The sequence below is a fragment of the Lampris incognitus genome, chromosome 20 (genome assembly GCF_029633865.1).
Source record: "Lampris incognitus isolate fLamInc1 chromosome 20, fLamInc1.hap2, whole genome shotgun sequence".
Lineage (NCBI taxonomy): Eukaryota > Metazoa > Chordata > Actinopteri > Lampriformes > Lampridae > Lampris > Lampris incognitus.
Window position 1 is genome coordinate 25,581,301 of NC_079230.1, and position 72,089 is coordinate 25,653,389.

The window sequence follows — 72,089 nt, forward strand, 5'->3', positions numbered from 1 at the left end:
TTGGCCATAACGTCACTGAAAGGTTAACACCAAGGAGGCAAGGAGAATATACACAATAGAGTCATGAAGATGAAATCTGCCAATGATTAAAGGGATATTGATTAAAATTTGGGCGGGCACGATGGCGCAGTGGTTAGCATGGTCGCCTCACAGCAAGAAGGGCCTGGGTTCGAGCCGCGGGTTTGTCCAACCTTGGGGGTCGTCCCGGGTCATCCTCTGTGTCGAGTTTGCATGTTCTCCTCGTGTCTGCGTGGATTTCCTCCGGGTGCTCCGGTTTCCTCCCACAGTCCAAAGACATGTAGGTCAGATGAATCGGCCATACTAAATTGTCCCTAGGTGGGAATGTGTGTGTGTGTGTGTGTGTGTGTGGGGGGGGGCCCTGTGATGGACTGGCGACCTGTCCAGGGTGTCTCCCCACTTGCTGCCCAATGATAGGCTCCAGCATCCTGTAACCCTGAGTTGGATAAGCGGCTTTGATAATGAATGATTGCTGATCTTACTCTGTATATTTTTGTCTCAGGTTGACGAATTATAACGTGAAAATACCGCCAGGACGGGGGACTGTCCACTCATTTATAAAGGCGCTTGACTGAACTGACTCAGAGCCTTCTTACATATTTTCATCCGACGCTAGTTATTCATTCCCAGAATGCACCAGAGCTCTGCTGGTTTCGGAGCCTTCCCGTACCACGGTCCGTTCCTTTGGGATAATCTTCCCATTTGCACGAGGACTGCCAACTCTCTGGAAATTGTTAAGGCAAGACATAAAAGCCACTCCCCTCTATTTTACAGTCTACAACTGACCTCATTCCTCCCACTCACGCAATCCATTGTGAACAGCTTACTCTTCAATGTACAATTATTGTTTTTTTTTTATTATCGCTATTATTTCTGTTTTTACTGCCATTTCTCATCATCATCTATTGTTTTGAACATTTCATTAATACACTTACTGTAGATATATATATATATACATATACACACACACACACACACACACACACATACATACATTTTGGATTGTTTCCCCCTTTTTCTCCCCAATAGTACCCGGCCAATTACCCCACTCTGTCGAGCCGTCCCGGTCGCTGCTCCACCCCCTCTGCCAATCCGGGGAGGGCTGCAGACTACCACATGACTCCTCCGATACATGTGGAGTTGCCAGCTGCTTTCTTTCACCTGACAGTGAGGAGTTTCGCCAGGGGGGCGTAGTGCGTGGGAGGATCACGCTATTGTCCCAGTTCCCACTTCCCCCCAAACAGGCGCTCTGACTGACCAAAGGAGGCGCTAGTGCAGTGACCAGGCAACATCCACATTTGGCTTCCCACCGCAGACACGGCCAATTGTGTGTGTAGGGACACCTAACAAGGCAGGTGGCGCAGTGGTTAACACAGTCGCCTCACAGCAAGAAGGTCCTGGGTTCGAGCCCCAGAGTTGTCCAACCTTGGGGGTCGTCCCGGCTCGTCCTCTGTGTGGAGTTTGCATGTTCTCCCAAGTCTGCGTGGGTGTCCTCCGGGGGCTCCGGTTTCCTCCCACAGTCCAAAGACATGTAGGTCAGTATGAATGTGTGTGTGTGTGTGTGTGTGTGTGTGTGTGTGTGTGTGTGTGTGTGGGCCCTGTGTGTGTGTGTGTGTGGGGGCCCTGTGTGATAGCCTGGCGGCCTGTCCAGGGTGTCTCCCCGCCTGCCGCCCGGTGACTGCTGGGATAGGCTCCAGCATCCTGCAACCCTGAGAGCAGGATAAGCGGTTGGGATAATGGACGGATGGATGGACATCCAACCAAGCCGGAGGTAACACGGGGATTCAAACTGGCGATCCCCCATGTTGGTAGGCAACGGAATAGACCGCTACGCTGCCCGGGCGCCCCCTATATGTCGTTTCTGTTATCAATACTGGTTTAATTGTGAGGCGTGTTGGGACGCCTTGGTGTGATAATGCACTTAACTTGAAGTCTCACTCGACTTGTGTTGCTGATTCAGCGTGTCACGTTAAGCACAGACAGACGCAGTCGTCGCACAATCGACCGCACAACTACCTCCACGCCTTGCAACCCTGCCAGTCCTGCTCCTGCTTTCTCCCATCCTCCCATCCTCCCTCTGGCTCAATCCCTCTCCCCTCACCCAAGTTCCACCTCCGAGACAGACTTGAACCCCCCTCCCCTCCACTCCCCCCCCACACACACACACACACACACTGCAGCATGAACACTGCCCAGTGGCTGATTGAAACGCTTTAATTGGAGCGCTGCTGAGCTGAGCCAAGTACATGTGCTCCTGCTCTGTGCCTCGCCTGCTCCCCCATCGCCGCTCGTCCTCGCTGCCGCCTCCTCCAACCGCTCGCCTGCCAGGGCCACAATGGAGCAGCGGCAGAGACTGTTTGCTCTCTTTCTGGCGAGGGCGCCAACAGTGGCGGTTACAGAGGGATAGCTCGCAGCCTCCTCCTCCTCCGACTCTCCTAAACTAGATATTATGGCGCACATCTGGTGCCGTCGCGTTTCTTCTCGTTGTCTCGAAGTGTCGTTTGTGTTTGTTAACGGGCCGGGTTCAAGCCACACCACTTTAAATGTTTCATATGACATTTGCATTTCATCAGTTTCATTTCTTTCTAATTTCCTTTTTTTTTTTAAATTTTTCACATGGAGCCAAATGCACACGCCATTAATATTGAAGGAAAACATCCCTGTTGCTTTATCCCAGCACCCAGATGGTGACCAGTGGAACAGTTCCTCCACAACGACTTAGAGATGAGAGCAAATGTACAGATGGATGGTAGAAATTAATTTCCTGCAAATTACATTTCATATGTAGATTGCAGTCACATTAATGGTCCAGTTAATGCTAGGGAAGAAGAGAGCAAGAGAGGGAGAGGGAGAGGGAGGGTGGGGGGTGGGGGGTGGGGGGGTTAGAGCGGGACTGCGAGAGGCAGAAAGGGAAATTGAAAAAGGGTGTTTGCGAGGAAAATGGAGGGAGAGAATGAGAGCGGGGGGGAGTTAATCGGTTTGCGCCTCTGACTGGCCGGGACACCCTGCGATCACACGCCGGCGTGAACCCGACACAGGCACCCGGGGCCATATCCAGGGCAGAGCCGCTCGCTCCTTCAGCAAAGCATGAGAGCTCAGAGCCCAGTGACCGTGCCTCCGCCTCTGCTAGGCCGGCCTTGGACTTTGCCCAGGTGAAATTACACGGAAAGGCGCCATCCCCTGCTCCCCAAACCCGGCAATTTTCAGCCTCTTAAGTCACAGATGGAAGCAATACGTTTGGCGTGTGAGGACCGAAATCTGCAGTCGAGCTGTGGTGCCAGGTAGAAGGAAGAGAGAAGGGGGTGTAGGTGGTGGGAAGATGAGGGGATTTTGTGATGTGTGTGTGTGTGTGTGTGTGTGTGTGTATTTGAATTTTAGGGAAGGATGCTGACAGAGCCAGCTACAGTATCATGGGGAGCACTTCAACGCAGTCTCTCTTTCTCTTTCTCTCTGTATCTCTCTCTCACTCTCTCTCTCTCTCTGTATCTCTCTCTCACTCTCTCTCTCTCTCTGTCTCTCTCTCTCTCGCTCTCTCTCGCTCTCTGTATCTCTCTCTCACTCTCTCTCGCTCGCTCTCTAACTCACACAAATACAAATCCCACTTCACCTTGACAACTCTCAAGGTTTGTAGTGACTGTCACGTGGCTGCCGTTTAGTATTCTCCTGCCCTGTCCTACAGCTGCACAAGGCCAATAATTGCAATTTTTCATTGCCAAAGTTACCAAATCAAGTAAATGTAAACTTTACATGGAAGTCTAAATGTGTCTGGCTACCTTGTGGCTACCTTGTGGCTACCTTGTGATGATGCATGCCAGGTGGTGTGTGTGGAGAGCACCAGATTTTTTAAAATTTTTATTTTGATATGTTTTACTGATCCCCGTGGGGAAGTTACACTCTGCATTTACCCCATCCTAGCTGTGTAGCTAGGAGCAGCGGGCAGCCGCCGTGCAGCACCCGGGGACCAACTCCAGTTCATCTCGCCATGCCTGGGTCAGGGGCACAGACAGGAGTATTAACCCTAGCACGCATGTCTTTTTGATGGTGGGAGGAAACCGGAGCACCCGCAGAAAACCCCACCGCAGGCACGGGGAGAACATGCAAACTCCACACAGAGGACAACCCGGAATGACCTCCAAGGTTGGACAACCCCGGGGTTCGAACCCAGGACCTTCTTGCTGTGAGGAGACAGCGCTAACCACTGGGCCACCGTGCCGCATTTCCCGGTTTGTCCCCGACATGGAGTAGACCAGAAGATAGGGAGGTTTTACCTTGAGGGTCACATTTAGGACGCACAACCACTACGCATTGGCATTTTTACAATCCACTTTACAGGAATTATATTGAGCTGATTTTGAATAGCTTGATGTCAGTGGTAGCAGTGTGGAAGGAGAGCAGTATGCTGTTTCATGCTGTTAAAGCGAGGCATTTATCATAGACATACTGTTAGGAGAGGCAGATGTGGTAGCGTTCAACAGTCCAAAAAAAAGACCAAAAAACTGCAGCTGTGCTAACTCAGTGCCAAGCTGATTTTGACCCGTTTGGTACGTCTCTGCTGAAAATCGTAGAGTTTTCAGTCTCACGCCTCCACCTTCATTGGACGCCAGCCATTTTGTCTTTGTAGAAATCTTGATGCCATTTCTGGCAAGCCCAGGACACAATGTGGGCGTAGTGCTGCTGTTCACGTTTTTGCTCATGATGATGTGGGACCTGCCTTTCAGTGTTGCAGTCATTGAGATGCAGTCCTAGTTCTTTATCTGGTTGCACTAAATTAGCCCCATTATTATGCAGGCTCATAGTAATTAGCTAATTAATTCACCCTACAAATTGCTTTTTCCAAGCTTTCTTTGTTAGCAAATCCTTGTTTGAGTACAATAGCATGGGAAGTCATAGAGTGCTGAGTGTAACTTGAAACCTGGTTAGTAATAATTCATAACATCTGAAAAAGATCTTGGTAATACTGAGATAGCATAACCACGAGTACAAGTTTGTGGCTAATCAACGTGTCATGCAGTACTGTTGACATGCGTGGTACCTGTAGCATGGAGGGATAGCAGCGTGTTCTTTGGCGATGGCTATTTTTTGCTTTAAATCTGCAGTGTGAAGGGTTTGTCGCCCCCTTCTGGCAGTGAGTAATTACTTCTCTTATTTCAGCGCTTCCAACGAGGAAAGGCTACACCAATGGTTATCCATATTTGTCCTGGTCGTCGATCGTCTTTTTTTAAAAATATATATATATACTTTAATCCTTCCTCTGAACACAGAGTTTCTTTTTTCTCTGGAGCACCAGAAACTTTTCTTGGGCACTTTTTAGAATTTTCTGCGATCGCTTTCAAACCAGGAAGCTGTCTGACAGCCAAACGGAGGCATGCAAATGCCTACGTCACATGGAAGTTCAGCTCTGGCAAAGCGATCATTACTGGTTGACGTAAAACGCATAACTTCCGGTGCGCCAGCGCGGGAATGTCGCCCCAGACACCAAATTTAAATTTATGCTGCAAATCACAGAGAGATTTACCTGCCGGTGATAGGGTTAATCATCATTGTGCGAACTCATTTGGCAAGGGCTTGACTGTCTTGGACATTCGTTTATACCTAAAAGCTTTAAGTGTAGCCTGTCCAATTTTATCTCAACCTCTGCGATTTTGTCTTCCTGCGTGGGATCTGTACCGAGCAACTTATAAGTTGCACAGTTAAAAAAAACTATGCACCTTTTATTAGGTCTTGTTTTTCTCAATTGCCATTTCCTTCCCCTCTCTAGTTCCACCTTCTAGCCCTGTCTGTGGTTATAATCAGTGCTTCCCAGGTCCACATGCTGTAAAAGAGCTAGGCTGCTGTGCAATTACCTTCATCTCTAATAGCCTCCCCTCCTTCAGGAGCAAATGGCCTAGGGGAAGCTTTTTTCTGTTAGTGGCAACAACCACAGTGAAGGTTACATACAGTGGACAAGCCGGTCTTTTGCAAAGCCAGCATGTGCATTGACTGCACGGTTATTATAGGCTGTATAGTTGATGTCCAGGGAGGCTGAGCAATGTGATACCCCGATGATTTGAGCATACCCTCCGGTCCCCCTTTTTAAATATGGGAACCACCACCCCAGTCTGCCACTCCACATGTACTGTCCCCGACCTCCACGCGACACTGAAGAGGCGTGTCAACCAAGACACCCTAATGAAGTCCAGAGCTTTCAGCATCTCAAGGCGAATCTCATCCACACCCGGCGCCTTGCCAACGAGGAGCTTTTTAACTACCTCGGAGACCTCTGCCAGGGATATGGGTGGGGCTTCCCCTGAGTCATCAGACTCTACCTCCTCCACTGAGGACGTGTTAGCCGGGCTCAGGAGCTCCTGAAAGTGTTCTTCCCACCGCTCGCCAACATCCCCAGTCCAGATCAACAGTTCCCCCACCGGCCGAACACGAGTCAAGGCCCTGCTTCCCCTTCCTGAGTCGCCGGATGGTTTGCCAGAACTTCCTTGAAGCCACCCGAAAGTCCTCCTCCACAGCCTCGCCGAACTCCTCCGACACCCGAGTTTGTGCTTCCGCGACCACCGAAGCGGCAGCCCTTCTAGCCTCCCGGTGCCTGTGTGCTGCTTCAGGTCTCCTGATAAAATCAGTAAATGAAAATGGCAAAATATATACCCTCCATAAATAATGATCAGATATCGATAAAAAACGGTTGTAGTTTAACTGTAGTCATTTGCTACTATTAAGGAAAGGTGAAGTATCTGCATATTGTGCTACATTTGGTAATCTTCTGTGTGCGCCCCGTGCATTAACATGGCTGTTGACTCGGGCAGATATGCAGATATTCACATTAGTCGTGAACCTATAAACTGGGTAAGCTGTGAACCTTTGAGTTTCAGTGGTTGGTTGATGAACGTCAACTTCCAGTGCTTAAATGTCACTCTTTATTATGCCTGCTTCTGTCCTGCAGTTCTTTCAGACAACAACAAAAAGTTATCCAGACAAAGGAGCAAATTAAAAACTTAATCAATTGTAGTCTGCATCATCTAAGCCATTATGGAGTGTGTTTCCCAGTCCAACACACATCAATGCCACCTGGTGACGTCAAGCTGCAGTCCTAGCCTTGGCCTGGTAGGACTAAGTATAGCTTTAATTGTTTAGAGACCTCTGAGATAGATAGATGGTTAGATGGATGGATGGATGGATAGATAGATAGATAGATAGATAACTAGATAGATAGATAGAACTCGACGTATGACGTCACTGTCAGTGAGTTCACTGAGGGAGTTGCAAGCTGCACTAAATGCGTTCTAATTAGTGCGTTCAAAGCACCCTTGAAGCGCTTCGGTGGCATCCGTGGACCAGGACCAGGCAGATTTGGGTGTTTTCTTGATGGATTTCAGCTTTTGTCTGTATTTTGGGTTGAGGAGTAACACAGCGTGGTCGGACTTCCCCAGTGGAGCCTCGGGAATGCACGGTAAGGATTCGAAATTGAGACGCAGCAGTGATCCAGTGTTATGTTTCCTCTGCTATGGCAAGTGACTTGTTGCTTGTAGTTCGGGAGTTCGAGGGACAGGTTCGTATGGTTGAAATCACCTTACACGATGGCATATTCTGATTGCCAACTCCAGGTAACAGGAAATCTGGCTAGTGTGGAGTTAGAAAACAACGAGACAGGAGACGTGAGAGTAGACGTAGTCGAGGTAGTTTACTAGCTCCAACTTAGCATGTCATACATTCGACAACGACGCTCTACTCAGAACCGGAAGCGGAAGTGCATTATCTGACCCCTCGCCTCTTCCCTTAAAGGTACACCGTCCTCTTAGGTGAATGTCTCTCGTTATATAAATGTGGGTCACCACACTAGCATAATATTAGCTTAGCGGCTGCCAAATGCTATGAGACGAGGGAAAAGATAATATTGCCAGTTTGTTTCAACCCACATAATGTTGCAAATTATGTTCAGAGTACAGAGTATCTTACATAAAACTCAATCATATCCATATGGGGAACAGAATGAAAATCAATAGATTTTGTTCATTAGGGTTTAGACCCTAGTAGTGATGGGAGGAGGGGGGAACTCAATTCAAAAGTTGATAAGGTTATTAAAATGCATAGAAATGAGTTCAACCTATAAAATATCTTCACAAAGAAGCGTGTTGGCTCCATTGCGGCTGATCAGCCCCTTTGCATGGCCTGAGAGGAATTTGCAATAATTAATTTAAAAGTGGCTTTCGTTAAACTCTTCATCGTATATCCTCAGAAGTATCTCAGGGGCTTTTTTTTTTTTTTTTTAGCTCTAACCCAATCCTAGTTGACAGCGCTCTATAAGATATAGTGCACTTTTTTTCATTATAAAGATTTTATTCTCATTGACTTCAAAGAAGGAAAGGGAGTCCCAACAGTTGCTTTGCAGGTATCACTGTGCTCTGTCTTGTCCCTGTATCTGTATTCAAATGCCCGTTGCAAAAACTCAGATTTTGACAATGCATATGATTAAGATATTAACAAGATTGCGCGAATCAATGCTTCCTCTCCTGATCTGGTTAAAATGCTGGCTGTGGTTATCTCAAGTATCCTAACAGATTGTCTCGGTCCCCGAGTCCCCTATGTGCCATCTCACTAACTATGTGCATCTGATCACACTTGAAGAAATGCAGCTGAGGTGTGCAGACGTGCTGACTGGTTTCACCCAATGCTAGCAACCATATTGCTCTGTGATCAAACGCAGTTCAATAACACTACGTTATGTTTGAATGGGTCCTCCTTTCTGATACTAGATCCACTGTCATCATGTCATAATTACATGTATAGTGTGCGAGTGATGTGGTCGCTGTCGGCCCTGATGAAGACCAAGCACTGATTTGCAGTGAGGCAGAAGCAGAGTTTCTTTTGTGTTGGGTGTAAGGGAACGTAATGAATTTAGACAAGGTGTAAAAACCTGCTTTTAATAAGCTGTGTGTGTGTGTGTGTGTGTGTGTGTGTGTGTGTGTGTGTGTGTGTGTGTGCACGACATGCAAATTTGTGAAGCGTTGCTCATTTTTCTTCTGGATCACCACCTTTTCGTGGTGGAGAAGCTTGCGTGTACTAATGATCCCAAGAGCGATGCCGTCCGGAGCTTGGCTCCTGGTAGGGTCATCCAAGACGGATAGGTCGAGGAGGGGTTCCAGATGAAGCGTGATCCAACAAAGACCTCAACGACGGAACTGGCGGAAGACAATGCCAGTGAAAGCGGATGAAGGTTGCAACAGTGTGTGGTCCCCAATCGTCTTGGTTCTCCATACCATTGGACTCTGGCCACCCCCTGCCAAGGACCGTGTGGCGGCTGCAGGTGCATCAGCCACTCCACGTAAAAAGCTGTCATGCGCAGGCATCCTCCTGCAAGGATACCCACAAGGGCCTATAAGGAGGACAGTCAAACTTGACTCCAAGTGACCACCATGTGTGTGTGCACGTGCACCATTGCCGTGACAGAATTCTTTCCCCGTACCTTCACATGCCCATGAGATCAGCCATTGCAGAGCTATTGTACTGGAGTTGTACTAGCTCTCCCTTACCCTGTCCTCAGCCTCACCGTGCTCCACACTGTGTCCCGACCTCCGGAGCATCGCCCATCATGCCAGCACAAGCTGAGCTCTCTCTCTCTCTCTCCCTCCTCCCCCCTTTTGACGAGCATCCGCCCCTTTCCTCCTCGACCTCTTTGACCTCTCATGCTCCATCTCCTCATGTGCCCGCAGCAGTCACCTCAAAACACTTAACTCTCGCTCCGCCGTCTATCACTTCGGTCCACCGGGTCGTTCTCTAGGAAGGGGATTCCAATGGGCTTCCGCTGTCTGGGCTGCACAAAGACCGGCCCTCTTTCCAGTCCTGTAGGGCCTTCTTAGACTGATGGGGTCACGACCCCTCCCAGTTGGCAATATGGCTCATGCAGTTTTTGTTTCCATTTTGAGTTTGGGGCTTATTCCCTGAGACTGTAGGGAAGTTTTTGGCTCTCACTATCATCTCTTTTCCTGTGACCCCCTACATCTCAGCATGGCACTATGTAATCTGTATGTGTGTGTGTGTGTGTGTCCAACTATGTGAGGGCCATTGATGTTGCTTCGTTTTATCCTCAACCAGAGAAGCACACTCCTCCTCCAGCATCCAAGCTGTCTGTAGCCACGTCGAAGGCAGAAGACGGGGCCAGCAGTTGAATTTAAACGCTGCAGAAGCCTGGATTCTGCTCTGACTCTGGGTGCTCCTGTTGTGTGTGTGCAGACAAGCTCAACATATATCACAAACTCAGACATGTGTGACAGGCTCACACACACACATGTAACCCCCCCCTGACCTTTGTCTCTCTCTCTCTCACTCACTCTCTCACACACACACAGTGTATTCTAAAGTGCACAGGGTCATGTGCGGAGTGACGCAAATCTGTGAGGTGATTGAGACAAGAGGGGAGGCGGCCCCAGCAGACATGCCAGCGACAGTCTGAAGGTGATCTCTGAGAGAGGGACTGTCGAAAGGAGGATGTGGGTGGTGAGGTCTTGTCAACTAAAGTGAAAGAAAAGTGTTTTCCAGAGAACTCCTCACGTGTAACCCCCCCCCCCGCGCATGACTGCCGCAGACAGCCTAATAACATGTTTGGGAAAACAAAGAAGAGGTCGTTGTGGGTGTGCTCCCCTGTTTCCACGCACCAGAACACGGATGTCGTCTGTGATCCGCTAATTAGATCATATGGAAAAAAAAGGGGTTTTGGGAGATGACAAGACGTCAAGATAGAATCTATTTTTGAAAAAGAGGAGATGTGTTGTGAGTTTAATATCCTGATTGTTGCATGTGCGTTATTTGGTCAAAAAGAAAATGGTGGTTTGCACAAATAGGAATGTGTGTGCCTAAATCTGTGCACATGTGCACGCATGTGTTAAAGCTGCAGCAGGTGGGCGTCCAGGTGGCGTAGCGGTCTATTCCGTTGCCTACCAACACGGGGATCACCGGTTCAAATCCCCGTGTTACCTCCGGCTTGGTCGGGCATCCCTACAGACACAATTGGCCGTGTCTGCAGGTGAGAAGCCGGATGTGAGTATGTGTCCTGGTCGCTGCACTAGCACCTCCTCTGGTTGGTCGGGGCGGCTGTTCTGGGGGGGGGAGGAGGAACTGGGGGGAATAGCGTAATCTTCCCACGTGCTACGTCCCCCCTGGTGAAACTCCTCACCGTCAGGTGATAAGAAGCAGCTGGCGACTCCACGTGTATTGGAGGAGGCATGTGGTAGTCTGCAGCCCTCCACGGATCAGCAGAGGGGGTGGAGCAGTGACCGGGATGGCTCGGAAGAGTGGGGTAATAGGCCAGATACAACTGGGGAGAAAAGGGAGGAAAAAATAGCTGCAGTAGTTAACGTCCATCCATCCATTATCCAAGCCACGTATCCTACTCAGGGTCGCCAGGATGCTGGAGTCTATCCCAGCAGTCATTGGGCGGCAGGCGGGGGGACACCCTGGACAGGCTGCAAGTCCATCACAGGGCCGACACACAAATTCACACCGAGGGACAGTTTAGTATAGCTGATTCACCTGACCTACATGTTTTCTGGACTGTAAACTGCAAAAAAGAGCCATAAGGGTAGTTAATAATGTAGGATATCATGCACACACCAACAAACTATTTTTAAAGTCAAATGCCTTGAAGTTCAGGGATTTAATAGAATTTAACACAGTACAAATAATGTTCAAAACAAGAAACAATCTACTACCGAGTAACATACAAAAATATTCTCAGATAGAGAAGGGGAATATAGTTTGTGAGGGAAATTAAACTTCAACAAATTAACATTCCAATGTAAATGCTTCCGCCTCTCTGTCTCTGCTGCCTCCCATCACTCTGTGAAGTCCCTCCCACCACGTGACCTCTGCCATGCTTTTCTCTCTCTGCTGCCTCCCATCGCTCTGCTAAGCCCCTCCCACCACGTGACCTCTGAAACGCTCTTCTCTGCTGCCTCCCATCACTCTGCGAAGCCCCTCCCACCACATGACCTGCAATGCTCTTCTCTCTCTGCTGCCTCCTGTCACTCTGCTAAGCCCCTCCCACCACGTGACCTCTGCAATGCTCTTCAGCCCCTTACGCTCATGTACAACCAGAATATGTCAAGGCTCATGAAACTTGTATTGTAAAAAAAAAAACGTTTTTAAGCGAATCTCTTAGTGACACTAATATTGTTCATGTGAAACAGCCATTTCGAGTTGGTCTTGTTGATTTGTAGTGTGAGGGTTACAACCACAAGCAACCGGCGGGGCAGGACGGACGGCAGTTGATTGCATACACACATCTGCGTTTGTAGAACAGCCAATAGGAGCGGCCTGTCTCTGAAATGACCCATGATTGGCTAAAATCTTCCGTCCCAGGCTTGAATACAGAGCTGAGAGGAGGAGCAGAAGTCTAGTTCTCTGGGGCGTCCGGGTAGCGTAGCGGTCTATTCCGTTACCTACCAACACAGGGATCTTCGGTTCGAATCCCCGTGTTACCTCCGGCTTGGTCGGGCGTCTCTACAGACACAATTGGCCGTGCCTGAGGGAGGGAAGCCGGATGTGGGTATGCTTCGATGGTGTTTTAAGCCCCCAACGTACTCTTCCAGGCAGCACTGCATGGAAGGCACTCCCCGCCCCCAACAGTTTCATCCAATCACAGCACTGGTTAGGGTTAGGGTTAGCGCCAGTGCTGTTATTGGCTGAAACTGTAGGGGGCGGGGAGTGCCTGCCATGCAGCGCTGCCTTGAAGAGTACGTTGGGGGCTTAAAACACCATCGAGCGTGGGCATGTGTCCTGGTCACTGCACTAGTGCCTCCTCTCTTTGGTCGGGGTGCCTGTTTGGGGGGGGGGGGACTGGGGGGAATAGCGTGATCCTCCCACGTGCTACGTCCCCCTGGTGAAACTCCTCACTGTCAGGTGAAAAGAAGCGGCTGGCGACTCCACATGTATCGGAGGAGGCACGTGGTAGTCTGCAGCCCTCCCCGGATCGACAGATGGGGTGCAGTGGCAACTGGGATGGTTCGAAAGAGTGGGGTAATAGGCCAGGTACAATTGTGGAGAAAAGGGGGGGGGGAGTCTAGTTTTCTCTCAGACTCCTTGAATTACAATATGCTAAAAGGTTATTATGGAATTTTTGCCCAACAACACCATAAAAAAACAAAAAAACTGCCTACCTAGGTCTCCCCCACAGCCTAAGGGCATGTCTGTCTCTTCCAGTATCCATGCAGCCAGACCACTATGACTGGTTCTCCCAAAACCTGACATGTCTGTCAGTAGGGTATAACTCACACATCCGCACTCTTATACTCCTCCTCACTCACTCTCTCTCTCACACACACACATACACACACACACACACACACACACACACACACACACACACACACACACACACACACACACACACACACAGACTAGTATACCGGCAAAGGTAAACTGGGAGAGCTCTGGAGTGAGTAACAGCTTCAATAACTATACCACAATAATAAACATCCAACTTTTTTCAGACATGTGCTGCATGGTTACCTTCGGAAAGAAAACCTGTGCCAGCAAAGAAAACAATTGTCACAGCGTGTTTCTGTAAAATTAAGGCTCCTCAATTGGCCTTGTCGACTTCCAAAGAAACCAGTTCCAGGTCAGGCAACCAGATCCAATCAAAATAGCATTTTGAGTTACGATGACCCTTTCCAGTCTTACTCCTCCATATTAATTAATGCCGCGCTCAAGCGCCGGCAGATGAGGACCTTGTAATGAGGGTAGGGAAGTAATGATATCCCATTATGACATGCAGATCCCTTGCCGAAAGCACACTCTGTGCCGCGAGACATGCTACTCACCCAGAATACTTTCTGGCTCTCACAGTAGAGTCCCTCATCCTCTCACATCTCAATTTACAAAAAAGGTCAATATTACCGAAGGCAACTATAAACACAATTGGTAATTAAAGCAGCAATCATATCACAATTAGTGCCAGCCAACATAAATGTTATGCTAGTTTCTGTTTTGTTTTTTCCTTTTTTTTGTGCAAAGAATGATGCTAAGAAACTTGGCATGGGGCGGAGTGATGAATGATCGGCAGCCATACCAACATGTACCCTGGCTCTGCCAAATGACAGAAGCTAGGCAGGTATGGGCTTGGCTAGTACTTGGGTTGAAGACCTCCTGGGAAAACTGAGTGGCTGCTGGAAGTGGTGTTGGTGGGCCAGTAGGGGGCAGTCTTCTCTCTGGTCCAAATAAAAACAATAAATATCAAATCCCAATACCCCGGTGCAGTGAAGGGGACACTGTGCTGTAGGAGATGCCGTCCTTCGGATGGACATTAAACTGAAGTCCTGACTCACTGTGGTCATGAAAGATCCCATGGCACTTATCGCAAAGAGTAGGGGGTCCCTGGTGTCTTGGCAAAATTACCAACCTGGCTGTCTCCACCTGGCCACCTAATCATCCCCCCCATGTAATTGGTTCAATGATTCCTCCCTCGCCACCTCAAGCTGATGTGTGGTGAGCGTTTTGGCGCAAAATGGCTGCTGTGCATCGCCCAGGTGGGTGCTACACATTGGTGGTGGTGGTTGAGGTGAGTTTCCCCCCTTCATTGTGAAGCGCTTTGGGCATCTAGAAAAGTGCTATTGCACAAAGTCTCACCAGGCCACTGGCACATTGGCCTGTTTGTTTCTTTTGTCCTTTGCTAAACGTCTAATGAGAGGCCATAGAGGAGAATAGAAAGAGAGTGGTGAAAGAGCAGCCATGGTCGGGACCAGCTGCTTTTTTTTTTTTTTTAAGCAGCTTCTCTCGGGAGTAGAGGGAAAGTGGCATTGAACACCTGGGCAAGACAGGTGTGTCCTGATACTGGGAGCACCAAGACCATGTGGTCTATGTCCGACCAAGGTTGCCCGGAGGAAGACCCGTGCACGGGTCCAAAGAAAACTGACAAGAAACCAAGGTGTCCTGTAAATGGAGCCGCTAATGTGCCATGCCCCTCTAAATCTGAGGGGGCAAGGACGAAGATGATTTGCCTTTTCACCCAAACTCTGTGGTTCATGAATAAAACGGTGTACTCGCAATCCGAACTCACATACACTTACATTGATCACATCCGTCCAGGCTGATATGATCACCGTAAGCGGTTGTTATGGAAAAACACAACATTGCCTTGACGTGATGTGACCCGGTCAACAGGAAGGACTCTGTACTTTATCAGATAGCAACCACGCGGCAGTAGGGGGGGTGGGGGTGAGCAGACGACCGCTGCAAGCGGCTGCCGAGCAGACAGGCACTGGAAGTGGGAGTTCAAGCTCGGTGCAAAAGTACAGAGGAGGAGCACAACTTCTTCGAAACGGCTGCAGAATTGGATAAAACGGGAACTGGGTCAGCCATTGGCGCGAGACGAGAGACGTGTGCGAGGGTCGAGAGATAACAGGAAGCTGTGCAGCTGCACCCACACTGACACACTTGCACACTAGCGTATTTGTACTTGGTGTGAATTTCCATTTCCCTGCACTCGTTCTGTGATTTATCGTTGCTGTTGTCCTTTTGTGTTATGTCATTATATTCACCCCGGCTGCATAACACGTTTCCCTTAGCGGGGCATTAAAGACCACCTTGAACCTGAATGTATAGATGGAGACTGTGATAAGGAAGAGAAGAACAAACAAAAAGGCCTACAGACACCCCTGACGGGGAGAGTACCTGCTTACTGTAAAGGAGGGGTGCTCTCAGGGAAGGGTGCACTTCTTCTTCTTTTTTTTTTTAACCATGCTTATGTGTGCCATGCTTGCAAGCATTAATAAACAGTGATAGTACTGCGAAGAGCTTTATCTGTGTTTCGACAAATGAGTAGTCTGGTATTGTATTACCACCACAGTGGTCGACCACTTAATTCTTCAATCAGTCAATTTGAGTTTTTGGATGACCATCTAATTGCACATGCATACTTATTAGATAAGTGTAATGAGATGAAACACAACTTTTCTATTATGCTGGATTTAACTGACTGAGAGACCGCAGCCTAATGTCAGCTATTGTGCGATAACACAATAGCTGACATACAGGATGATAGAAGTACACTCTAAGTTATCTGGTTGCTATCTGGTGAGTTCAGAGGTTGATTTACACGTTCCTGTCGCCGAGCTGGTGCTACTCAGCGTCACGGGAGGAAGCAGACAAGTAACATTCTAGGTTTAGGTTTCCTGAATGACTTTGGTTTTACAATGTTTTTTTTTTTTGTGGATTTTTTTCCCCCCTTCTCACCTTAATTGTATCCGGCAGATTACCCCACTCTTCCGAGCCGTCCCGGTCGCTGCTCCACCCCCTCTGCTGATCTGGGGAGGGCTGCAGACTACCACATGCCTCCTCCGATACATGTGGAGTCACCAGCCGCTTCGTGTCACCTGACAGTGAGGAGTTTCGCCTGGGGGATGTAGCGTGTGGGAGGATCATGCTATTCCTCCCTCCCCCCTGAACAGGCACCCTGACCAACCAGAGGAGGCGCTAGTGCAGTGACCAGGACACATACCCACATCCGGCTTCCCACCCACAGACACGGCCAATTGTGTCTGTAGGGACACCCGACCAAGCCGGAGGTAACACGGGGATACGGACCAACGAGCCCCGTGTTGGTAGGCAACGGAATAGGCCGCAACCTACGGTTGTATTTTTAAATTTCCCATGTATTAATGACCCCGAAATGATCACTGTAAGCAGGCTGTTGTTCACAATATCTGGATTGTGTTAATTTTGACTTATGCAATTTTGACTTTTGATCAGTGTAAGCGGTTGTTCACTATAACCATGATCACTGCCAGCGGTTTTCACTGTAATTTTAGAAAGCACTGCTGGCATATTAGGCTCCTTGATATGCTGACTCGAAGTTGTTTTCTGTGTCACAGCAGGTGTGGCTGACACCAGATGACTCCAACGTAGCTTCTTTAGGCTATTCTATGTGATGTGATGACAAGGGGTGGGGTGGGGGTGGGGGTCAGGTTTAAAGATGTCTCATTGACCTGCTGTTAGAAACAATAATTTGATTTATCTTCACTATGTAGCGCAAGCATACAATGGCTTTGCCAGCTTGTGCGGAGCAGGGTCCTGGATGGCCTGTGTTATCCTTTGACTGCATTTATTACCAAGGTCAAGACGTTGAACTATGCAATTAGATTAGCCCTCTCCCGCACTCTTTTAATGAGGGATCATAATTGCCCTTGTTTGCTGCAGTGCTTCTGCACTTGTGTGTCAGTTCTAAATATATACAGGAATACAAATGCCGGGGAGGAAAATGAGCAGTCACTTTATCTCGGGTTTACACGGAGTACTGGCGAAAATGGGCCACCAGAGGGATTGCATTTGATTTTCGATGCCTGGACATCTATTGTGGTTTTCAGCCCGGAATGAACCGTGCTAGCTAGGTATTCACATTCTTCAGCATTTGCATACAATCCCAAGTGCCCGAGCGAGGAAAGGAGTCATTATAATAAAACAAGTAGGAAAAGTACAAATGCCTGCTCACTTCTGGTTCTCTCCGTTGCACGGAGCAACATTTCCAGAATATTGTATGTGTGAGCAAATCACAATATATTTTCATTCCTCTGAGTTTTGACCGTGCCCAGACTCCCCCTTCTGCTTATCCTTTCATGCCACGGGTTTCTGCTTTTCGCCATGCATGCCACTGCTGATATTGTTCAGTTGGGTTTTATGTTTCTGTGGCTTATCAGGTTTTGGGGGATTCCACTGAGAAATGAAATTATTGTTGCCGCTGACCTCCCGAAAAGTCACACAAAAAAGGAGCTAAATTGAGTTGGGGCAAAGGCTCCAAGGAGACCCTATTTGTAATTCAAAGGCAAATTAGCAAATCAAACACTTTGTCATTGCCAAAGGAAATTTGGTGTTAAAAAAAACTGAGTGACATGTGTTTAATATTGAAATCTTGCCTTAATCAGCACATCCTTAACTAAAAGGAAACGGCAGCTGAGTGGCGGAAACAACCTGACCTTGGAGGCTATTCAAACTCGCCTTCATCTGCATAAAGTGAGAGATCTTGAGGTCATCAATGTCATTTTCAATCTGCAGAATGACTAGTCAGGATAAATCAAATTACAGGGACAGCAATGGCAACTGCCCTTGTGCTAAGTCACCACTTTCATCCATATTTAGTAAAGTTTTAAGCTGCAATCAATTGACTTGGTCTTGAAGAGTTGAAAGTGGTGGGAGAGATAAATGGGGCGGTGGTGGGGGTGGGGGTTTAAGATTCCAGACACGGGGCGATGCTCAGCTGTTTAGACAGGAGACTGTCAGGCCCATCAGAGATTATATCATCATGCATCAGTCACACCATTTCTCATCACAGACATGCGTACGCGTGCACACGGGCGCACGAGCACAGCTTCCCCCCCAAAGGATGGAGGGAAACTTAAAAAAAGGAAAACCTTTGAGGCCCGTTGTCTATTTCAGAGTGTCAGTCAGCGTCTTAACCGTGTCTGTCCGTCGCCATTGTTCAACATTTATGTCCGTGTGATAGCTTACATGTTATATCCTCGCGCAAACCGGCTGCCATCATCCGCACAGGGACCTTCCGTGACTGATGATCATCGAAATCCATGACAGTACTTCAAGTTCACCCCTGGATGATAATCAGCAAAGTCACAGACATTACAGGGAATGAGCTATTGGAGTGTGAGCGAGTGAGAGAAAGAGCGGCGAGAGCTCCTCTTGTTAAATGAGCTCGCGTCCACGCGGGCGACCTGTAATTATAGATAAAAGCCCTTTGCATCAGACCATCATCTGCATCATTGACTCCTCTGCTCTCACTTGGACTCTTAAATCACTTATCAAACGGAGCCGGCACAATTCCCCCGGTCTTTGTCGGAGTTGGCCGCTTCATCCCAGACCTGCTTTGCATACAATAAAAAAAATAAAAAAATAAAAAATTGCGATGAAAATACTTCAAGGCTACTTCAAGTCTACCTCAGATGAATGCTCCTACACCTTGACTTACCTTGGAAGAGTGTTTTACTTTCTCTCCAGGAAAGCCACTCGTTTCGCTGTTGAGAATAAGAGCGATGCTATTTGCGCCCACAGCATTGGTCAACACAGCTGAATTACCCTGTTTAAGGGCGGAAACTGAGCTAAAGGTGGAGGTCGAGAAGGGTGCCCGAGTGTCTGTGTGTGAAATTCTGTGGTTGTGTACGCATCTTCTAAAATCCCCCCTGCCGGGTAAGAACACTGAGGTGAGTATCGAGCACAGTAAGGACGGAGAACGTCCCATTCCATAACAAACCCTCCTCAACCCATAAGGCAGCATTGGAGACCTGGAGTTAAAGGGGGGGGGGAACCTAAAAGAAGACATGTTGCTTTGCTAGCACCTCACGTGACCGAGGGCTGCTGTGATGAAGTACACTGCCGGTGGTTGTTGTTCACAGCGGACAACCTGGATGGCTTTTGGAGATGCCCGCGTATCTAAATGCAGTATTAGATCCGTTAACTGTTGTTTAGTCCTGCGGTGTTTCATGAGACGCTCATTCCCCGCAGAGTCTGGCCAGCCCTGCAGCATGGATCTCTGATCTCCACCACTTCAGCTTTGCATAAAGGGTGTTGTACACTAGAGCAGAGGTTCTCAACCTTTTTGGGGTCCTGGACCCCCCGCGTATTTTTGATCTACCCTGAGGACCCCTCCACCTGATCTTGGGGGAGGGGGGTTGCAATTTGATAGAAACAGTAGAAACTGCATTTTAAATTGCATTATAGCATTTATTCACTCTTTGGGGCAAAAATAAGACCTTTCAGTTGTAACTTAGATATAGTTAACAAAACAGAATTCTTATGCAGTAACTTTCAGATATATGTAGCAAAACAGAATATGTATTCAGTAACTTTCAGATATATGTAACAAAACAGAAAATGTATTCAGTAACCTTCAGATATATGTAACAAAACATAATATGTATTCAGTAACTTTCAGATATATGTAACAAAACAGAATATGTATTCAGTAACTTTCAGATATATGTAACAAAACAGAATATGTATGCAGTAACTTTCAGATATATTTAACAAAACAGAATATGTATGCAGTAACTTTCAGATATATGTAACAAAACAGAATATGTATGCAGTAACTTTCAGATATATGTAACAAAACAGAATATGTATTCAGTAACTTTCAGATATATGTAACAAAACAGAATATGTATTCAGTAACTTTCAGATATATGTAACAACAGAATTGTTATGCAGTAACTTTTAACAATGCAAACGGGAGCGAGATCTCTTATTAAAATACAATAAATTACACTTGTGAAACAGATGTAATTAGAGAAAAAAGTCCTGTTACCCTTTATAGTTTAGGTAGATAAAGGTCTCAGTCACATTTGAGTAAAATAATCCTATTTCTATAAATGTCATAGGATCTTTTTTTTTAAAGATATTTTATTTTCACGGACCCCTTGCAATTACACCACGGACCACTAGGGGTCCGCGGACCCCCGGTTGAGAAACACTGCACTAGAGGAGAAAATGCTTATAGGGAACAGGGTTCGAAAATGCAAGGGTGATGAAAAATAGATGTCAATGGATACCTTGATAAGGAATTTAATGTGTTAATTGATTATTATTTTTTGTGTAGCCTGCAAGCACATGGCAAAAGAGTGTGCAGCTTTGTTTTATTATTATTATTATTTTATTATTATTATTTTTGCCCCCCCCCCCTTTTTCTTCCAATTGTACTTGGCCAGTTACCCCATTCTTCCGAGCTGTCCCGGTCGCTGCTCCACCCCCTCTGCCGATCCAGGGAGGGCTGCAGACAACCACATGCCTCCTCCGATACATGTGGCGTCGCCAGCCGCTTCTCTTCACCTGATGGTGAGGAGTTTCACCAGGGGTATGTAGCGTGTGGGAGGATCGCCCCGAGCAGGTGCCCCCGACCAACCAAAGGAGGCACTAGTGCAGCGAACAGGACACATACCCACATCTGGCTTCCCACACACAGACACGGCCAATTACTGTAGGGATGCCCGGCCAAGCCAGAGGTAACATCGGGATTCGAACCGGCGACTCCCGTGTTGGTAGGCAACGGAATAGACCGCCGCGCCACCCGGACGCCTGCTTTGTCTTATTGTGAACGTTTTGACCATGTCCTTGTTTCACTATTTCAGTTTATCTCATAATGAACCTGGCTGTAAGGGAACCTGGATAGATATTTAGTTAAACAATGCACCAATGGCTCTCCACTCTTTTGTGGCGTCCTTGAGTATCGGGGAGCGTGCTCCATTTTCCCGTCTGAGGTAGAAAACAATCCTCCCTTACATCTGCGGCGTGGCCTTCCCATACGACGCAGAAGCCCCCGCTGGGATAAATGCCGACGAGCGTCTTCAAACGGTTTGTAAAAGCCGAAGGGGAAAGGTCCGTGTGTTGGGTCTGGTATTCTCCAAGTGTCTGCAGGAGAAAGCAGGAGGTGTTAGAGAGCACGCACCGTTGACGTTATCGATGGAGACGGATCAGATAACCCCCATCTGTGAAGCCGGATGCAAATGGTCCGGCTCTCCCTAAGCGCCTCCTCGCCTGGGATCCCAGCATCCCCCTGTAAGCGGCGAAACTAAACAGTGTTGCCAGGGGGCTTTACACAAGCTGCCGTGTGAAGCAAAACCACTCGATAAGGAGAAGGAGGTGCTCACAGGATGAATCGATGGCCTGCGTCTCCGCGGGGCCAGGGAAATTGTGTAGAATTTGAAGTTGGATCAAACTTTTTCTCTTTAGCGGAACACCCCCGGTTTGTTTAGACATTATCATTGCCAATAGCTGCCTTGTTTTTTGTCTTGTTTTATTCGTACCATACATTGAATCCTCTCTACTTTTTGTGACCTTGGTACTTTTTTGCATTGTCTGCTTGCATTTTCAGGACACCTGCTATTGGCCGATCCCGTCCCCCCCCCAGCTGTCATCTAACCACTTTGATTTTACTGTACCAGAAACGAACATATGGTATACCGCTTTCAACTCTGCACTTCCTCTCTATGCCACACACTCTCTCTCTCTGGCTCTCTCTCTCTGGCTCTCTCTCTCTGGCTCTCTCTCTCTCTCTCTCTCTCTCTCTCTCTCTCTCTCTCTCTCTCTCTGGCTCTCTCTCTCTCTCTCTCTCTGGCTCTCTGGCTCTCTATAGGAATCTTGCCTTCATGATAAAAGTTGATTACATTTTTACACTTGCAACAGCAAAGTTGGCACATATTTGCAATGCATATGTCTGCAGCAAACCAATCCTTCCTATTTTGTACAGATGCGAGAAGTGGTGAAATATGTACAGAAGCTTATCCAGGGTGTCAAGGTAGTGTAGCAGTCTATTCTGTAGCCTAACAACATGGGGATCGCCAGTTCGAATCTCCGTGTTACCTCCGGCTTAGTCGGGCCTCCCTACAGACTCAATTGGCCCTGTCTGCAGGTGGGAAGCCGGATGTGGGTATGTGTCCTGGTCGCTGCACTAGCGCCTCCTCTGATCAGTCGGGGGGGGGGGGTGAACTGGGGGGAATAGCCTGATCCTCCCACGTGCTACGTCCCTCTGGTGAAACTCCTCACTGTCAGGTGAAAAGAAGTGGCTGGCGACTCCTCATGTATCAGAGGATGCGTGTGGTAGTCTGCAGCCCTCCCCGGATCGGCAGAGGGGGTGGGGCAGCGACCGGGACGGCTCGGAAGAGTGGGGTAATTGGGCGGATACAATTGTGGAGAAAAAAGGAGGTTATCCTGAACACTGACATTTACGGTGATGGTGAAATCCACATTGTCTCATGTTTGGTAGTATATCTTATGAAAATGACTTCTTGTTGCAGCGTTATTATCGCTAATTCAAATCCCCGCCACTTGTACCTTCAGAATTTAACGTTTCTCCCTTTTCAGTCCACTCACTTGGACGGTTGTTGAAATCACCGGACTATCGGTTTATTTGCAGACAAATGCTTTGCAAGTAGTCCCATCAAGGTGGTGGAGGTGGTATTCTCCACCACAATACACACCCTCAGCACTGCCTCACCACCACTCTGCAGTTTGCGCTCACTTTTGGTCCAGCTGTTACTAGGCAACACCCAGGCTCGTTGAAGAGAGCAGCAGCAGATATCTCTATGAAGTATATGATGGGATGGTAATACATCGCTCCCTGGGCTGTGGCGTGAATGTTCGACGGCAACAAAGTACAGCGCTCCGTGCAGGTTTCAGCAACACTTTTGGAAGTTCACTAATCACATTGTAATTGCCAACAGCGCGCACAGTTTGGGGGGGGGTGCACATGACGGAACGCACCGCCTCTGCGTTGCGAGGCAACAGCTGAGGCCATGTAGCAGGTGTGTGCTTTTGTTTTCTTCTTTTTTTTCTTCTTCTTCTTCTTCTTCTTCTCTCAGGTAACCACATGCCGGCATCCGTAATGGGGCCGATCCTTCAGGGCTGCGTGTAGATCTCCGAGCAGCTTGGCTCTGAGTGCCAAGGTGCGTTCGCTAACATGGGGGTTTCATTAACCCCTGTCTTGGTGCACAGGTAGAATGCCGGCAGCTGCCAGATGGGAACTCGAATGGTGGGATGGTTCATGTCATAACACAGCTTGGCAGGTGTTGTGTGGGGAAGATCCTGATTACTTAATATTATCGTTGGGACGGGGAGGGTGCAACGCAGCAGCGGTTGCAGGGGTTTTCTGAGGAAGCAGGTTTAAAAGTTCGGGGTTTTCTTGCAACTCGAATTTTTGCACATTTTTGTGCAGCTTTAACTGTTTTTTTGTTTTTTTTTGCATCTTATTTTCTATAAAAGCGAAAAAGCTTGTGTTGTTTTAAATGTTTTTATTTATCTATGGATTTTTTTTCTTCCCACTTGTATCTGGCCAATTACCCCACTCTTCCGAGCCGCCCCTGGTCGCTGCTCCACTCCTCCTGCTGATCCGGGGAGGGCTGCAGACTACCACATGCCTCCTCCGATACATGTGGAGTCGCCAGCCGCTTCTTTTCACCTGACGGTGAGGAGTTTCACCAGGGGGACGTAGCGGTGCAGGAGCACACTATTCCCTCAGTTCCCCCTCCCCCTGTATAGGTGCCCTGACCGATCAGAGGAGGCACTAGTGCAGCGACCAGGGCACATACCCACATCCGGCTTCCCACCCACAGACACGGCCAATTGTGTCTGTCTGTCTGTCTATCTGTCTATCTATTTGATGACTATGGTAGTATTTGGAATTTAGAAGAGCAAATGATTTTGGTTGCCAGTTTCTCCAGAATAGTTTGTGGCCTTCTTAAAACATTCCCACTGACTGCTTTAAGTGCCTGGCTCTAATTTTGAGAGCCAAATGCTTTGAATGGATGAGAGGCCAGAGAAAAACTAAACGCTGAGCCGTTGAATCATTAAACTTATAGCCGTAGTATGGGCGCTGTCTGTGCTCGGCCGTGAGGATTACACGTTGGGTCCGGGGTTTATCCTAGGAATTATTTTTCCTTTTGCTTTTATTTTTCCTTCCCTTGTCTCGGCAGCGAAGCCCTCAAGGTGGTGATGCATTGCGTTATGGCTTCTGCACTGCAAAACCATACCTGCTGACATTGACATTGCTTAAGATGAGCTACACACACACACACTAACTATTCAGCTGGGTGGCTGACTCACTACTTTGGCCTTCTGTTGCTATGCTGGTTGTATTCTTATGAGATCCCAGAATACCAGTAAAGGTACTAAATTAGGCACCATTATAAAATAGTGTGTTCTGCACTCTTATCGCCAGGACAGCTACACAGGCAAGACTAAGCAGCTTGTGTGTATGTCAGGGAAATATCCCTCACTTGTCAGCTAACATTCAAATATGTGGCAATACACATAGGCGGATTATGAGACAATGGGCCCCTGGGCACAGACGCGTAAAAGCCCCCCCGCCCCCCGCCCCCCGGGCAGGGCAAGTACACTGACTTGCAGCCAACAGAACAATAACTAAATTCCCCTGTACCTCAACAGGATTTACAGCGCACATACACACAGTTAACGCCAGCGGCATATTAACTAAGCCATACATTCACCTGCAGTTTGCTTCAGGTTCCGGTCGGACTTCTGGGGCTCTGTTATTAATGTGAATGACTAAGCCCTTTGCCTATGCGACAAGAAATGCAAAGTTCATCACAGCAACTTCCTGCAGAGGCTCTGGCTTACGGGCCCCCTGGGCCCCCGGGCCCGGGCCCAGTAGGCCCATTCACTAATCCACCCGTGGCAATACATACAACGAAGGCTCAGCAGCTCTGTTTGCAAACAGGAAGGGGAAACCTGTTCACTCTGGACAAGGACTCGAACAAAAGTGCTGTTGGGTGCCGTTCTTGCAACCCGCTCGTCACGTGGCTGGGAGGTTCGTATCCCAGACTCGCCGTAACCGGTCACGGCCAGAGCATCCACGGGGTAAGGCATTCATTAGGCCACCCTTACCCGAGGGATAGTGGGTGTAGATCGGTGTAGGGTTCGGGGACTCGTCGTTCTCCAGCGACCCCTCTGGTCCATCCAGGCGCCTGTAGCCAAGCAACCGAAAGCATTCTCCCTACGCCTCCTTCGCGGCCTGAGGGTGATGCAATCCATGCGAGGCTTGAGCGTGTAAAATAGCCAGAGCAGCCGACATGAGTGAAGGAAGCTGGTGTTACAACTGTCTCCTTCCTGTGGAAACGTGAGCCAGGGGAGTTATTCCGCAAGACTCCCGGCCATATGCCGTTGGGTTAATCGCGTGGGATAAGGGGGAAAACTAGAAATAAATGTATAGGGAAAAACAAGTGCTGTTCGTTAAAGGAGCACCCCACCTCTCCGTGAAACGTTGGGTCCCTGCTAAGCAGTCGAGGTTCACTGAGGCCACTTGACTCCCACCCTCTCTCTCGGAGCCGGGTTATCCAAGATGCTCGCTCATTTAGCGCCATAACCACGGATCTTGTAAATGCTTGACATGCCGTGTATGTACTACAAGCCTCCGCGCTGACATAATTTAGCCGTCGTCCCACGTATGAGTGTAATGTATGGCCGCCTCCTTCTCCCTACAGTCAATATTTACACAGCGGACCGCGGTCAGCGTTCATCCTAGACCCTCTGTCCTGTGAGCCGCAGAGATTCATTTCCCCGAGGAAATTAGCTACTGATGCGCCGCGGTATAAATCCCGCACGCCTAGTGAATTGAATTACCCGGCCTCCGTCGGTATTTACAGAGAAACATATACTTTATGGTCATGTCAACAGCAATCTGAATTATAGGAGCAGCTCCATAAGAAAGGGGCCCGGACAAACAATTTACTGCCGTACCCGTGTTATGATGAGCAGTGGACATGACATTTGCATTCCCTGTGTGTGTGTGTGTGTGTGTGTGTGTGTGTGTGTGTGTGTGTGTGTGTGTTTATGACACGTTTTATTCCATCAGGTAGCACATTAAATCAGGTTTAAAGGGCCTGACGGAGAAGAAGGGGCTCTTGGAATTTGGAGTGGGTCTCTGGGCAGAAGGACACGACTGAATTCCGGATGAGTCTGAAGTGGGGCTGTACTGCTAGGTATGACAACCTGTATCTTTACATCTAGTGACGTGGGCTCAATGTGTCAGTGTGTCTGAGACGGAGAGAGCGATAAAGAGGAAGCGGCGAACGGGATGTCAGCTCGTGGCAAGACAACTCGCGTCTGAAAGGGAAATCTCGCTGACGGCTTTGTGTACGTACAACGAGTGCTGATGAGTGATGTAGTGGGTTGAAGTAACGAAGCCCTCACTGTGTGTGATGTTGATGTAGAAAGGGAAAAAAAATGGAAGTCTTCGCCACAGCCGCCTACACGTACCAGAATGCATTGCGCCAAGCCTCTGTGTCGTCGTCCATTAAATCCTCTGCGCTGCTGTTGTGGGATATTATTTCCACCATCGGAAGATTATCGTACCCGGCCAATCACCCGGCTCTCCGAGCCGTCCCGGTCTCTGCTCCACCCCCCTCTGCCGATCCGGGGAGGGCTGCAGACTACCACACGCCTCCTCCCATACATGTGGAGTCACCAGCCACTTCTTTCCACCTGATGATGAGGAGTTTCACCAGGGGGACGTAGAACGTGGGAGGATCACACTATTTCCCCCAGTCACCCCCTCCGTCCTGGATAGGCGCCCCGACTGACCAGAGGAGGCACTATTGCAGCGACCAGGACACATACCCACATCCGGCTTCCCACCCACAAACACGGCCAGTTGTGTCTGTAGGGACGCCCGACTAAGCCGGATGTAACCCGGGGATTCGAGCCGGCGATCCTCGTGTTGGTAGGCAACGAAATAGACCGCCACACGACCCGGACACCCATCGGACGTGTGGTTTAGCCGAGAGGATGAGGATGCGTTTTTCGAACAGCATGTTTAGAGTAGATTCGAGTATTACTAACCCTACTAGGCTGTATTTAGTAAATGAATATGACGTCATGGTATGTCATTCTCCAGCCACAAAAAAAGAAAATAGTTTCACTGCCGCTCCAGAGATGCAGAAACATGCTATTATAGATAGACAGAGATGAAGTTGAAAATAATTTAATTTTCCTGTTAACACCCTATTATACTGCACAGTGTGTGTGGCTTTTATACACATAACACACACACACACACAGAGTTATTAAAGATCCAATTAGGGAGGAGCTGCACTAACACAATGCAACACCAATCTATTTAACTCTAGAGAGGTAGATCAGATCACAAAGTAGCAATTTGTGTAAGTAATCAGGTCAACTTAACGATAATTGAACCCAAAATAGCCCCTGCTGTTATACGGCCGGCCAGCTGAGTGTTGTAGAATAATCAGAATTATTTTCAGCACCACATCAAAAATATGCACAGGACTTTGTCTCGGTGTTGCGGATGCAGAGATGCTGGGATAACTCAGTTTCACTATATTATGGACTAATGGAGGAGAACAGCGAGCCGCCATTTAGCTTACGTGACGCGAAGGGACGGCGCGAGACGAGTGACAGACTATACACGGCGAGCATGCAAAGTCAAACCGCCGCTGCTGAGATCGGAGCTGTGATGAGGCCATACGCTCCGGTTAACTTTTTTTAAAGTCAACTCCGTGTCACTCCTGCTGCTCGGTGCCCTTCACTCACGTGTTCCAGCCACTAATAAGGATACGCTTCTCCAATCAAATTACATTAATTACATTGTACTGTGATCTTAATCAGGGAAATGCAAATTGCTTTTAATGGAATTATTGTTTTCCTGAGTCACCTCTCGGTGGGGGATCTAATTAACGGTAACGGGGTGTGACAGGAATGCACTCTTCCCTCAGCGAAGTTGCAGAAAACACTTATTAGCCGTAAACTGGGCCCCGTGCCTGGATCGGGGAAATGTGAAAACACTGATTCCGGATCGGGTGACTATGTGCAGAGTGCCACTGTGCATATTTTATTTATTTATTTTGTCGTGTGACGGTAATTAATCATCGAGAGTCAAGTAGGAGAGTACTTGTAGGGGAGTACTTTGTTTCCTTGGAGTGATGTCAAAAGATGTTCTGTCTGAGTCAACTCAATTAATTGGAGTCTCGCTCTCTTGATCACTAAAGGGCAGACTTTATTACCATGGACAGTCAATTCTTGCCAAAAGAAAGGGGGAAAAAAAAAGATGGATTATGCTTTATTTTTCTTTCATTCATTTCTGATTATGAATGAAATTAGGAAACATTCATGCGTTGATGATTTTTTTTAATTTTAATGTCTTACTCAGATTGATCCCCATCTTCATGAAATCACAGGGTTTTTTTTTTTTTAATTTTGCTTTTGAGATACTTTATTAATCCCCGTGGGGAAATTCTTTCTCTGCATTTAATCCATCCCAGCAGCAGTGGGCAGCTGTAGCACCCGGGGACCAACTCCAGTTCTTCTTTCCATTGCTTTGGTCAGGGGCACAGACAGGAGTACTGACCCTAAGATGCACGTCTGGGAAACCGGAGCACCCAGAGAAAACCCGCTGCAAACACGGGGAGAACATGCAAACTCCACACCGAGGACGACCTGGGATGACGACCTGGGTTGACCCCCAAGTTGCTTCCGGTGTGGGAAGACGGCGGTGCAAACTTATGTTTGCGGCGGCCTCACCCAGTACCATCCATGCAGTGTCTTTGTCCACGTCTGCATGTAAGTTTATGTTTTCATTTGATGGCTGGGAGAGCTGGTGCTGGATCGGCTGGGGGAGCTTGGTCTGCTGCATCCTGTGGGCCCAGGGACCAAGGCCCTGCTTGGAGCTGTACCCGCAGAAGAAACGCTGAGGGCGGTCTGACAGGACACCGAAGCGGAGCAGGCTAAGCTAACTGCTAGCCCCTGCAGACCGGCAGTTCCGATAACGCTGAGGGCGGTCTGGTGTCGGCCTCGCCTAGCTCTAACTGTGTTCTTGGTGTCATCGTGTGGAGTGTGGGGCAGTGTGTCAAAGGTGTCTGGCTGGGAGAGTTGGCGTTACATCGGCCAGGGGAGCCTGGTCTGCTACATCCGGTGGGCCTGGAGCTACGCCCGAGGAGGAAACACTGAGGGCAGTCTGACAGGACAGGGAAGCGGGGCAGGCTAAGCTAACTGCTAGCCCATGCAGATCGGCAGTTTCAACAGTCATCCTGGCGTTCACTGTCTTGGACAGTGAACTTGTTTTTTGATTTAGATATATATATATATGTGTGTGTGTGTGTGTGTGTGTGTTGGATATATGTGTTTTTGTAGGTTTTTTTTTCATTTCATGTTCCTGTTTCTTGGACAACCCCGGGGTTCGAACCCAGGACCTTCTGGCTGTGAGGCGACAGTGCTAACCACCGTGCCGCCCACAGTCCACATGTTCCACTCGTGACCAGGATTACCCGTCGGTGCCGTCTCAGGAAGTCAAAGGGAACATGGCAGCATATATAATTTGTGAGGTTTGGCCAGCAAACGGGGGAAGAAGAAAAAAACAAAAACGCTACATTTTAAAATCTGGCTTTCCTTTCAAGCCTCACCGTGGATGGCTTCATCTGCTAACGTCAATATATCCAGCCCACACACCGTTGCTTTTTCCTTCAAAAAAAAACAAACAAAACAAAGAAATAATGGTGCAGGCATGCTTCTTTCAGCGGAGGCGCCAGAGGACAACCCGCCGCGGCTGGGGAGGCGCCGAAAGCTACAGCTCGACGTGAGAACAGATGTGTGCTGCGGAAGTCTCCGTGCCGGTGTGCTGCTGAGCTCTGCTGGTGGCGGGGCTGGTGCCGAACAGCTCCGCCGCGAGCGGGGCGCCGCTTGATCCTCCTCCCTCCTCTGCCAAGCGCCACTTTGCGGCCTTTTCCCTTGTGCACGCCGAACGGAGCGCTCGCACACGTTTGTTGATGTCTCTGGCGGACGAGGCGCCACAGACACAGCAAAGGAGCCGCCGTTTACCCACAATCCTCCGGCCATCTGCTTCCCGCGTCAACCAAAGATGCTCCTAGTGGAACGCCCGAGCCGTTTAAAGCGCGGCGGCGGCGGCGCGGCTCGCACGCCGTTTGCGCATGTTTCCGGGCTCACAGCTGGGACGCCGCGTTTGAAATCCTTGTTGTGTGCACACATTTGATCTATAAAGCTGCTTTATCCGCGGCTCGGCGTGTTCAGTGCATGTACTTGTCAGTGAGTGGGACGGGAATTTTGACAAGCCCATATGCTTGCAAATGGCGTGCCGCCTTTCGTCATCGGCCCACAAGTCGACTTTTTAAATGCTCTGATACGAGATGAACAAATCAAGCGGCTCTCTGGATATCCATCACAAAGTTGACTGTCGGAAACTTGGGGCATGCCGTCAGAGCGTCTTGGATCTCCCCCCCCCCCTCTCTCTCTCACACCCACACACATGCAAATCATATTAATTTACCCAATGACAAGTAAAACTCGAATCCAGAATCCCCGCGGTGTCAGTTTACCAGGACAGCCCACGAGAGAGGGGGGGGGTGTCGTGTCACGTGATAGAGGTTGAAACGCTTAAAAACGGTTGGGGTGTGCAAACCTGGGGTTGTTCCTGATGTGATGAGGTCAGCACACACCCTCCTAGGAGCACCGCCCTCTTCTGTAAGTCACCACATCCAACATGCAGAGATGCTTTACGTTTCATTTTGTTTTTTATGTTTCCTGAAGGGGGCTGGGCAGTCCGCTCCTTTTTATATTTCAAATCCGTCAGGAGGAAATCGAGGGCATCTGGGTGGCGTGGCGGTCTGTCCCGTTGCGGGGATCGGCGGTTCGAATCCCCGTGTTACCTCCGGCTTGGTCGGGCATCCCTACAGACACAATTGGCTGTGTCTGTGGGTGGCAAGCCGGATGTGGGTATGTGTCCTGGTCGCTGCACTAGCGCCTCCTCTGGTCAGTCGGGGTGCCTGTTCAGGGGGGGGGGGTGGGGAACTGGGGGGAACAGCGTGATCCTCCCACGCGCTACGTCCCCCTGGTGAAACTCCTCACTGTCAGGTGAAAAGAAGCGGCTGGCGACTCCACATGTATGGGAGGAGGCATGTGGTAGTCTGCAGCCCTCCCCGGATCGGCAGAGGGGGTGGAGCAGCGACCAGGAGGGCTTGGAAGAGTGGGGTAATTGGCCAAGTACAATTGGGGAGAAAGGGGAAAAAGGGGGAGGGGGAATCCAAAACAAACAAAAAAAGAAAGAAGGAAATCTGAGCAGAAGAAAGAGCAGGAAACACAACCACCTGCGAGCACGTACAGATTGATGCGACTCCATATTTATATAATTATGTTAAAGTCATGTTAAATGTGCCCCATATAGTTTCCTCTGCATGAACGTGTCTGTGAGATGTGTTCCCCGTCACCGTTTCTCCCACCCCGTTGGGTTTGTATTTTATTGTGACTGTGCAGCATTCTGATAATGAAGCGAGTCCGGACCGGGTCCAGACCCGGTGTTCTACAGAGGCCGTCGCAAAGCACGCAAACAGTTGATGCACCATGCGCGTGGCGTGATCGGCTGATAGACCGCCACGTGAAACAAGACCGACACTGCAACCTCAGTAATTATTTCCCTTAGTCTGCCAAGTGTTGGGTTGGCTTGTTTTGGCACCAAGCTATTTATTTATTTATTGTTTTGTTTTCTAAATGGTAAGGGATTTTCCTCGCCTTGTTTGCTGTGTGTGATTAAATTATCACAATACCGATGGAGAGGAACAAACCGGAAACGCCGTGCCTCAAATTGTCTTAAATTCGGTAGAACAAAAGCTGATGTGTACACATAATTTACACTTTTGAACCAAGTTGGTGACAGGTTTAATTAGTTAATATAATTAAGTCCCGTTACTTTGAAGTTAGGAGAGGCCTGGTGGCCTGTCCAGGGTGTCTCCCCGCCTGCCGCCCAGTGACTGCTGGGATAGGCACCAGCATCCCCGCCACCCTGAGAGCAGGATAAGCAGTTTGGATAATGGATGGATAGAAAACAGATAATTTCAGCAGTCTTCATTTTTTGGCATTCAGTCAAAGGTTTGGAAAAAGTATGGCATCCTTTGGAGTACATGTTGTAACATCACTGGCAGACAATATGTGGAAACCTGTTGTCTGCTTTTCCATTCGGCTGTATTGACTTTACTTTCACATTGTATTATTTGAATAATGGCACTACATAGCACTGGTATTTGAATAGTAAGATGTGAATAACAGCACTACATAGCACTGGTATTTGAATAGTAAGATGTGAATAACAGCACTACATAGCACTGGTATTTGAATAGTAAGATGTGAATAACAGCACTACATAGCACTGGTATTTGAATAGTAAGATGTGAATAACAGCACTACATAGCACTGGTATTTGAATAGTAAGATGTGAATATCGGCACTACATAGCACTGGTATTTGAATAGTAAGATGTGAATAACGGCACTACATAGCACTGGTATTTGAATAGTAAGATGTGAATAACAGTGCTATGTAGCATTGTTATTCACATTTTTTGATACCATGCAGCCTATTGGCAAACCCTCCATGAGTCTGACAAGATGGAGGTCTGGCTATGTCACACGACTGCTATACCACTTCTCTACACAGTGCATTAAGATCACTGAGATGATGGGGCATCCGCGTAGCGTAGCAGTCTCTTCCATTGCCTACCAACACGGGAATCGCCGGTTCGAATCCCCGTGTTACCTCCGGCTTGGTCAGGCGTCCCTACTGGCACAATTGGTTGTGTCTGTGGGTGGGAACCCGAATGTGGGTATGTGTGTCCTGGTTGCTGCACTAGCGCCTCCTCTGGTCGGTCGGGGCGCCTGTTCAGGTGGGGGGAATAGCGTGATCCTCCCACGCGCTACGTCCCCCTGGTGAAACTCCTCACTGTCAGGTGAAAAGAGCAGGCTGGCGACTCCACATGTATCAGAGGAGGCATGTGGTAGTCTTGCGCCCTCCCCGGATCAGGAGAGGGGGTGGAGCAGTGACTGGGACGTCTCAGAAGAGTGGGGCAATTGGCCAAGTACAATTGGGGAGAAAAGGGGGAAAAAATCCCAAAATAAAAAATATAAAAAGTTCACTGAGATGTACACAGTGATGCCTACTTTTATATTTCCCACAAAATCATTGTGACTTTACTAACATTTCTAATACGTCACCCCTAATCTGGACCAATCAGAATCTCCACATCCGGCGAGGAGAACAAGGCGGATGGACCTGAGAAATTGTCAAATGTTCAAGGACTCCACACATAGTGTATTGCAGCAGCAGCTGCATGTGAATGTGCGGTCAGGGTGGGTGGGCGGGGCCCAACCACTGTGTTCCTGTCAACTTATGCAAATGAATCTCTTTATTAATGGCAGGGCACTGGCTCGCCACCAATGGCTGTCGATGTGTCGATGGGGGCCGGACCTCCCTGTGACAGTCCTGATTAGTGGCTGTGGACCAGGGTCATTTCAGTGTCTCCGCTCCAGCAGGAGGACACGCCGTGTTCACCGATGACAGCATCGCCTCCCTCGCCTGACCTCGCTGAGCGAGGGACGGGACGAGGGGAGGGGGGAGGGACAGGGGCGTTAAGAGGAAAGAAGGTAAATACACACTCTGTGGATGAAAGAGAGAGACATGTTGGATTGCAAAATGATCATAAAATGCTATTGATACATCAGCATTTCATAATGTTATGTAAGCTATCTCGATGACTACAGTCCTTGTATTTACTAAGACCTCGTTAGAAAGCATACGTAGGGTCCCAGGATATCCGTTTTATTTTTTTCCAAGATTACACTTCATGTTTTCCCATTTTCCGGTTTCTTGGCATTTTTGGATTTTCATCTTTTTACCCGTTTTTCCTCTCGTGTAATCGAGTACAGCGGTAAAAGCGATAGCAGGGTGGCATGCTGAGCTTATTTCAGCCAAAGTGGTTGCATCAGGGATTTACAGTACGCATAACAGATCATCCATTGATGGTTTTAATTAAAACGACATATTTCTCCTCTCCATGTACAACTAATGGAAATAATAAATAAATAATAAACAATAAATGATAATTAATGTTGATATAATGAATTAATAATAGCAATTAATAAATAATAATAAGTAATAATATTGATAATTGATGAATAAATAAAATGAATAAATGAGACATGTAGGTCAGGTGAATCAGCCATACTAAATTGTCCCGAGGTGTGAATGTGTGTGTGTGTGGGCCCTGTGATGGACCGGCGGCCTGTCCAGGGTGTCTCCCCACCTGCTGCCCAGTGGCTGCTGGGATAGGCTTCAGCATCCCCGTGTCCCTAATTAGGAAAAGCCACTTGGATAATGAATGGATGTATAAAAAAAAAAAAAATCATCCTGAAGTCTTTTTGTTGTGAGTGAGCCCACGTCTCATCCGAAGGCCTCATATACTGATGATGCACAAGCTACCCGTCCGTGCCCGTATAGGGACTTGCCGGTAGCATCCTTAGGCCTACCCGTAACCCAAACCCCAAATTATTCCTCTATAGGGTTGAAGCATCCTAGGAGAAACATTCCCGGGGGTGGCAGAAAAGTGTTGGCGGTTGAACATCGGATGCGGCTCCATCCAGACGTGAAGGGGTCCGCTGCACATCTCATCCCTGCTACAGAGGGAGAACCGCGGTTTGTTTACGTACAAATGACCTCATCACCAAATCTGCGAGCATATTACGAAGCTAATCCCCCCCCCCAGATCTCTTCAGTGTGTGTGCCTGAGATCTGGTCTCATGTCCTCTTGGCGTGGTGCGGTCCATGTGCCAACGCATCACGGTCATCACAGCACCCTGTGCGTGGCGTGGCGTGAGTACAACTGTGTTAAAGTTGGGAGCATGATTGATGAGTGTGCGCGGGCCAGCTCATCCGCGTGTCCTCTGGCTGCAGCCCTGACCGCCCGCCAGTTACAATCCCGCGAGCGGGAAATGGGCACCTTGGCACCGCGACGTTGTCATTTTCAAGTCTTAAATGACACCTGAGACCACCCCGTGTCCCTCCAAACGCTCCGGCGGGGAGACGATAGACGACAGCTTGGATGGGCTTGGACGGGGAGCGTCGCCCATTCAGCGATCTGATTAGACGGCTGTGCGGAATAATGAAGTTTATTAGCTTCCGCTCCGCAGACGTGTTTGTGATTTCGCTCCAGTTTTCTCTCTCTCCGTCAGATGGAGTCGCTTTCCCCCCCCCCCCCCCCCCAACCTGTGATGAGCCGGGAAGCGTTTCATCGGAGATGAATATCTTTCTAGATAGGTTTTGATTTCCTCCTCCATATACGTATCATTCAGTGCAGCGAGGTGTCGGTTTCCTGGTGTTAACCCACTTTCATACTTGACCTAGGGGGGAAAATAAAATCTTTATGAACGCATCAGGAGATCTTAATTTGAACATTTTAGGCTTGAAGCGTAAGCCAAATCCAAAGTGAGGCGGAGGGAAGGAGAGAGAGAGAGAAAAAAAAAAGTGTGAAATTCTACAAAGTTGGGACGGCTTTGTTTATTTCAAAAGCTTCCCGGCTCCCTGGCAGGGATTTAGGAATGTGATCTTAATCTCTTTATTATCTTTAAAGGCGTTTCACCTATAGGACCTCGTGAATAAGCCTCATCTGAGGGAAGTGGTGAGATGTTGGGTTCTGGCTGTGACTGATAAAACACACACTTCTGTTGCTGTGTTCTTTTCTCCCCTTTTGAGGACAAACGCTCTCCTTTTCAGGCAACCTAAGGAGCGCAAACCTTTAATCACGAGGCAAGGTGACCGCACGCGCCGGTTATCGGGCCCCGCTCAGCGCCACGCACGCACACATGCACGCACACACAGATGGCGTACACACAAAATGCATGAACACAAACAAACACGTATGGGCAAATACCAACGCACGGTGCACAGCATGCCAATATGCAGACACACAAAGACTCCCGGGCGTGCAAAGCGCACACGCGTGCACACGCACGACCGTGCCCCCATGCAAAAACCTGCAGGGACCTTTATTACCAAATGCACACAAACAGTTAGTTTGTGCAGGATTTCTTATGATTGTGTGTTTTATTTCAAAACACCGAGTCTCCACAATTCCCTGATGATGAAGTGCAGTAACGCCCCCCCCCCACCGCACCCCTGCTGGCAGCAAGCGAGACGCCCCGAGCGACAAGCAACACCTTGTACGGTGTTTCTCTCCCAACTCACAGTTTGGTGTTGCGGGGTGCTCTTCCCTCACGGCATCTTAAAAGCTTCTCCCCAACTTCCTCCCGGAGAGGAAATTAATTTCACCGCCACGGCGATATTTACTAACCTCGCATGCAAAAGGTAGAAAAGTTCCTGGTGTGAAACTCTTGGTTGCGGGGATTTCTGAAACAAGTTTTCCTTTAAAAAAAAAAAACCCCATCAGTGTCAGAATTTTTGGATTTTAAAAGGCGTTTTCATGTCCGGGAACATTTTCCTCTTACTTCTTAGTAGAACTCATTGCTCACATGCTGCCAGAAAGGTAAAGGTGTGCAGAAGCTACAAGCACGAAGCAACTGAATGACATGGTGACAAAATAACGTTATAACCTCCAAGTTATAAACACAAAAGCCTTTTTCTTCCTCTCTCATTTTCAATTAACCTGTGGAACGCTTACCATATGTCTCCTCTCAACCAGTCGTCTCCATCACACACACACACACACACACACACACACACACACACACACACACAGTCATGCACATAGAATTTGAGTCACAGCTACCCATCCATACACCCCCCCCCACACACACACACACACACACTGAATTTGAGTCACAGCTACCATTCCATCCAAACAAACACACACACCTGGATACACACACACACAGTCGTGCACAGAATTTGAGTCAATGCTACCCATCCACACACACACACACACACACACACACACACACACACACACACACACACACACACACACACACAGTCATGCACATAGAATTTGAGTCACAGCTACCCATCCATACACCCCCCCACACACACACACACACTGAATTTGAGTCACAGCTACCATTCCATCCACACACACACACACACACACACACCTGGATACACACACACACAGTCATGCACATAGAATTTGAGTCACTGCTACCCATCCATCCATCCATCCACACAAACACCCCCCCCACACACACACACACACAGTCATGCACATAGAATTTGAGTCACTGCTACCCCCCCCTCCACACACACACACAGAGGCTAAAGACAATACAAAATAACTTCCTGTCTCTTTCATCATTTAGGGTCACTGGAATTCACTTTCGGCCACACGCTTGTTTCTCCTCTTCCTCTCGTTCATTGCGAGGTCTACATTCAAACCGTCACGTTTTGTTTATCATTTTATATTTTAGCAAGGCCTGAGCACATACGCTACAGTATCTGCTACACTTAGCGAGGCCTGAGCACATACGCTACAGTATCTGCTACACTTAGCAAGGCCTGAGCACATACGCTACAGTATCTGCTACACTTAGCAAGGCCTGAGCACATACGCTACGTATCTGCTACACTTAGCGAGGCCTGAGCACATACACTACAGTATCTGCTACACTTAGCAAGGCCTGAGCACATACGCTACAGTATCTGCTACACTTAGCAAGGCCTGAGCACATACACTACATTATCTGCTACACTTAGCAAGGCCTGAGCACATACACGACAGTATCTGCTACACTTAGCGAGGCCTGAGCACATACACTACAGTATCTGCTACACTTAGCAAGGCCTGAGCACATACACTACAGTATCTGTTACACTTAGCGAGGCCTGAGCACATACACTACAGTATCTGCTACACTTAGCGAGGCCTGAGCACATACACTACAGTATCTGCTACACTTAGCGAGGCCTGCGCACATACACTACAGTATCTGCTACACTTAGCAAGGCCTGCGCACATACACTACAGTATCTGTTACGCATAGCAAGGCCTGAGCACATACACTACAGTATCTGTTACACATAGCAAGGCCTGAGCACATACACTACAGTATCTGTTACACTTAGCAAGGCCTGAGCACGTACACTACAGTATCTGTTACGCATAGCAAGGCCTGAGCACATACGCTACAGTATATGCTACACTTAGCAGGGCCTGAGCACATACACTACAGTATCTGTTACGCATAGCAAGGCCTGAGCACATACGCTACAGTATCTGCTACACTTAGCAAGGCCTGAGCACATACACTACAGTATCTGCTACACTTAGCAAGGCCTGAGCACATACGCGACAGTATCTGTTACACTTAGCAGGGCCTGAGCACATACACTACATTGTCTGTTACGCTCGGCATGGTCGTCCTTGGCCTTTTTCCCATCAGCCCTGAGAGGCGTGGGTTTGTGATAAGAGGGACACACGGCATGTGACTGCTGCCATCTCCTGCTCTGTCCTGGTGCATGTGCCGCCATCCTGCCATTGGATGATGTTATGGGAGTCATGCAGTGGCAACGCCCACGATAATTCATCCACCGCTGATGTCATCATTACCCCCATCACACCGTTGTTCTGAAGGTGTGCGAGCAGTCGAGTGTGAAGTGTGTTTCGGTACTTAGCTATGCATTTCGATGGCACTCATCTGATTGGTGGAAGTTGGTGGTCATTTCGGTTTTTCAACAGAGGTACAACAAAAGAGGAAGAGGTATTCAGACTTATGATGAAGAGTAATTTGCAAAGGTGGAAAGTGGGGTATTTCCTCTGGAGAAGTTTGTAAAAAGAGCAGTCTGTATTTACTTGAATAAACATTATGTAATACGTTTCCATGGTTTTTTTTTGGCCCCATTTTTCTCCCCAATTGTATCCGGCCAATTACTGTTCCGAGCCATCCCAGTCGAGCAGGGGAGGGCTGCAGACTACATGTCTCCTCCTATACATGTGAGGTCGCCAGCCGCTTCTTTTCACCTGACAGTGAGGAGTTTCGCCAGGGGGCCGTAGCACGTGGAAGGATCACGCAATTCCTCCTCAGTTCCCCCTCCCCCCTGAACAGGCTCCCCGACCAACCAGAGGAGGCGCTAGTGCAGTGACCAGGACACATACCCACAACCGGCTCCCCACCCGCAGACATGGCAAAAAAAACAAAAACAAAAAAAAGTGTCTGTAGGGATGCCCGACCAAGCCGGAGGTAACACGGGGATTCAAACCACCGATCCCCGTGTTGGTAGGCAATGGAATAGACTGCTATGCCACCCGGACACCCTTGCCCCTTGTGTTTAAAAAGATAAATGTGCAGATGTGGGGTGACGAGTGTGGTGGAGAAGGGTGTACGTGGGTCTACGGGTGTGTAGATGCACCTCTGACCGGCAGCTTGTCAAGTCTTCTTATTTTCTGTCCACTGACGTCTACTGCGTAAGCAATGAGGGTGGGTTTGGATCAACGGGGATGGGGTTGGAGCAACGGGGGCGGGTTTGGAACAATGAGGGTGGGTTTGGAGCAAGGATGGTGGGTTTGGAGCAATGGGGGTGGGTTTGGAACAAGAGGGTGGGTTTGGAGCAATGACGGTGGGTTTGGAGCAATGAGGGTGGGTTTGGAACAATGGGGGTGGGTTTGGAACAATGAGGGTGGGTTTGGAACAATGAGGGTGGATTTGGCAGAGTGAAAATAACCACTAGATGGCAGAAAGACAGTTTTTTGTTCATTGAAAGTCTTATGTTGAGTATTGGCAGGTTTCTCTAAGTAGGAAGATGGTAGACCTGTCTGCAGCTCGACATGATTTGGAGTTTAATAACACGTTGCAGAAAGAAGTCTTTGCTGGTTAAATATTCAGCGGGGGAGTTATGGAGAGATGGTTGTGAAAATTTGTATCTGAAAAGTTTGTTGTAAATTGGCCGCGTGGGTGCCAATTTATTTACAGGTTCTGCATATTTCTATCATGATAGCACTGTTTATTAAAGTTGCAAAGTTGATAATTACACCTTGAGATGGCGCGTCTTCTTGAAGAGGAAGAGTGACTTGAATAAGCACCGTAAACCGCGAGGCCTGATGTGTAGCACGCGTGCCCGTCTGTATTTCACTGCAAACAGATGCTGCTGTTCTCCGTCGGCGGGCTACAAAACAACTCTATCACTCTTGTCACGCTCCCACCTGCCATCCAAGCCAGGCAGCTGTGACAGCTGTGCGGAGGGAGCCGGGTCTTGAAAGCGAGTGGTGCTGAACCGCGGCCCCCGTCGTGCCCCGTCCCTCAGGAGGGTGGCAGTTGATGGTGACCTCCTCCGTACCTGAACTTTTTCTGTAGATCTGCCGCGTTCTCCCATCTGACACCCACCTCCATATGGCATCTCAGCCTGGTCGGGTTCCCTTGTGCCGCCGGAGGGTCCCCGCTTAGCGGTTTCCAAACAGGGAGGCGAGTTGCCTGAGCGCGTGTTGTTTTAGCGGCGGTATTCTGAAACAACACTTCGCTGAATGGAACAGCAGTTGCAGGGAAAACAAGAGTTGGCGGCATAGGTGTTTAAAATCCGTGCCTTCTATAGACAATATGATGCCCCATGGGGGGGTCTTGGAAGAGCGTGGAGGTGTTGTGGGATGGTGTGTGTGTGTGTTTTTGTGTGGGAGTGCTGGGCAATCGTGTGTCTGTGTGAAGGTGTATGAACTGGATCCAACCACGTTTGAGTGCGTGTATGTTCAGCAACACGCGTGTGTGCGCTTTTGTGTGTCCTTTGTCCATGAGTGTGTTCTGCGTATGTTTCTGTGTGTGCCAAAAAGTGAGAAAAACAAAAGGGCGGCACGGTGGCACAGTGGTTAGCACTGTCGCCTCACAGCGAGAAAGTCCTGGGTTCGAACCCCGGGGTTGTCCAACCTTGGGGGGGGTCTTCCCGGGTCGTCCTGTGTGTGGAGTTTGCATGTTCTCCCCGGTGGGTTTTCTCTGGGTGCTCCGGTTTCCCCCCCCCCCATCATCAAAAAGACGGGCATGTTAGGGTTCATCCTCCTGTTTGTGCCCCTGACCGAGGCGTGGCAAGACGAACTGGAGTTGGTCACGGGGTGCTGCACGGCGGCTGCCCACTTCTCCTAGCTACACAGCTAGGATGGGTTAAATGCAGAGAAAGAATTGCCCCACGGCCATGGATGTGCAGGACGTGTGAGTTTTCATGGTTTTCCTGGTCTCCAAAGAGTTTACCATTCCCGCAAAACATAGCAGGAGCGATAACTCATCAATTCATATTCGGCCATGGAGGGATCATCTACATGAGGGATGAAGGTGCATGAGTGATGAACACTAGTGTCTTAGCACAAGCATGTAATACATCGAGCTGCCAACGGAAGACAGGGTTGGAATAATGGGGAGGGGGTTAGGGGGCACTGAGACCCCCAAAATCCAGCAACCTCCCCCCTTGACATGCCCAAGATGAATGTGATGTGGGATTACTTGCTCACTGCTGTTGTGTTGAGGAAAGGCCCTCAGACGGTTCTGATTCTGAGATTATTCTCTTGGATATGCTGTATTGTTGAAATAGCCTGTGTCGTTTTTATCGGTAGTTTAATCATGGACCCAATATGGCACAGAAGAGGCCGGTGCCACACATAGCAACTGTTAACATAGGTTCTTTAAATGGCCCCGGTTGCTGCTCCACCCCCTCTGCTGATCCGAGGAGGGCTGCAGAACCACCACATGCCTCCTCCGATGCACGTGGAGTCGCCAGTTGTTTCTTTTCACCTGACGGTGAGGAGTTTCACCATGGAGACGTAGCACATGTGGGGATCACGCTATTCCCCCTAGTTCCCCCTCCCTCACGAACAGGCGCCCCGACCGACCAGAGGAGGCGCTAGCGCATTGACCAGGGCACATAGCCGCATCCGGCTTCCCACCTGCAGACACGGCCAACTGTGTCTGTGGGCACGCCTGACCAAGCTGGAGGCAACACGGGGATTCGAACAGGCGATTCCCGTGTTGGTAGGCAACGGAATAGACTGTGGCTGTGGTTATTCTGAGCAGTTTTTTTGTTAGAAGTGTAAAATGTTTTTGATTTGTAATAGACAAGCGTTTACACTGTGTGTGATTTCCACCGACCTCATGACAGCATGTTATCGACCAGGATCCCGCTCGCGTCCGCTGCTCGTGTGTCGCTCAGATGCTGCATGTGAATGAAAAGGCCAGTCAGGGCTGGTGATACATGGAGGTCACTACAAGATGTCCAAAATGAAAAATGCTGCACGGTCAGCCCTTCGGTATAGCAACACGCTCATCTGATGTGATTAGTCCCTCCTTACAATTTAAATGTCAAAGGGTCGGCTCATCGCTTCCTTTTCTTTTTTTCTGTAAGTACTTCCTGTGGGGAGGATGGAGATCACATGCATTCATCATGCCTGAAAGCCCGCCACTTCACACAAAAGCACTGCCATCTGTGCACCAAGCAACAGTATTTTTTTTTTTAGGGCTAATCAAATACGCGGGGGCAGAAGAGTCCAATTTGCCCCCCCCCCTACCCCCGTGCTGAGCTGACCTTCACTCAGCAGACGTTGGTCAACGTGCGCTGTTCATGAAATCAAAATTGGATTTATTCAATTAGGTAAAATGCCTGAGTGTACACTTTATCCATGTAGTCACAGCGCTCTATAAATACGCCGGGATGCCGCAGTCTGCCGATGCTTTCACCGAGATCAATCTGAGAACGGCTGATCACATTATGATCCATGGCGTAATTAGAAGCGATGAGATTTCCCCTCCGCTGCATGTTAATCTCGCTCTGCCCGATATCCTCCCTTTCCCTGGAATGCTTCCCAAGCATTTCAAGGAAGTCGGGTTCTCACAGATGCCAGCCTTCCCTTATAGCGGCGCCTGTATGGATTGGACGGTTTTTATAGCGCGCTGTTCTCCGGGGGCCCCGAACACGAGGGGGAGTTCTGTCGAAACGCTGCATTAACAGATATTATCCAGGCGAGGCCTGGGGCCAAGCCAGGCAAGACAGGTTGTAGAGGGATTACTCTGCACGTTGGTGGCGTAAGCCTGGAAGCTTGATGGAGGGCAGAGAGATGTCTTAACATAAAGCGGCGATGAAAACGTCTGAACGCAAACATTTGGGGGGTGAGCGAGTCTTTGCGAGGATATTTAGGCTAAATGAATCGTCTCCCCACTCCTCCCTCTTTCTTTCTCGTACACACACATGCAGACACACACTCACACAGGCATTTGCGTTTGAGCTAATCCCAGCGGTGTAATCAATGCGGAAATACCCGGCATCAGCAGTATGCCGGGATCCTGCGACGCGGATGGCATACCGATGAGTTCCGAGCAAAACAAGCCCGAGGAATGGGAACCTTATTAAATAAAAGTGGGAAGGGTCAATACCGGCTATTGATGAGTCCGTGAGGCCTGCACATCAAAGGCTTTTCCCCTTTTTCCTCCCTATTGCTTCATTTTCAGCCCAGCAGGGAGAGAAATCTACCCAGGCTGTGTCAAACCGGTATCCTTGAATGCTAATGCTATGTCCTTGGGAGCTAACTTTATTGTGCTCTACAAGGGAACTTCAAAATGCTATCACATCTAGTGCAAAGGGGGATCCCTGGGGCCTTGGACCTGAGGCTGTTTGGATACGCACGCATGCACACACACACACACATACACATATGCGAGTGCACATGCACACTCATGCACACATCCAGACATACAAATACACTAACACAGATACACACATGCACTCACACAAGCGCTCATGCACACACACACACACGCCTTCTTTCTCACAGTTTTTGTGCACCAACAGTAGCACATATAGCCAGCCCACGTAAAATGTAGAGCATGTCTGAGGGCCCGAGAAGCTGTCAAGATCAAGACTCAAAATCAATGAGGGCCACGCGGAGCGCCGTGCTGCTGCACGCAGCACAGTACGAGATGTTTTGTTGCGCTGCGTTTCCGAAGGTGAGGGGGGGCACGGATAGCGGTCAAAAGAACTCCCTCCCCCAGAGTGCTGCCACCTTGTTTCTTGTGTCTCCCACTGCCCGTTCGATATATTTTGACCCCCATATTTTGACCCCCATCAACGAGCCCTTTCCGCCAAATCGCAGCCCGCTGGGAGGCGGCGCTACAATACATGCTTTGGGCACCTGAAGAGACACCGTCCATCCCTCAAAAGCTTCGATAAGGACGACAGTAATTTGATGAGTTTAAAAAATAAAACAGGGATGCTGAATCAAAGGGCAAAATGTGAAGTACTGAGGTTTGCTGTACTAACTGTTCAATTTGTGGATCTCTTGACAGATTATGCGTCTGGGTGGACTTTTTATTTTTGGATGGGTTCTGCCGAGCGTACTCCACAGGCTCATGAAAGATCCATGGCACATGAATAATAATGACCGCAAATGTCCTCCTTATGCATTTAAGTGGAATGATTACATGGATTTTGGAGGGAAAGGCCATCGGAAGGGCAATAACAATAGCCTCCCGAGGTCCGTAGACACCTGTACCACTTGTGTGAATAACTCGGTTGTCCTCCAAGTGACGTACGACTTCTGGGAACTGTAAGCATCTAAATGTGTTGCCAGGAACACTCTTTTAACCTGTGGATGAACTGCAGCCTGTTCAGTCATCTACGATCGGCGAATTGTCCCTACAACCTTGGGTTTCATGGGATGCCCCGCGTGGGGCCTTTATGGCTTTTTCTTCTTTTTCTCCAAAATCAGCTAATGAGAAGTAAGATAGTGGAGTCCGATTTAAAGCGATCGTCCAATACCAGAATAATAATGAAAAAAATATCTCACAAAGAGGACTTTTTTTTCTTCTTAGATTAAAAAGTATTGTCCTCATCAGTATCCACCGGAGATGAAGGAGAATGAGCTGAAAAGCTCTTCGTTTTATGACTGTTTACAGCCGAGTTCCTTGGTTTGACTTGGATTTTAAGTCATCATTGCTTTCAAGCTCACATCGCCACAGATGGACGGTTACCCACTGATGGGAGGCGCACACCAGAAGAACGAAGTATGTTGGACGTGACAGTCTCATAAGGCTGATTCTCAACATGCTAACCACGGAACGGGATTAGCTGATGGGTGAGTGTTGCTGAAGGCCAAATACTACAACCTCTACTGAGTCAATTACAGACAAGTTTTAGGAAGAAGAAGAAGAAGAAGAAGAAGACACTATTATTTGTCATTGTACATACATTTAGGGCGTCCAGGTGGTGTGTTGTCTATTCCGTTGCCTACCAACATGGAGACGGCGGTTTGAATCCCCGTGTTACCACCGGCTTGGTCGGGCGTCCCTACAGACACAATTGGCCGTGTCTGCGGGTGGGAAGCAGGATGTGGGTATGTGTCCTGGTCGCTGCACTAGCGCCTCCTCTGGTCGGTTGTGGGTCCTGTTCAGAGGGGAGGGGGAACTGGGGGGAATAGCGTGATCCTCCCACGTGCTACATCCCCCTGGTGAAACTTCTCACTGTCAGGTGAAAAGAAGCGGGTGGAGACTCCACATGTATCGGAGGAGACGCGGTAGTCTGCAGCCCTCCCCGGATCGGCAGAGGGGATGGAGCAGCGACCGGGATGGCTTGGCATACAATGAATTTCGTTTTCTGCATTTAACCCATCTTTTGCGAGGAGCAGTGGGCAGCAGTGCAGTGTCCGGGGACCAACTCCAGTTCTGTTTATTCTGTTTCTTCTATTGCCTCGGTCAGGGGCACAGACAAGGGTATCAACCTTAACATACATGGCTTTGATGGTGGGAAGAAGAAACCCACACAGACATGGGGAGAACATGCAAACTCCAAACAGAAAGGACCTGGGACAGCCTGGGGTTCGAACCCAGGACCTTCACCAGTGCTAGCCACTGGGCCACCATGCAGCCCATGAAGTATTAGGAACTTTATCACTCTACCACTGTGGATGGGTAGATGGAGAAATAGATAAGGCATGTGAAGATATGTAAATACATTTTATTAGCAGTTTTTAACCCTTTTCTCTCCCAGAAACACTTTCTATTTTTTTTTTTAAGTTGAAGTTTCAAAAAGCACTAAACTTGTTTGTTGTCGCCCTTTGACCTCGTAATTCTCCATCCCTCAGTCAGTTCAGCAGGTGAGCAAGGAAATGAGGCAGGGAAGCTGCCGTTGTTATTGTGATAGCAAGGAGCGTTCAGGGAGGTAATCTGTAAAACTTGGTGAAATCTCACTGGTTCCCACCCCTGGAAATGTAAAATCTGGGGAAAGATGGGAAGAAGAAGAAGAAGAAGAAGAAGAAAACCTGTTTCGAATGACATTCAGCATATCGCAGAGACACTCCTGCTGGTTGATGGTGTTTTGTTTCGAGATTTATGGACAATCCGGCCGTGTTCTGGTGGTGTTATCTCGACTTATTTCCAGAGAAACAATCCATTACCAATCTCCCACACACACACACACACACACACACACACACACACACACACACACACACACAGAAACGTCCACTGGAAATGAGAACATTAGGTTGTTTTGTTGAGTTGCTTTTTCTCTCGGAGGGTTTTATTCCACTTCCCTGCCAACAACCAACCGGCCGTGGTAAACGCAGAACCCAGACTCATAACGTGGGCCCGGCGGAAGATGAGCCCCCCGATGCTTTTCTCAAACTTTTCACATTACCGCTATTGACCCAAATCTTCTTCGGGGGGGTACAGTAGGCCTCTAAATCCACTGGCACTTCAATCTGACAGATTGACACGGCAGTGGAGTGAGTAACGCCATTGATTTCATTTCACGGGGCATTCGATTCGCTAGATCGTAACACCTACAACGAGATTGGGTTGGCATGGATTTTCTCCACCAGGTCAAAGAGACCCGGGCCATAATTGTTTTTTTATTACTTTTTGGCTTTCAAAACATAGCCATGTATCATTTATGTCGGCAGGTCAATATCACAAACATCAACCGCGCGGATATATTTTTCTTTCAATATATGACTGCTGTTATCTGGGCCTGACTTGTGAAGGCGCTGTGCTGACCGATATTGAGAAGCAGCCGTCTATTTGATTAGCAACGAACCTGGGATATAAGGTGTGCTGGAGATGGCGGCTGGAAGGTTATTTCTTTTCCCTCATCGAACTTCACTCACGTGAAAAGAAACTTCTTCTTGAAAACCAACGTAGGCAGTTTTTCGTGGAGATTCTCACGTTCACCAAATTTTTCTTTTTTGGGATTTGCTTTTAGGTAAGAACAACATCTACACACACTCAGAGCACTCTCACGCACATTTGAGTGACATGTTTGTGCTAAATTGGTTATTGCGGTTTCTTCCATTCTACAGTTGTATTATAGGATGCAAATTACAATATTTTATCATTTATAATATGTTTAATAATTGTAATTAGTTTTACAAAGCATTATGGTATTTTAAAATAAATAAACACCAGTTCACATCAGCTATGTTAATTAGGAACCATGCCATCCAGTGATTAATCACGCTATTTATAAGCTAAGTAGGCCTATTTCTGCACCCAAGGCCTACTCACACAATGGCACATTTAGTGCTGCTGCACGATGTTGGAGAGCGTGTGCCCTGAGGAGGCAACACATCTTCCAGCACCATGCAGATCTGCTTGCAGAGAGTGACGAGTACCTCTCGGGATGCTTTAAGCTACCAAGAGCCGTCCTCATGGAGCTTTGCCGTAGTTTGGAGCCAGCACTGTGGAGCCAGACCAGATGGTCTTACCCTGTACCACCATTCATGCAGGTACTCTCCACCTTGGGCTTTTCAGCCACTGGGACATTTCAGAAGGAGCTGTAAGTGCTTAGTTTGTATTCAGAATTTGAATATTTGCTTTTGCGGTATAGACCAAACATTGCATAATTGAAACCCCCCCCCCCCAAAAAAAATAAAAGGTCACAACAATGGTTTGATTTGTATCATCTGGCACGTGGCAGCCGGTACCTTAATGCAGCAGTACCTCCAGGCGTGTACCCAGGTCCCATTCACCCGCCCCACGTCTGATCCGAGATGCGGTCCTGGACAACAGAGAGAGAAGGGTCCAAACACTTTCACAGATGGCCTCGACGCTGGCCACAAGCTCCGAGACACTTGAAATTAATACAGATTTTAAAAAATAATGATATGCACTGAAACCCGTTTGATTTTTTTTTTAAGTGATAAATGTCTTTCTCGTGATTAATTTTAAACTATAAATAATCACACTGTAAAAGTCAAATTAGTTTTAAAATCTTTTTTTTGTTGTTAAAAACGAGCAATTAAATGCTGTCCAACTTGGACAGCAAGTCTGTTGTCCGGTCCCAGGAGTGGGTCGAGACGCACATCCTCTTTTTGTTGTGGTGGCCATGCATTTTTTTCCTTTTTTTTAAAATTTAATTTCATATCTACTACTGATGCTACTAGATATGACAGCTGGTTTGGCGTTCACCTCCTGCAGCAGTACCTCCACTTCAGAACTACTGACGTTTGTCTTCACCTTTGGAGTCCTGTGCTCCACCCTCTTCAGACTTTTTGGGCGTTCTTCTCTCGACTTTTCTTTTCAATTTCCACGCGTGCACGGCCCTGCAGTCTCGTGCCCTTTCACGGGGACTGACGGGGTGTTTTCCCCATGCCAGTTAGGATCAGCTGGCCCCTCGCTTTCCATTTTCGAGGACGGTGGGATTCGTCATTGTAAGAACACAGATGCGAACAATTCCACAGTTTTCAGAACACGTCATGAGTCTCATGTAGACTTTTCTGGGTACCTTTCCGTGGGGAAAAAAAATGTAAGAAAAAAACTTAGGAAGATGTTGGTGAAGGAGGCCCATTGTGTGTCCAGGGGCCTTGTGTATCAATGGTCACTATGGGCAAATTTGTTCTTACACACCCATGGGGTTTTTTAGCCCTGAAGTTTGTCTCAGAGACCGGCGTAGAACCTGGGTAACCCCTGGATTTAGACACCGGTTGGCTAACACTGATGTCTTGGCAGGCCAGGGTGATGGCTCGTTGCAAGAGGTAGACAATAGCTGTTAGGAGGAAGGAATTACAAATAACCATCATGCTTTGCTTCTGCCTGTCGGACAATTTTGAGGGCTAAAGAAATGCAATAGGTGTGTACACACAAATTTGCCCATAGTAACGATTGAAACATGAGGCCCCAGGTCTGGTGGAGATCACGTGAGAGGGGGGGGACCTCGTGACAGAGCGAGGCTTCTCACCAGGCATCGTCTCTTCTTCTTTGCAGGACTTTTCACCACGCAACCCTTAACTTTCCCTCTCTGTTCTGGCAGAGAAGCGTTGCAGTGCTGGCACTGATGTCTGTCATGAAGACACTTCCCACATACTATCACCTCTCCTTTTGCAGCTCTTCCCAGTTAAACTTGTTGCCTTTAACTCTCCTTCTCTTCCTGCCGGCAGAAGGATTATTTGCCATTGTTGACTCAGTTGAAATCTCCAGCAATTTCCGTCGGCAAATGCTTTAGCTATTTTCATATGTGCTTTACAAATCCCCCAGAACAAATGATGAACAAAAAGATTAAATAATGACCCAAAAAAGGCCCCTTTCATCATCATCATCACCATCACCATCATCATCATCATGTCCCAGCTTCACCCAGTAGACTAAATTGGCTCGTTTTTTGTTTTTTTTTCTAGAAGTTACACAGCACCGACTTTGCGAAAATTCTGATAAGTCGAGACGTGTCCTCTTCAAGGATAACGTCGGCTGGCACCAGGGCTGGGGCTTCTGGGCGTGTGGCCCTTAACATACGGCATTCAATACAAATATCACAGCATTCCTGTCGGCACGTCTGCCAGGCACCTGGCCGCCGCAGCGCAGCACCTCCCTTCCCTCGGCGTAACCCGTCCAGGAAGGGGTGGACGGGGTGGACGGAGGGAGGGAGGAAAGAGGTTGAAAGTTGGCTGAAGGTCGAACTCCAAAGTGGACACTGGAGGATGCAATTTAAATGAGTTTCCCTTCAGGGACCTGTCTGCACATTCACATTCATTTGTGTGTGTGTGTGGGGGGGGGGGGAAGAGAGAAGACACGTGTAGCACAAAACGCCCCCCCCCACACACACACATCTATTGAAATACCAGCACATGCGCTGGCATGCACACCGCACAAGTAAACGTGCTTGCAGACACGCTCACACAAAACGTATGATCACGCGCACACGAGAGGTCTTATCGGGTTGTTCGGCAGATTACGGCCAAGGCCCCGCTTCTTGCCCTCCGTGATTAGCGGCGGGTATGTCCAGAGAGCACGCCGCGCAGGAGCGGGGCTCTGGCCCTGCCTCGACTGCCAATTATCACCAAAGCAGAGGGCTAATTAAAGTTTGATTAAGTTCACGGTGTTCTTGAGGATATGCGGAGAGAAGGCGGTCCCACCCGAGATCACATGGTGTCTGTCAAAGGCAGGCGCTGTGAAATTGGATTGTTGGCTGCTATCAACCTTTGACCCCCAGCGCAGTCGGTGCATTCTGCAACTGGGGGAAAGAGAGAAAGAAAGGAGCACACACTCATATGGGGGGGGGGGGGAGCGTGGCACCGCTAGATTGTCCAGTGTGCAACGTGAAGTGCGCGCTGTCGCCAAGCGGCTCGAGACACGCCACGGCGGAGAGCCCCGTGTTCGGTAATGAGGTCTAGGAGGGATTGAGCGCGAGGAAAGCGGATTCGGATTGTGTTCAAGACTGCGTAGGACACCGTGCGTCCCTTTGGGAGCTGAGAGTTGCAGATACAGAACGGGGACACGTTGCCCCCTTAAGGGGGAGCAACGTCCCTGCCTGCTCAACAGTAAGCGGTGGAGGGGGGAGGCGGGGGGGGCGACCACTACACGGCACCTGGCGTGCGCTCTCCTGGTCACATGCGTTCAGAGTGAACCTGACGTACACCGTGCTGGCAAGGCGTCGTCATGACTAATTCATGGCACGCACTCGCATATTAATGGCGCACCTTTTCGTGGCCAGCTAACGTATGCATGAGGCGGCTCCGGGTTGTGTTCTTAAAAAAACGAGAAGAGGGATGAGGGCAGTCAAGCGGAAGACGACAGATGACGGGTTTAGACGGGGGGGGGGGGGATAGCCGTGGTGGCGGCTTGCGGAGGGACTTCCACAGACTTCACTTACTGCCGGTGGCTTCTGCGAGTTAGCGGAGGTAATTATGATAATGGACATTAATGGCTTTATAACTAAGCGCTAATGGCCACGGAGATTGAGCGTGTACACAGTACAGCACCTGACCTTCATATTCGGCTGTGGATTCCATCTAACTTGAGCCGCGCAAGTGAATTAGAGGAGCATTTCCTTTCATAGGTTTGGTGGTGGGTTTTGTGTCGACAACCCCCACCCACCTCCACCTCCACCCCGCCGCGATGCTTTGCAGCTTTGTGGGCTCCGGGACTCGACTGTCAAGAGAAGAAGCACATTGTTTTGGGTTCACATTTACACTTTCTCTCATCTGGCTGACTCATGCCTTTCTCTGTTTTAGAAGATAAGCTCCTGTGCCTTCATTCTTCCAAGACTATCTCCCCTTCCTTCCTTCCCCCTTTCTCTGCTTCTCTCTACTAAAAAAAAACAAAAAGGGGGGAAAAAACACCCGGCTTCAGCACTTTCAAGCTGATCCCTTTTCTCCTCTCATCTCTCGACTCTACTTGGCTCGGGGTTAAGGGATGACGGGCCGTTGGTCGGGTGTCTGCACATCAACCTGAGCACCGGGCTTTCTGCCGCTCCCTCCACACACACTTGGTTCCTCTATTTTAATCCTCTCCCTCTCTTTATTTTCGGCGGAGTTTTGGCATCCCCGTTTTCTTTCTTCTTCTCGGCTTTAGTGCTTCCAGTCCCTGTAATTTTGTTACTCATCTTCCCACCTACTTCGTCCTCCTCCCTTTTGTGTCACCCGCTTTCAGCATCTCTATTTGATGTTGTAGTGGCACCTCCATTTATCAGTGTCAATCGGGGAGGTTAAAACTCAGCAGGGTAACCGCCATCGATTTCCTCTGAGAAGGGGGAGGAGAAGAAGGTAAACTTCAGTCAGTCATAGAAAAGGAGGGGTAAAACAAGACCTTTCAGCAGAATCTCACTTTAAACCCCTTTAGGTCATATCAACCCGTTCTCATTCCCAGGTCGTTAAATACCGGCGCTTTGTCACGCCCCTTGGTGTCTGATCCCGATGCGCAAGGCCCCCTTTAGCATCTATAGGAGGCACACACAGCGGGCTTTCAACTAACTTCAATATAAACCCATCCCTGGCAATATTTGATGCTCACAGCAACTGCCAAAATACAAAACAACTGAAGACCCATTTCATGTGTTGGGCCTCCAAAGGGCTCTCTCTGAAAGCAGGTCTGGGCCAAGGCTGTGCCCATGAATTGTGAAAATTATAACTTTGATTTAAGACTAAACCAATTACATCATTGGAAAGGTCTTAACATGTGGAGTAAAATTATGTCAGTCTGAAGATTGTAAATGGCTCCTGCTTTGAAATATTGACCTCTGAACCGTGACCTTGGTACATGTCGGAAGGCTTGTCTTTCAGTAGCAGAATGGGCTATAGACATGGGACCAACTGTTATAGAGAGCTCCTGACTTCAGCTAGGTGGCTATATCCATAGGGCTATAGTCACCAGGGGGGTGTGCTGTCAAACATGGTCAAAATTCATTTTCACCCGTTGAACAATTAGATATTTAAAATCTGATCACACGAATGTGTCTACCATCACCTTAAACCCCACAGTGTACTCTCAGTTCAGTACTTACAACTTCTGATTCTAGGAAATGCACTATTTAAAAAAAAAAACAGCAATTCCCATGAGGCACCGCATGCAGCGTGATTTATATTAGCACCATATTTGTAGCTTTTTCCGCTTTTCAAAGTAGGATTGGAAATAGGGTCTTAAAAAGATATCTACTGAATATATCAAATGTCTAGTACAGCCGAACTAGGAATTACATTGTCTCTAGATGATGCAGTGAACATAGGTGAGCTATGGTGAAAAAAAGTAAAGATGTTGTTTTATTTCAGATATTTGTAGAGAGTGCCACGCCGTGCAACTAAAAAACCAATCAGCACTACAGTTGTAGTTCCTCCAATTTGCAAGATAGAGTCATAAATGGTCATATCTATAGAATATATCAACCATGTACTGCAGCCGAACTAGTAACTACACTGCACATAGTTTGGAATAAATTCTGTAATTACGGTTTGTAACGGGAAGTGCAAAGCAGACTGTCTTCGTCTCGATAGTGATGGTGGCTGGGGATTATGGGTAGTGCAGAGCCTTCTGCTATACAAAAAATGGCAAAAAAAAACCCCAAAAAACGTTATTTCTCTGAATCAAAGGAGAAATTAAAACTGGTGGCCATAACATTCTTATTCTTTCAGCTTGTTCCCTGTTTCTCAGGGGTCGCCACAGCGGATTTTACAGTTTCCACCGGTCCCTAGTGAGGGAACAGCATCAATGGCGGCCGTCGTTAGCCGGACCTTGACCGATCCAGTATGGAGCCTCGACCGATCCAGTATTGTCTTGTCAATTCACATACTGATTTGGCAACATTTTTACATTGGTTGCTCTTCCTGACACAACCACCAACCCTATGGATGGGGGCACAGGTAAAGCCATAACATTAACCTATCGTAGTGTTGAATTATCAAGGACACTTTTGTGTTTTTGTGTTGAGGAATGTGGAGGACATCATTAAAAGAAAACCTGAAAATGGGAATTGACAGTGAGGAAAACACTTCTGGGCGGTAAGGCCTTGGGTTGATATTGAAGTGAATGGATAGCCGAAGCAGTTTCTGTGAGTGCCATTGCCGTAGATGGGTTTACCCTGAAGTTAGTTGAAAACCTGCTCGCCTCACACAGACGCTAAAGGATGCCTTGTGTGTCACCATCAGACGCCGAAGGGCAAAGCATTGGTATTTGACAACCTGGGAATGAGAAGGGGTTGGTCATATTAAAGGTTAAAACGTTGAAAGAGCAAAGCTACTCTGTTACATTCTCTATTGTAGGATATTATCTTCTCTATTGTAGGATTCTATCCATTATTCTGTAAACGCATCTGAGGAGGATGCTTGAGGCCGTTGTGAGTGGATGCCCGACATCGCCATGTATGCATTTTGTGTTGTTTTTGCTATCGCTAAATATAATCCTCGAGTGCCGTCATTGAGTGTTCATTTGTAAATCTGTTGTAAATCTAATCTGCCCACTCAACGCCCGTTGCACGCCTATCTGTCTTTGAGGAGGGGTCCCTCCTCTGATGTTCACCCTGAGGTTTTTCGCTTTTTATTTTTTATTTTCCTGAAAAGTTTTTTTTTTCCTCCTCTGAATCAAGGGTGTAAGAATAGAGGTGCAGTATGTTGTTGTTCATGATGTTTACCTGTTTTCACGGCTGTAATCCGAGTGTGATGTGAATGTAAAGCCCTCCGAGAACGATAGTGTGATTTATGGCTGTACAAATAAACTTGACTTGACTATTAGCAGTGACCTATTTTTACCATTAATGGCAGCTTGCAGAGCAAAATAGTTTTGAGTGTGTGAAAGCGCTGTTGTCGTAAACAACCCCATACAAATCTACTCTCTCAATTTCATACTTGCTTTGTTATGAGGTTTTGTTTAAATGGGATTATGAATAAAGGTATTGACAGCCGTGTGATTGAACAATGCAGTGTTGCCCCAGTTGTCGGCACCGCTGGGTAGTTTTGTTAATTTTGGGTCAGGAATGCGCACATGCGCACACACACACACACCTTCTCCAGCCCATATCAACTTCTTCTATTAGTCAACCTGAGTCTGCTTATACAATCATCCTTTTCAGAGAAGAGAAAGAGAAAAGTAATTTTGGTCACACACTTAGTGAAAAACATGATGAGAGAATTCCAATTTACCTGATTCTCATTCTTCTTTTCCCCCTGGAAACAGAAGCTATTATGGCAGGGAGGCTGTCATGCAGAAAATAAGTGTGTCTATGTAATTATACGCCTAAGCCCCCTCACCAAAAACAGCACCAATCCAACTACAGAGAGGATTCAAGTTTCAGGTCTACGGTAGTTACAGAGCCCCCACCCCAAAAAAAAAAATCACTATCAGTGGCACTGCAGAGCTGTGTGAGTTGGAATATCTTAGTAGCTGTGAATCACTGTGTGCCGCTGTCTGGTCCACATTGGGCAAGTTCACTGTTAAATCTCTCCATTGGTTCTAGTATAGTATCTACTGCTAATGAGGAAAACTAGTAGTGGGTTCAATAATGCTTACTTCCACATCCTCATTGCTAACTCTATTGTAATTGTTGTTGTATATGTGAGGCATTTCTGTAGGAGACCCATGAAGTTTATCTTCTGAAAATGAGAGTGGGTTGTCCAATTAGTATATTTTATTTCAAAGGGCCCATATCATGCTTTTTGGGATCTTCCCTTTCTTAACATGGTCCATCTTCTGTCCATCGTCCGGCAAATGCCAGGTTCCATTCAGCTACGGCCTACATCGACAGTGTTGGTTGCGTTTGGTGGCACTCGCCTGACCCCAAATGGCGGCATGTCACTGAAATGCAAGACCACCAAAGCCACAGCTACGCTGCAGTTCTATGCATCGAGTCAGACGCACGCACCGATCATGGACCGAGAAGTACGTGAAGATCTTCAGCTGGTGAAGAGGATTGAGGCGCTCGCCACAAAGTCTCCAGCCACCACAGAGGAGTTGGTTGAGATGTGTCCAGCAGCCTTCACAGGGCTGGGTGAGTTCCCAGGAGTCCATCGCATACATGTTGATCCCTCTGTTATGCCTTTGGTCCATGGTTGCAGGAACATTCCTCTCTCTGTCATTGACGAACTGAAACGACGCACACCGTTGGACAGTAAAGACCCATTAAACTTTCAGCCTTGGCTCCGTATCATTATGTGAGTACAGCCACCCTCCACTTGGGTATGGTTACATAAAACTAGAACTTTTTTGGGGCGTCCGCTTCCGGTGTCGGAATATGGCGGCATTAATTCACATTTTCGGCGGCCTCACCCAGTACCGTCCATGCAGTGTCTTTGTCCACATCTGTGTCTAAGTTTTGTCTTCGTTTGATGGCTGGAAGCGCTGGCACTGGATCGGTTGGGAAAGTGGGGCGGGCTAAGCTAACTGCTAGCCCATGCAGACCGGCGGTTCCAACATTCATTCTGGCTGCAGTTTGTTCCCTTGTACAGTGATTTTTTTTTTTTTTGGTTTAGTTTTGGTATGTGTCTTAGTTTGGATATGTGTGTTCTTGTAGTTTTTGGATGTGTTTTTGTAGTTGTAGTGCTGTGGGCTGGGGGAAATGGCATTTCGTTTCATTTCATGTACACAAGTGCATGAAGTGAAATGACAAAGTTTTTCTGATTCCTGATTCCTTAGTATGTTATTAGCCAGTAGGTGCATGTAAAACGTCTGCAGAGTCACAAAGACCAAAGTCCACGCCAAGGGACTTATTCTCTGTGACAGAAACATGGCCTGAAACACCTCGTTTGTGGCCCATGCCAGTTACAGGTATTTAATATCTCTAGCATACAAATAACCGACAATGCAGGGAGATACTATACAGTCATTTGCTGACAGCAGAATACCACTTTACTAGCTTCGTAACCTTTGTTATTTCCTGACAGCAGATGTTTTCCTCTTCAGTCGGCATTTCAACACATTTCCCACACTTACATTGATTAACAGGGGCATATAGAAAAATGTTATATCTAACTTGTGGTTCAAAGGCTAAATCCACCCTTTTGTCACACAATAAGCAGTTAATGAGCATAATCCTGCTGTAATCTTTGTTGCTGTGGATGTTCGTGTTGTCCACGCTCATATTCCGGATCATATTCGGGCTCGAACATGTACGGATGGATTTGAGAAGTTGCCGTCTCCAATCAAGAATGCTAAATTATGTTACTTAGTAGGTTTATAGTTTGAGAAAGGACATGCAGGTGGCTGGTTTGACAGAGGAAGATGCAGAGAACAGGAAGCAATGGAAATGGATGATCTGCTGTGGCGACCCCTAACGGGAACAGCCGAAAGTAGTAGTAGGTTTATAGTTTACTTACAGAACCTCTTACTCCGGTGTTGACTGAACTGTGTTACCCTGTCAAGAGCCCCAGCCAGACAAAAGCATTCGCATGGAAACCGGTTGACTGTCGGTTACGAGTAGGTTAAGGTAAACGTTAGGTTAAGCTTAGGGTTAGGTTGAGGTTAGGTTAAGCTAAGGGTTGGGTTGAGGTTGGGTTAAGTTTAGGGCTGGGTTGAGGTTAGGTTAAACTCGGGGTAAGGTTGAGGTTGGGTTAAGCTAACGGTTAGGTTGAAGTTAGGTTAAGTTTAGGGTTGGGTTGAGGTTAGTTTAATATAAGGGTTAGGTTGAAGTTAGGTTAAATTTGGTTTAGGTTAAGTTTAGGGTTAGGTTGAGGTTAGGTTAAGGTTAATCAAGCATCCCAGTGTATCGAACTCTGGCTAGGGGGAAACAGATCTTGGGGGGGCAGAGTTTCATACAACAAGCCCTGGGTGCTGCCCCCTCAGCAGGCTTCTGGAAGTTAGCGAATCAGAAGACAGTGGGCTTTTAGGGAGGGGGGGCTTTAAAGAGAAAGTAACCCAAACAGCCCGTTTCAGACAGAGGATGAACCGAGGGGCTGCAAAAGGGCCAGTATATATATTTTTTTAAACTGTGAATAGTGCAAAGCTACTCTAGTGGAGCTTGAGAATAAAAATACCGAGCTGGAATAAGTATGATATTGACACTTTAGAATGAGCCGATTGGATAATACAGTGGCAGACTATGGAGTGTAGCTCCACAGGAGTGACGGATTAAACGGCGCTTAGCAGTTTTATCAACAATGCAGGAATGTCACCACAACCTCCCCTGGATTAGAAAAAAAAACGAAGAAAACATCTAGAAAAGTTAAGGCTCTTCATACTTTTTTTTTTTTATCCACAACCAACAGGGGTGACCATGAACATCATCTGTTATGACAAACACAGGTATTACATGGTCTGTGTCTGAGCCTGGATGTAAGCCTCTACTTGGTACAGCAGTACAACAGCTCCCCTGGGCAGGAAGTGGTAGATATCAAAGGTCTGGTGTGTTGTAAAAGGGGGCTCTTTTTTTATTTCATTTTTAGTTTTTTAGTTTTTTTTTGATCTGTCACTCTTGGCAGGAGCAGCGAGGGGGAAATTGGTCATCTGGTACGTTTGTCGAATGGGGCGCTAGTCGGCATTATCTTGTGTGGATGATCAAAAGGGCCGCGGTTATTTCATCTGTGGAAGGTTTTCTGCACCATCCCATCAGCGGCCAGCGAGAGCGGGTTCCTCGGCTTCTTAACGTCTCTGCCGCTCCTTTCTCGCCATGTGGGTAGGCATCTCTGCTTTTGACTCGAGACTAAACTGGACGGCGTATCGCTCAGTGGGCCTTTCTCAGAGCCGGCCTGAGAGCGTGTTGTGACAGGAGTGAGGGCAGAGGACGAGAAGACGGGATTGCCGGTGGGCACGATCACGTTCCGCCATGTGAGGCGCACTTAGAGACAAGGAGGAACAAAAGGTCGATGGCGAGGGGAGAGCAGACGATGAAAAGGTCTTTATTCCAACTATCGGAAGAAATGAGCGTGGTTAAGGTTTATAGGAAAGACAGGAGAGAGATGGAGGCTTGGGGGAAGGAGGAGAGATAGACAATGAGAGCGAGGGCGAGAGAGAGAGAGAGACCCAGCTGGTGCAGTCTGCTGGGAGCAGGTAAAGTATGTGGGTCAGCACATTGCATCATCAGCATTTCCTCCGACCTGCCTGAGCAAATGGGGAAGGAGAGAGAGGGCCAACCTGCTCCAGGAGCTGCATTATTAAGTGTTTCTGCTCTCTCTCTCTCTCTCTCTCTCTCTCTCTCTCTCTCTCTCTCTCTCTCTCTCTCTCTCTCTCTCTCTCTCTCTCTCTCTCTCTTTGCACTCAATCGTCTACTTTTGGCTTTCACACAAACACACACACACACATGTAAAACCACTTTGCACTCGCCTGATGAATATACACACTCTCATATCAAATGATGCTGGTTATCCCCCCATCTCTCTCTCTCTCTCTCTCTCTCTCTCTCTCTCTCTCTCTCTCTCTCTCTCTCTCTCTCTCTCTCTCTCTCTCTCTCTCTCTCTCTCTCCCCCCCCCCCCTCCCCATTCAGGAGTTTTGTTTTGTTAACCAGCTGAGCAGTACCGGTGGTGCTTGCCTGTGGGATGCAGTATACAGACCGAGCCTTGGTGAAAATCTTCCACTTCCTGTGTGCTGCATGCTGAACTGTGCCTTCACTTGAGTTGCGTCACCAAGTGGAAACCCACCACTCACGACCTAACATCAACTTAATGTCTGCGTGGACAATCAGATATATGGTAGGCTTGAGCGTTGGAGAAAAAAATGGACAGAAATCAAATTTTACTTTTTTTTTTCCCAGCTCTGGGATGAATTTGAAGATGAAGATATGTACCGAGTTGGCCATGAGATTCATTTGCACACGGTGTAATTGTTTTTTGGTTTTTTTTTGCAGCATCTAGGGCAATGATCAGCTATGCACATTATTATTTATTTTTTTCTTAATTAATTAGTCATTTAGTCTGCAGAATATTAAATAATGATAAACTCTCATCACAGTTTAGCGGAGCTCAACATGCAAATATTAATGAAAATATTTACTTAGTCTGACCAGCAGCCAAAAACCCCTGAAGCGCTCGTATTATTTGCGATGATATGAACTGGAGAACGGGGAGCATTTCTTGGCATTCTGCGAAGGCGAAACCAGCAAATGTTTGGGTTTTTTTTTCACTACATAAATGACTTGATTGGTCAATCCATTGTCAAAATTATAATTGATCAATCCATTAAGTAATCGTATTGGTGCAAATAGCTTTTTTTTGTGTGTGTGCTAAAAGGCATCTGGAGTAATGCAAGTTAGATGCAGTCCATAGGAAAGATGGATGCCTGCCGCCACTTAGCACACTTCCGAGCAAACCGGTCTCGGTTCCCCAGAAACAAATCCGGCCGCGGTCGAGAGGGAGACGCCGGCCTTATTTTGGGCAGCATACTGTACGTGTTGATGAGTTTGCAGGTCTGCGTGTTATACTTGCATTTTAATTGCTTATTTGCGGCATCGGGGAATAAACGCAATTAACTCGGTGTGGGTGGACTTCAATCAGGAGGATGCACCGTAGTGAGGAAGAGGCTGTTAGGAGCTAGTTATTACTTTGTGATTACTCATTTTACTGCGTTCAGCATTTGTGCACGTACACATCTATGAGGATCTGTGTGGTTCACGCGTTGCTCGGCACGTAAAGCAGGACTGTACATTTTCTAATGGGGGAGGAATTGTGCCCAAAGGCGCATATTTTACCATTAACGAGACTGTTTCTCTCTCGCATGTCATTATTTGCTTTCTTTTTTTTTTTTAAATTTCCGCTCTTTCCTCTTGTTCCTCCCACGCTCGTGTGATGAACTGTCAACAAAACGGTTTGCTCTGCGTCAGAGGTTTCCGTTGGCGGACCAGTTGAAGAGGGGAAGCAAGCCAGATTAATTGCCCGTGTTTTTGTTTTTTCTTATCAGAGAACAGATGAACAGAGGCTTTGACGGTTTAACACGCACGGGCTTTCACCATCAATGAAAGCGACGACCATGTTGTAGCGCCTGCCTTATGAACACCGTGTGGAAAAGAGGCGTATCCGGACTTGGAATACTCCTGTATACTTCCGGCCATCCCGCAGATATCGCATGTATCTGGGAGTTGACTCCTGTATACGTCCGTATGCGGGGGTTTGCTGCCCTTTTATGTGGACTGGCGTTACTTCTGGATATGTGCCAGGTTGGGTTTTGGAGCCTGCCTCGAGCCATTAGTTGCCATGGCGAATAAATAAATAAATAATTGTGTGTAGCTCATATAGACCGATTTCAATTTTAAATCAGGATTACAAACTATATGTGTCCGTCATGTGCAGGGGACTGGACTACTGTATTCCTCATCTTACTGACGGTGACAAAACCAGCTGTGTCCAGGAATGCCAAGCACAAAATAATGTTACACGCTCTCTTCATACAATACAACACATTTTAAATAAATAAAACTAAATGCGGTGGCAGTAAGTCTGGATGCTGAGAAAGCTTGCGACTGCGTTAGTTGCGGATATTTGTTTTTGGTCTCGGAGCAATTTGGCTGTGCTGAAAAGTCAATTAGCAGCATTGAAATCTTATCCTGTACTCTTGTGGCGACAGGCATGGGCACACGTCCATGAATACTGGGACGGCATCCAGCGCTTTACCTGCGCCCCCCTCCATCGGGTTAGTGGTTGTGTCAGGAAGGGCAGCCGATGTAAATTTTTACCAAATCACTATGCATATTGACAAGATCATACCTGATTGGTCGAGGCTCCGTACAGGATCAGCTGAGGCCCGGGTTAACAATGACTGCCGCTGGTGCTGTGCCCTCACAGGGTACCGGTGGAAACCCTAAAATCCGCCGCGGGAAACGGAACGAGCCGAAAGAAGAAGAAAGAAGAAAGTCTTGTGCTGTGCCCCTACAGAACGAATCAAGACAAATGGACGTCCTACTGACTGTATGAGAAAAAGGGAGGAACCTTTATGAGCAGAAAGATCCACTGATGCTTCTTGAGTGACCACTCGTGACCGGATCTCACTTCCCATCTCACAGGGTTTCGTTGCTGAGCCGTTCAGATTCCCTTTAACTTGACTCGATGTCACTTCTTTCCAGCAACATACAGGATGTGTGGAAGCACTTGGTGTGAGACAGTTGTGCTGATTCAACATAGAGAAGTGTCAGTCAGACACAGGAACAGGAGTAGAAGGATAGCAGCACATTTTGAATATTAACACCTACGACTGTGGTCAGGTGGATTCCTGAAGACCTCCATCTAACCGCCATATTCGGACATCCGCGGGCGTTTGCAAGCCCGCATAACAAAGTTCTGCAGGCATCCGGATGCCTCCGGCAAACAGCAGGTTTGGCAGAAATGGACTTTGTCTGGATGTTTCCAGATACACCACTTTTCACGTGGTAAAAGTGTTTGTATCTTGCCAGTTTCCTTTGGTAACAAGTGTTGGATGGTCGGTGTTTTGCACTGCAAAGATCCCTCTGATGAAGTGACCTTTATCAGAGGAGTGTCTCCTTATCAAGAGTGCCCATGATGCTTTGCCCTCCCCTTCTTGTCGTAACTGCCCATTGTAAAATGTGCAAAAAATGACTCCTCTCCATTCTAAAATGATTAGTGTCTGTATAGCAATACCCATTACTCACTGTGTTGACTGTAAAAAATGAGTCTCGAAGAAGCATGACTCATAAATATGAAGCCTTCAGCTGCCCTTTGGCAGGGATGTGAACCCGTGACCTCACCGGTCAGCAGGGAACTACCCCAGCACCCTTTACACCGGGCTCAGCCTCATAACTCTTCATCATATCCCCTCTCTGCCACACCCCTCCTGCTTCCGTCCTCATGCATCCAACATGGAGGCCCATTTTGAGCCTGGGGGCTGGAGTGGATCCATCACCCTGGCTGTGGAGGATGAGGAATGGGCCGTCGTGCATCACCCTAATGGTCTCTGCCGTCAGGGGCGGGATGAGCCAGGTCTACCCCTCCCCTCTGCCCCCGGCTAAGTGCTCAGGGAAGTGATGGAGGACCATTCTGTGCAAATGCATGACATGGTTAATGCTTGCCACCCCATCAGAGACCGACCATCAGTCTCCAACAAAATGACAGACAGTCCGACATGGTGGCGCAGTAGTGTTTCAAACCCAGGGCTAAAGCCTCCCTCTCGGCCTCCATTGCCATCCAGAGCTCTTGAGCAAGTGAGCGCTATCGGAACTACCAACCGGTGTCGTAATTACACAGGGAAAAGCATCATTTTGTAAAATCCATAATTCATATGACTGAAATATGTTCCCACGATAAACTTTTGAACACATAGCTAGACTTAATATATTATTCAAAAATGTAAAAAAAGGGTATTTAAAATTTAAATGATTGAGACAGAGTGTGATCACGTTTTTCAAAATAACACGTGGGGAATATTTAATGTGCTCTCAAGACTGTGAGAAATATACATGGGTTTAATTTTTGTTATGGTTTAAGTCACGCCTGAATAAGCCGTGCGATTTCCAGAAATAGATACTGGGCGCTCCATGTTCATTTGCATTTTAGCGCTGTGTTGCTTTATATGCACTGTTGTAGTCTTCTATCCTATGCCAAACACATTCCCATGGACTGGTGATATGTTTCGATAGTTCTGCTTGTTCATATTGTTCATATACATTTTTAGCGGCACAGTAGCGCAGTGGTTTAGCACTGTCACCTCACAGCAAGAAGGTCCTGGGTTCGAACCCCGAGGTAGTCCAACCTTGGGGGGGGGGGGGTCATCCCAGGTCATCCTCTGTGTGGAGTTTGCATGTTCTCCCCGTGTCTGCGGTGGGTTTCCTCCGGGTGCTGCGGTTTCCCCCATTGTCAAAAAGTCATGCATGTTGAGGTTAGTACTCCTGTCTGTGCTCCTGACCGAGGCACGGCAGGTCGGACTGGAGTTGGTCCCCGGGCGCTGCACGGCGGCTGCCCACGGCTCCGAGCTACACAGCTAGGATGGGTTACATGCAGAGCGTAATTTCCCTACGGGGATCAATAAAGTATATAAAAAAAAAATATATATATATCATCTCTGATTTTACTTGTACCTCGGAACGTTTGCCTATTTCTCAGCCGGAGAAAACAAATTTCTCCGGCGGGCGAGCTTCAACAGTGGCCGGATGTGTATTTATCCGGAGCAGTGGGGGTTGGTAACGTAGCATATTCCACATCCTCCGCTGTCTTGTCATCACCTGTGACACGCTGAGCTGATAACGCTTTGTGACCGCTTGATGTGACACCGGCCTTTCCCCATGCCTCGTTGTACGCCTGCCCTCTGGCCCCTGAGTATATTTATCAGGCAGATGTGGCGCGGGCCCGACAGTGAACTCTGTGGGTCCTCGTAGTTACATAACTGCAGTGGGGCTCCTCTCTGACATGTGTCAGAGTGGTTGAAAATGAAGGTCTGATTCACTCAACTACCCCCGTAGACCCCCCCCTCCTCCCCTTCATTTTCTCTGCATCCCACCTCGCTCTCTCTCTCTCTCTCTCTCTCGCTCGCTCTCTCTCAGATCAATCTATCTCTCGCTATCTATCTTCGCAGCGTGGTACAACGGGCACCAGCCAAGTTGAAGGAGTGAGTGACGGATCTTGCAGACAAGGCAGAGATTTGACAACCTAATTTTGGTTTTCGGTGTTGCAGCGAAATTGAAAGATGATTCTGGGGCCCGGCAGGGGAAGGGAGACTGAACTGCGGCATCAAAGTGTCACTTAATTGAATTTACAGTTTAAGCGAACCCTTTTCACGCACACACGAGAAACCGGTGTGTCATTCAAGTAATTTGTGTATGATACCAATAACAAGGCCTTATTACTTCTGCCAAGATGAAAAATGGCCCCTCTTCTGTGTAGACGAATGGCAACCTCGCTGCCGGCCTCTCCGTCGCCACACTAATACACTGCTCGATAGGAGGAGTCCAAAAAAAAAAGAAGAAAAAAAACAAGTTGTAGATGGGGGACTGAAGGGAGGAGGTTGGATGGAAGCAGATGATGCAAAAGGGAGCATGGGGGAGATCATTTTTCCACCAACTCATTAGAGTCGGTACAGAAGTTGAGAATTAGGGTTCAAATAATGCACTTCCCTCTGAACCGTGGAGGAAATCAGCTGGGGAAAACAGGCTTGCTTTCTGGGTTAAGACGACGGTAGCAAAGCTGAGGGGGAGGGGGGTCCGTAAAGTTCCCCCTCGCTGTCATTCCTGTCCTTTGACAAAAGTATATCTGTCGCTGGCTCGCGGCCCACTGGTACTCACATCGTCGAGGGAAATTAAAGCTCACCAAACAGATTAGATGTCACTGCGCCGAAAACGCAATTTTTCATCTTAACCCACCAGTAATCTCGAAGGGCGAAGAAGCGATCTTTAAGGCCGGGATAAAGCGAGGGAGTGTGCGAGAGCGCTGGGAGGGGAGGAGAGGATGCATGTCGGTGGAGTATTAGGTGGGCTGTGGAACAAAAACAATGGTTTTCCCCAGTTGAGTGGGTGGCTTTCATGGTGGCTATTAGGGCACAGTGGAGTACGACTGGATGTGACATACAGTATGGGTTTTGTGTTTGTGTGTGTGTGTGTGAGGGAGAGATGAGTGTTATCAGAAGGGAAGGATAACACACACTGTCCAGCCAGATCTTTTGGGAGGCAGTGCAAGAGTGGCTCATCCCACATGAGGCTCACTGTCACCAGGCTTTGATGGCTATTAGGCCTGGCATTCTGGTTGGTCTGTTAATGCAAGCTCCCCAGGTCACTGTGCTTTGTCCCAGTGATGGCGCTCCTGAGGCTTTGCAGAAAGGGCGAACATAGATTTTTTTTTTCTTCAGTTTTATATATGGTACGAGTAACGGAGGGGCTCCCCAGGCTCCCCTGCTTAGCAGATACTAGAGCCGTGTGGGCTGTAACCCAATAAAAGAGGGGGGGGGGAACTCACATGTGGTTAAGTGCAATAAATGGAACCTGCGGTTTATGCTATGTGAGCTAAGTGGTGTGTTTGGGACACGGTGTAACAAAGTAATAGAGCGCACTTCATTACACTGCATCCTATTGGCTACTGTGTAGGAAGTGTGCGTTTTTATTGGCTAGTGGTGCATGCAGGCACTCTGACCGTGCGTATTTATGATCGCCGTTATTTATTCATTTATTTACTTACCCCCCCCCAGTTGTATCCAGCCGATTATCCCGCTCTTCCGAGCCATTCCCGCTCGCCTCTCCACCCCCTCTGCTGATCCGGTGGAGGGCTGCAGACTACCACATGCCTCCTCCCATACATGTGGAGTCGCCAGCCGCTTCTTTTCACCTGACAGTGAGGAGTTTCACCAGGGGGAATTAGCGCATTGGAGGATCACGCTATTCCCCCCAGTTCCCCCTCCCCCCCGAACAGGCACCCCGACCGACCAGAGGAGGCGCTAGTGCGGCGAACAGGACATGTACCCACATCTGGCTTCCCACCCGCAGACACGGCCAACCGTGTCTGTAGGGACGCCTGACCAAGCCGGAGGTAACACGGGGATTCGAACCGCCGATCCCTGTGTTGGTAGGTAATGGAATAGACCGCTACGCCACCCGGACGCCCCCCCCCCCCCATCGCAGTTATTTTTAACCTCAGTATCATAACTTCGCAGGTTATTCGCTGATGTGCCTGTCAAGTCAGCGACTCTTGTGTTCCGCTGGTTTCCTGTGTAAATGTGTAGTGTATAGTGCAAAGTGTTGTGTAACGCTGGTACCAGCTGCTCGTTGAACTTGTCTCATTCAAAATGCAGAAACGGAAAACTGCATACGACCCTGAGCGGTGTAACGAACTTGCAGACATTACCAAGCGTGCCAAGGTTGGATCTCTCCTGCATTTTGAAAGCTTGACCAAGCCGAGCTTGATGTGAGCAGCAAAGGAGAGGGAGGTATTGAACGGCCCGCTACTACAGACGAGACCAACGCCCATTGTGGCAGTAAATCATCCCGCGCTTCATTTTTTACTCGTTCATCAACTCCGGCTGATGACAACACATCTGCTGCCGAGCTGTGCAAAGTGTACCACGCGGTTAATAGCTGCGCGTTACTGTTTGCGGTCACCGTATAGATTTGCTGTTATGAACGTAATAACGTTGTGCTCGATGGCCATTAAAGCGAGAATGATAGTCGGCCAAACATTAGCCTTCCCCACCCTCAGCCTCACCCGCCGCCTTTGAGAGCGCTGCTACGTCATAATGTCCCAGCGCGCTGACCTTCATGTCGGATGTGCTTGGCTGGACCATACAGACAATGGCAGAACAATGGGACCGAACAAGTGTAACACCTGTTTTGGAGACGGGGCAAATCTACAGCTCGCCCATGTGAACTCCCTCATTGCTGCGGCCGTTGAAACACAGGCCAGTGAGCTCATTAATCAGCCCGGAGACTGCGTCCATCTGTCGCATGGGCACAGCTCTGTACGCGCAGGACCTGTGAGCTGTTGGCACTGCCTCTGGCTGTGTTATCTCCCATCACGTTTGGCCAGTTTGATGGCATTACCTGTAAGGCCGAGCGGGCGAGAGAGGAGAACGTGAGGGGTTATTGGCTTTGGATGCTGTGGGAGGCTTGTCTGGCTCCACTGATGTGTGTGTGTGCGCACGCTGTTCTGATGCCGCCACGGAGATTGATGTGGAATTAGAACCTACGTCCACTTTTACACAGCGCTGTGAAATACATTCATGTAAGGAATACTCATTTCACAGAGTAAAAAGCAAGCATACAGTGAGAAATGTCTTGAAGAGTCTTTCAAATGCTAATAATAAATGCTAAAATGCTAAATGCTAATAATAAATGCTAAAATGCTACGTGCTAATAATAAATGCTAAAAAATGCTAATGAGTAAAATGTTTAAAGTTGGGGGAAAAACAGAAGCCAATATGAATCCAGCTTTAAATAGAAAATAATTCATGTCAAATGATCTACAAAAGGAAGTAAAAAAAAAGAAACTTTCCTTTAATTCCGTTCCAAAATCCATGCATTAAAATTTATCATTTTCTCCGCAGCCGTGGCAGCCACAGATTTGATAAGCACCAGAAGGGGAGCAGCCCGTTTCAAACCTTCCAAATACGAAAACATGAACTCCGCCCATAACTCCTTAGTGTGAAATGCTGCCAAGGCCCATGAAATTGAATCACGGCGAACCTCCGCAGCATTTGTCAATATCTCTTCCTCATCCCTGCTGGCCCTGGACCGCATCTATTCATTTCAGTTTTTGCATTGGAAAAATCTAACGCACGGAGGTTGTAAGCAGTTGCAATGCAGGCCTTGTGTATGTTTGGCCCATTTATGAGTGCCAGCGCATAAATACACATGTTTATACACACACACACACATGCACACACACACACATAAAGGGAATTTGTGAATAAATTACATTATACTTCTTGGTCATGGAAGGGTGCAGGTACGGTAAATATTTACAGCATTTGAACACATTGAAAGGTCACACAGATGGAGTAGTGAGAGTAGTAATCTGTGGTAGCATGACTAAGAGCTGGAGCGAGCCTTTCCAGAACCAAGTCACTGAAACTGCCTGAATTCTAACTCAGCCGTGTGTGTGTGTGTGTGTGTGTGTGTGTGTGTGTGTGTGTGTGTGTGTGTGTGTGTGTGTGTGTGTGTGTGTCTAAACTAGCAAGCTGTGCAAAATATCTGTTAAATCACATGTAAACTGAAATTGAAAATCCAAATGTGTAATATTCCGTTTCACAGCAGACCGTAATGTACTGAGATGAATGCAGGCGGTGCACAAGTTAATAGATTGCTGGGATTAGGTCAGATTACTGGTGTGCACTGGGACAGTTTAAGCGTCCACTTTTACCCATTCATACCCAAACAGAGTCCATCCGCCACATTTCCCTCCATTTCATCAGTACCTAAAACGATAAAGACGGTAAATGTTGTAAAATGCCTTGAAATCTCACCAAGCGTGTCTGATCCGGAGTCCGAGGAGACGAGCCGTGGTTCTTTGGGATATTTGTAGTGTAGGAGGCCGTGACCTGTGTCTTTGTCACCAGCTGTCATACGATTCTGTCCGGATGTCGGTTTTCTTTGGAAAGAAAAAACATATTTTGACCCCCCCCCCCTTTTTCCCCCCAATTGTCAGTTGTACCCGTCAAATTACCCCACTCTTCCGAGCCGTCTGGTCACTGCTCCACCCCCTCTGCTGATCCGGGAAGGGCTGCAGACTACCATATGCCTCCTCCCATACATGTGGAGTCACCAGCTGCTACTTTTCACCTGACTGTGAAAAGTAGCAGCCTATTCTGCTGCCTACCAACATGGGGATCGCCGGTTCGAATCCCCGTGTTGCCTCCGGCTTGGTCGAGCGTCCCTACAGACACAATTGGCCGTGTCTGCGGGTGGGAAGCCGGATGTGGATATCACCGGGAGGAGTAGCGTGATCCTCTCACGCGCTACGGTCCCCCTGGTGAAACTCCTCACTGTCAGGTGAAACTCCTCACTGTCAGGTGAAACTCCTCACTGTCAGGTGAAAAGAAGCGGCTGGCGACTCCACATGTATCGGAGGAGGCATGTGGTAGTCCTCCCTGGATTGGCAGAGGGGGGTGGAGCAGCATCCGGTATGGCTCGGAATTGTAGGGTAATTGGTCGGGAACGATCGGGGAGAAAAAGAGGGATTCCCCCCCACCCCCCCCCCCAAAAAAAATAGGAGTTGTGTTGAGGCTGAAGGCCTGCAGTGAGACCAGCCAGGCTAACACAAACCTCCTTTAGTACGTGTTGAATCTGCATAACACATCTCGAACTTCTGAAGACTTCTGTTTTGCCCCCACCTCCCCCCCTCCCCCCCCCCTGTTTTCTCTTAAAAAGTTCCTGTGTAGTAGCATCTCCAGCTCGGCTGTTTAAAGCGAGGTGTGCGGAAAGCAGCTCACCTCTCTGACTCTGACTCACAGGTGGAGCCGGCACACATGCGGCTCAGTACCGCCGGGCCGCATGTTTTATGTATGTGGGGGAACATTAGCATACCGCCCACTCGCCTCTAATAAAACACAATCTCCTTAAGTTGTGCACGAGGCCGCGGGTGCACCTGCGAGGGGCGATCCTGGGGGGCCGGGCGAGGTCATCCTCTGTCGGTCGGTCTAATGAGGAGGTGGGCGTGAAGAGGGGTTAAAGAGGTCGAGGGTTGACGGTGGGTTTAGGGCGGCCGTCGGCTCCTCCGCCTGTCAGGAACCAAAACGCTGTACTCTGATTCGGCGCGCTCCCCGTCGTTCAAGGCCTCCGTGTCAACACTAATCCCAAACACGGGACGTGGCGGGGGACGCCCACAAGGAGGCCGGCGTGGGGGTGAAACGCAGCATGGACGCGGCGTGGTTGTAGCCCCTTGATTTTTGTTTTTTGTTTTTGTTTTTTGTTTTTTTCCAGCCAAATCATCTGAATGTCAAAAGGTAGAATTTTTTTTTTCTATTAGTATTATTTTTCCCCTTTTTGCCGTTGTTTAATTAGGCAGTGCTTATCGTAGGCCAGGCGCCCGTGATAAGCACGTGACTGCGGGGTGACAACACCCCGGTGTTGTAAAATTAATTATATCACTAATGTGGACCCTGTGCATGTGAAATAGCTGAACTCTACCCAAATAGCTCATTAATCTTCAGACAGCCACTCCTGGACGAGGTGAAGTGGTCTTGAATTCCAATACCCTCCCTCACCGGCGTAACCTTGCCCCCCACCCCCACCCCCACCCCCACCCCGTCTCTCGCTCCACCAGCCGATGGGGAATGGGAGCGTTGGAGAGAGAATATTATTCTCAGCTTGGGTATCTGTAGCACCTCTCTCCTCTGAGTCATATAATTATACACACCTACGCAGTTTGTCTACACACACACACACACACACACACACAGGCGCGCGGTGTGGACTCGAGTACCAGCGCGGTCCTGAATTTACCCGGCGGTTATTGGAGGAGGGGGGGGGGACACATCTAATGCACTGGCATTCAAACACAACAATCCACTCAGAATAATCTGTTATTAAACCAACTTCATTGAAATGAAAAGTGAAGTCCAGCTCCAGAACACACCGAGTTCCGGCGTTTGTGTTATTAGCGGCACACAGCAAGTTCTTCTTTATTCATCGCTGGGCTGACATGCGTGTTCAGCACAAGCGAGCGAGCAACACTTTATTTATAAAGTGCCGCAAACATGGGGATTACTCCAAATGTCAAAAACCTGTGACATTTCACAAGAGTGAGCATAGTCACTCTTAAACCCAAACTTGTTCTGGTATCCCAAAATACATTACCGTATGTTCTGATAAACTATACTAACTTTATGTTCTGATAAACTACACCACTGTATGTTCTGATAAAATACACCACCGTATGTTCTGATAAACTATACTAACTTTATGTTCTGATAAAATACACCACCGTATGTTCTGATAAACTATACTAACTTTATGTTCTGATAAAATACACCACCGTATGTTCTGATAAAATGGACTACCGTATGGTCTGATAAAATGGACTACCGTATGTTCTGATAAAATGGACTACCGTATGTTCTGATAAAATGGACTACCGTATGTTCTGATAAAATGGACTACCGTATGTTCTGATAAAATGGACTAGCGTATGTTCTGATAAAATAGACTATAGTATGTTCTGATAAAATGGACTACCGTATGTTCTCATAAAATAGACTACTGTATGTTCTGATAAAATGGACTACCGTATGTTCTGATAAAATGGACTACCGTATGTTCTCATAAAATAGACTACCGTATGTTCTGATAAAATGGACTAGCGTATGTTCTGATAAAATAGACTACTGTATGTTCTGATAAAATGGACTACCGTATGTTCTGATAAAATAGACTACCATATGTTCTGATAAAATGGACTATAGTATGTTCTGATAAAATGGACTACCGTATGTTCTCATAAAATAGACTACCGTATGTTCTGATAAAATGGACTACTGTATGTTCTGATAAAATGGACTACCGTATGTTCTGATAAAATAGACTACCGTATGTTCTGATAAAATGGACTACCGTATGTTCTGATAAAATGGACTACTGTATGTTCTGATAAAATGGACTACCGTATGTTCTGATAAAATAGACTACCATATGTTCTGATAAAATGGACTATCGTATGTTCTGATAAAATGGACTACCGTATGTTCTCATAAAATAGACCACCATATGTTCTGATAAAATAGACTACTGTATGTTCTGATAAAATGGACCACTGTATGTTCTGATAAAATGGACTACCGTATGT